Raw genomic sequence first — 59,058 nt, forward strand, 5'->3', positions numbered from 1 at the left:
AGCCTTCTCATCCAGCCTCTTTTTAATTCCTTGAAGCAGGATTCTGTTTGTCACTTCTGTCTGCCCATTCGTCTGAGGGTTCGCCACTGAAGTAAATCTCTGCTCGATCTTCAAGTCAGAGCAGAATTTTTGGAAGTTCCGGCAGTCAAATTGTCTACCGTTGTCCGTTATCAAGATGCGTGGGATCCCGAATCTGCAAACAACCGACTTCCAGAAGAAGTTCTGCACGTTTTGCTCTGTGATCCGGGCTAGAGGTTCGGCCTTCACCCACTTGGTGAAATAGTCAATGGCCACTACTACGAACGCGCGTCTTCCCGAGGCCGGTGGAAAGGGGCCCAAGATGTCCATCCCCCATACTGCGAAGGGGAGTGGACTGGTGATCGGGGCCATGGATACAGCAGGCTGGTGGATGGTGGGAGAGAATTTCTAGCATCTCTCGCACCTTCTGACCAGATCCAGTGCGTCTTGCCTTAAGGTTGGCCAGTACAGGCCTCTCAGCAGTATTTTGATTGCCAGGGCCTTGCCCCCTAGGTGTTCTCCACAAATCCCTTCGTGCGTCTCTTGGAGGGCGTTTGTGGCGTTGCTTGGCCGGAGGCACTTCAGGTATGGGAGGGACGACCTTTTGTACAGGTTCTCACCATCGAGGGAAAACCGGGCTGCTCTCTGTGTCACTTTGCGGGCTTCCTTCTTGGCTTCGGGAAGTTTTCCACTACACAGGTAGTCAATAATTTCGCCCATCCAGCAGGACTCATGTTCCACCTGCATTACTTCAGCGGCGTCATTTTTTATACTGGATTTCTGTAGAAACTCCATACATATACTCCCGAGAGTGGTGTATCCGGATGCGGCCAGCTTAGACAGCACATCTGCTTTTGTGTTTTCTGTTTTGGGGATTCTGATGACCTCAAAACTTTTGAACTTGCTGGATAACTGGCGGACCTTGGAGAGGTATTTGATCATACGCTCGTCGCGGGCCTCATAGACCCCTTGAATCTGGTTTGCAACCAGTTGGGAGTCACAGTATGCCTTCAGCCTTTGGGTGCTGGTCTGGACTGCGAGATTCATTCCGGCGAGAAGGGCTTCATACTCATCCTCATTGTTGGATGTGCGGAATCCGAACCTCAGGGCGTAGTCTAAACTGAAGTTGTCAGGCCCGGTGAGAATCAGACGGCTCCACAACCACCCTTATTCGAAGATCCATCCACGTACACTTCCCAGAGCGGTTCAGTGGTCGATGGATCCTGTTCTGCTGGTACGGGGACGATTTCTGCTTCATTCCCATCTTCTGTTCGCTCCTCAGTTGTGGTTTTCTTCTCCACAGCCGGGGTTTGGATAATTTCAGGTTCAGTGCTCTGCTGGGGGATGGTGCATTCAGCCACAAAATCTGCCAGCACTTGAGCCTTTATTGCTGGTCTAGGCACGTACTGGATATTGAATTCGCTCAGTTCCACGGCCCATTTCATGAGTGGTCCTGAGGTGTCCGGCTTATGGAGAACTTGCCTGAGCGGCTGATCGGTCAGGACCTTTATTGTGTGGGCTTGAAAATATGGTCTCAACTTCCTGGCTACCATGATCAGGGCGTAGGCCAATTTTTCGACCCGCTGGTACCTGATCTCAGCATCATGCAGGACCTTGCTGACATAGTAGACCGGTTTTTGTTAGCTGTGCTCTTCACGAACTAGGACGGCTGCCAATGCCATGGGGCTTACGGACAGGTACAGGAGCAGCTCTTCCCCCGGTTCCGGCTTTGTCAACAGCGATGGTGAAAATTCGATATAGGGGGTCCCAAGTTATAGTAGAAATGGCAACTATGAGGAGGGAGAATACGGTTGTTTAAGAAAACTAGAATTTACCAATTTGAAAAACTTAAACCGATTAAGAGATCAAAAACAATATTTTAAGCATACAAGTTAAATCTAATGGTGCAATGCAAATGAAAGAGCAAAGAGATAGAAAGAGTGCACCCGAGATTTTAAAGTGGTTCGGTCCTCAAACCCGAGGCCTACTCCACTCCACCAACCAAACCCGTTGATGGCTTCACTATTTGATCTTCTTAACCTTGGCGAAGATCGGTGCCAATTACAATTGCTTTAACCTTGGTGGCAATCCTCACCACGGAGAAAAAGGGCTCCGCTTCTCCGAATACTCGCCCGAATACAAATCTTGAAAGATGAAAGAAAGAACTAAAAAATCCCTTCACAAGGGTTACACAAAGATGTACAATTGAGAGCCTATGATCCAAATCCTAGAGTTGGTGATGAGAGGCACAATTGAAGCTTGATTCACTCTTTGATATTCAAATGAAGTTTAAGAGTGTTAGGATTGATCGTTTGTATGTTTAGAACACCCATATTTATAGGAAATACAAAATATGACCGTTCAGTGGCATTACGGTAATTCCAGCAAAATTCCAAACGGCTCTTTTTCAGACCGTTGGAGTGTTCTCGGAATTCCGAGAATAATTCTCGGAGTTCCAAGAATTCTCGGAGTTCCGAGAAGCCACACAGAAATTGGAAAAAGTCTACTGGACCATTTCTCGAAGTTCCGAGAATAATTCTCGGAGTTCCGAGAATTCTCGGAGTTCCGAGAAAAACTCTCGGAGTTCCGAGAAGCCTATGCAGAGCAGATTTTCAATTCTGTTTTTGGGCTTCCAGTTCTCAACCAAGATGGGATTGCTATGAGGGTTCCAAGGTGTTGGAACTCCACAAATACAATCACTTGTTTATTTAGGGTGTGTGAGATTACCTTAATTATGCCTCTAAAAACCTAATCTAGGTTTGGATCAATTACATTCTAAAAGACAAGAAATGGTCGTCAATATGAATTTCTCCATGTCTACAAGTCTTCATGACTTCTTGCTTGATGACTTTGGCCTTCCAATTAGTGGTCCAATGTGGGCTTCTTGGCCTTCAATCCAAGCATCCTTGATCTTTCTTTATCATGATCTACAACTTAGACAAACAAACACATTAGTGATAAATGATCACTTGTGTATTGGAATCATCAAAACAAGATGGGAATGCCAAGGTAAAAACCATTGGGCTTACAATCTCCCCCTTTTTGATGATGACAAGCACAAGAGATTTACAAATCAAAGCATATACTCTTTTCACATTTTTCTTACACTAGAGACTTTACTCTAGATTCTTCTCCCCCTTTGTCATCAACAAAAAGAAGGGGTAAGAAAAACAAGGGTTTAAAATTTACAATTTTAAAGCTCCCCCTTTTTCAAAGAAAAATTCAATTTTAACTCCCCCTAGTTAAAATAATTTTACAATACAAGAGGGGTTATAAAAAAACATATAAATGAAATATATTCAATTTTAAGTTAAAAAACCCCTAATCTACACAATATGAATAACATCATATGGGGGTTTTGGGAACCCAAGATTTCTTGGTCCCACATCTAGCCCTACTCTTGGATGCACATTGGAATTGGTAATGACCATTCATTCCACAAAAATGGCATCTAACAAGAGGGTTAGATACACTAGTCCTATCATGATAAGCATGTTGAGGTCTAAGACTTGTTTTACTTAGGATTATGTCAATAATTTTATTTCCATTTAGAAATCCATGTAAACATAATCTAAGTCTTTCATTTTCATTATGAAGATGGGATGTTTGAACTAAAAGCTCATTTCTTTCATCTTCATAAGAATTGGAGGAGCTTGCCATATTTTGAAATTTTAAAAGTTGGCAAGTTTTCTCATCCAAACTACCCTTAAGGGTATTAATCTCAAGTTTTTGATTTTCAAGTGTAACTTGTTCTTGAGATATGGAAGAAGATAAATCACTTTTCAAAAATTCAAGTTCTTTTTCTAACTTTAAAATGGATTTTTTAAGAACTTTGTTTTTGGAAATTTGGGTATGCAAGGTTTCACATAATTCATCATAAGGTATGCTATCACTTTTACTACTAGATGAAGAATATGAGGGGTTAGAGTTTACCTCAACTTCATGGGTGAATGTCATGAAGCAAAGATCGTCTTTTTTATTTTCTTCCCCTTCACTTGAGCTTTTGCCCGATGTGCTTAACGCATCCCAACCGGCGGCAAGAGCCTTATGCTTCTTCCAATCCTTCTTACCCTTGTACTTAGAGGAAGTTGATTTTAGAAGTGGACAATCCGGTCTTTTGTGTCCAATCTTCTTGCAATTGAAGCATCTTAAGGCTCCATCAACATCACTTTCTTCTTTCTTCTTCTTATCTTTCTTATGCTTCTTTCTCCACAAGCTCTTGAATCTTCGTAAAGCTTCTTCTTCGTCACTATCCGCTTCACTTGATGAGTCTTCCTGGAAGCCTTGAGTGCTAGGGATCTAAATTCCCTCTCCTTCTCCTTTGGCTTCTTTTCCTCTTGTCGGCTAGTAAGGAGCATCTCATGGGTGATGAGAGATCCTACAAGCTCCTCTATGGTTAGCGTCTTGAGATTTTTTGACTCTTGAATCGCGGTCACCTTTGGATCCCAATGTGGAGGAAGAGACCTAAGCAACTTACTTACAAGCTCATCAGTAGGATAAGATTTACCAAGATTAGCCAGTTCGTTAGAAATAATAGAAAAACGAGTATACATTTCCGAAATATTCTCGTTTGGACTCATTCTAAACATTTCATACTTGCTCTTTAACAAGTTTATTTTGGAATCCTTGACTTGTGATGTTCCCTCATGGGTAGTCGCAAGGGTATCCCAAATAGTCTTGGCGGAATCAAAAAGAGCAACTCTATTAAACTCCTCGGTAGCTAAGGCACAAAACAAGGAATTTATTGCTTTGTAGTTCAAATTAGCTTGCCTTTTCTCTACCACATTCCATTCTTCAAATGGTTTGGAAGGTACATTGTATCCATTTTCAACAATGTACCAAAGTTCCACATCTATCGAAAGAAGATAGATGCGCATCCTTGTTTTCCAATGTCCATAGTTGGACCCATTGAAGAAAGGAGGTCTAGTTGTGGAATGGCCTTCCGGAAGTCCGGTTCCAATTTGGTGTGCCATTTCACAATTAGAAGTTGCCAAATAAAATCTTTCCCTAGTTAGATTTTGAAATAACTTTCACAAAAATTTTAAAATCTTTTAAGAGCCAAGGCTCTGATACCAAGTGAAAATCCGATATAGGGGGTCCCAAGTTATAGTAGAAATGGCAACTATGAGGAGGGAGAATACGGTTGTTTAAGAAAACTAGAATTTACCAATTTGAAAAACTTAAACCGATTAAGAGATCAAAAACAATATTTTAAGCATACAAGTTAAATCTAATGGTGCAATGCAAATGAAAGAGCAAAGAGATAGAAAGAGTGCACCCGAGATTTTAAAGTGGTTCGGTCCTCAAACCCGAGGCCTACTCCACTCCACCAACCAAACCCGTTGATGGCTTCACTATTTGATCTTCTTAACCTTGGCGAAGATCGGTGCCAATTACAATTGCTTTAACCTTGGTGGCAATCCTCACCACGGAGAAAAAGGGCTCCGCTTCTCCGAATACTCGCCCGAATACAAATCTTGAAAGATGAAAGAAAGAACTAAAAAATCCCTTCACAAGGGTTACACAAAGATGTACAATTGAGAGCCTATGATCCAAATCCTAGAGTTGGTGATGAGAGGCACAATTGAAGCTTGATTCACTCTTTGATATTCAAATGAAGTTTAAGAGTGTTAGGATTGATCGTTTGTATGTTTAGAACACCCATATTTATAGGAAATACAAAATATGACCGTTCAGTGGCATTACGGTAATTCCAGCAAAATTCCAAACGGCTCTTTTTCAAACCGTTGGAGTGTTCTCGGAATTCCGAGAATAATTCTCGGAGTTCCAAGAATTCTCGGAGTTCCGAGAAGCCACACAGAAATTGGAAAAAGTCTACTGGACCATTTCTCGGAGTTCCGAGAATAATTCTCGGAGTTCCGAGAATTCTCGGAGTTCCGAGAAAAACTCTCGGAGTTCCGAGAAGCCTATGCAGAGCAGATTTTCAATTCTGTTTTTGGGCTTCCAGTTCTCAACCAAGATGGGATTGCTATGAGGGTTCCAAGGTGTTGGAACTCCACAAATACAATCACTTGTTTATTTAGGGTGTGTGAGATTACCTTAATTATGCCTCTAAAAACCTAATCTAGGTTTGGATCAATTACATTCTAAAAGACAAGAAATGGTCTTCAATATGAATTTCTCCATGTCTACAAGTCTTCATGACTTCTTGCTTGATGACTTTGGCCTTCCAATTAGTGGTCCAATGTGGGCTTCTTGGCCTTCAATCCAAGCATCCTTGATCTTTCTTTATCATGATCTACAACTTAAACAAACAAACACATTAGTGATAAATGATCACTTGTGTATTGGAATCATCAAAACAAGATGGGAATGCCAAGGTAAAAACCATTGGGCTTACAGATGGAGAGGACAAGTACTGCTTCAATTCTTCGAATGCGGTCTGGCATTCAGCCGTCCAGGGTGCAGTCTTGATTCCTTTAACGGCGTTGAAGAAAGGCAGGCATCTCTCTGTGGACTTTGAAATGAAGCGCCCCAGTGCGGCCACCATTCCCGTTAGCCGCTGCACTTCTCTGATGGTTTTCGGTGGAGTGAGCTCCACCACGGCCTTGATCTTCTCTGGATTGGCCTCTATCCCTCTTTGGCTTACCATAAACCCTAAGAACTTTCCCGAGCTGACGCCGAAAGTGCACTTGGTGGGGTTGAGCTTCATGCTGTGCTCTCTAAGGACGTGGAATGTTTCTCTCAGATCGGACACATGATCTTGTGCACTTCGGCTTTTGACCAGCATATCGTCGACATAGACTTCCATGTTACGGCCGATCTGATTCTGGAAGAGTTTGTTCACGAGCCTCTGGTACGTGGCCCCGGCATTTTTTAGGCCGAAGGGCATGACACGGTAACAGTACGTCCCCTGATCTGTTATGAAGGAAGTCTTTGGTATGTCCGACTCATACATTTTGATCTGGTTGTATTCGGAGAAGGCGTCCATGAAGCTCAGTAATTTGTGACATGTTGTGGCATCAATGAGCTGATCGATTTTCGGAAGCGGATAGCTGTCCTTGGGATAGGCTTTGTTCAGATCAGTGAAATCGACGCAGGTCCTCCACTTCCCATTTCTCTTCTTCACCAGGACCACGTTTGCCAGCCAGTCCGGGTATTGGATTTCTCGAATGAAGTCAGCCCTTAAGAGCCTCTCCACTTCTTCCTTAATCGCCTGCTGTCTTTCCAGGGCAAAATGTCTTTTTTCTGCATCTCCGGCCTACAGGTTGGGTCAACACCAAGTCTGTGCGTGCTGACTTCCAGGTCTATGCCGGGCATGTCGACTGGAGCCCATGTAAAGACGTCTGCATTGTCTTGAAGAAACTGAGTGAGGCTGTGCCGGGTGCTGCTGCTTAGAGAGGAGCCGATCTGAACGGCTTTCTCATTATTATCTTTGCACAAGGGGATGGAGATGAGGCCTTCGGTGGGCTGAGTCCCCTGGGCTTCATCCCTCAGATCGAGTAGCTCAATCGGCAGCGATTCCACCGTATTTTTGCCCTTGAGTGCCATTGCATAGCACTCCCTGGATGGCGGTTGGTCTCCCCGGACTTCTCCCACGCCGTTCGGTGTTATGAACTTCATCTTCTGGTGATATGCTAAAGCGACGGCGTGGACCAAGTTCTGGCCGGGTCGTCCCAAGATAGCGTTATAGACCGAAGTGGCCCTCACTACTAGGAAATTGACCATTGCGAAGGCCTGACAGGGCGGCTCTCCGATGAGGACTGGGAGTTCAATCTGTCATGCCACTTTCACGACCTCCCCTGAGAAACTGAACAGTTCGGAATGTGCCGACCTCAAACGGTCGTCTCCGATCATCATTCTCTCCAAAGCATGATAGTAAAGGATATCAGCCGAACTCCCGTTGTCGACAAGGATTTTTTCAGCTCCCAGTTCGCGACGAGCATTGTCAGGACCAGGGCGTCGTCGTGTGGCAGTATCAAGTTGTCGAGATCCGCATCTGAAAATGAGATCTCATTCTCTATCTTCGTCTTTTTGCTGCATGTGTGCACAGCGTTGACTCGGCGTACGTATGCTTTTCGAGCAGCAGATGATGTGCCCCCAGCGGCCGGTCCGCCCATAATGGTGCCAATGACTCCCCTTCGCTGGGATCGGTGTGCCTCTGGTTGCGGACTGGATGGCGGAGGAGATTGACCCCGGGCAGAGGGCGGCTGTGACCATCGAGGGCTCCGGCCCTGGAGACTCTTCTCTCTGCGCTCTCTTGTGTAGCCGTCACTTCCGACATACTTTTTCAAGTAGCCCCAGCCAATCAGCAGCTCGATTTCTTCCTTGAGCTGCCAGCATTCATCTGTCTCGTGACCGTGGTCCCTGTGGAACCGACAGTACTTCGACTTGTCTCTTATTTCCCTTGGAGATCATTCTGGTCGGCCACCTTACGAACTCTTTTCCTCTGATAGCGGCCAGTATGTGTCTCCGGGAGGTGTTGAGAGGGGTAAAGTTCTCTTCCCTCCTTTGGGGGGACTTCTCTCTTCTGGGGGCTTTATCGCCCCTACGCTGTTTGGTAGGGTTTTTGTCCTCAAAGGTTCTCCTCCAATTTGAGTCCAGGGCTGCCATTATTTCTTCAACTGCTATATATTCCTTCGCTCCGACCATCAGATCTGCCAGTGAGTGTGGATTTTGGCGAGCCACTGACAGGCGGAAATCGTTGGATCTAGAGCTTGCTAGGAGCACGTTCATGGCGGCTGAGGGATCCAAATTCGGCACTTGGAGTGCCTCACTGTTGAAACGGATGACGAACACCTTCAGAGGTTCGTTGTCATCCTGCCGCAAGGCCATCAAGGATGCTGTTGTTTTCCTTGGCCTACGGCTGCTCATAAAATGGCAGACCAGATCGTCCCCAAAGTCTTCAAAGTTGCTGATGGAGTTCGGTTTGATCCTTAAGTACCAATCCCGGGCCGCACCAGTCAGTGTGGTCGGAAATGCTCTGCAGAGGAAGCCATTGGACGCGCCGTGGAGGAGCATCATCGTTCTGAACGTTTCCAGATGGTCCACAGGGTCAGAGGTCCTGTCATATTGCGGGACGGTTGGAATTTTAAACCCCCTGGGCGCTGGGGTGTTCATAACATCGTCGCTGAACGGTGTTCTACTTGAGAACGACCGTGGAGCAGGTCGGCTCTGATCTTTTGCCAGCTCTTCTATGCGGTGGTCCATTTCTTCTATCATTTGTAGCATCGGACCAGCTCTACGATCTGGTCGGTCTGGTGACCTGTTTCTCTCCACCGATTGGCTCGCCGCAGAGCCGGACTGACTTTCCGGACTCCTTCGACGAGGCCGGGATTTTTCTTGCTGTGCATGGCCTTCATGAGCTCGGTGCTTTTGTGCAGAGCGAGACCGTGACCTCTGGCGGCGGTGGGGCTCTGTATGGGCATGCCTGGTTCTGGAGTGATGGACTCGCCTGGTGGAGTGGTGAGTCAGGTCTTCAACGTGGCGCGCTGACTCTCCCCTATGGATATTCGACCTTTCCTGCACAGGTCGTGGAGCTTTCGGAGGATGTTGGGGAGGCGCTTGGAGTAGCTGTTGGTATTGACCGACAAGGGCCGTCATTTGTTGAAAAAGAGCTTGAACTTGATCCGGAGTGGGTGTGGGATTGAGGTGTTCCGAACGAGCTGGGCTCTGCTCTGCGGTAGCAGAAGTAGCCAACACCTGTGAGGCGATTCGCTCACTATGGGTCCTGCGAGGTAGCACGGCTCGAGGTAACAGCTTTTAGTTCGTGGTCCCATGGATGGCGCCAATATGTTAGGCCTAAAATCGGTAACAAATACGACAGTGACGTAAGAGCTGAGCTGGGGGACCCGAGGAGCCGAAGTGAAGGAGCTGAGTCCTGCACAAGGAGCAAACGAGGTCAGAAGACCACCCCGGAGCCGTTACTCCGGACAGGCCCTTCGACACTCAAGTCAGTATAAGCAGGAGTGCAGAGCGAGTTTTAAGAGTGGTGGGTGAGAAGTTATTACCGCCTGGTCTGAGCTCTGAAAGCCCTTTTATAGAGGGAGACCTGGAGTGGTTGGATTACCTACCGCAGGACAGGTGTCGACCCGTCATAGGTTTAAGTTTACCTACTCTCCGATAATTACCAAACTACCCCTGTGCTGACCGGGATTTGCGGTGGGCCATCCTGGGGCCACGTGTCGACAGCTAACAGGCTGCTGTTTTTCATACCCCATCATTGGGGACCATATTTTATGAACTTTGGATAAAAAGGGTGTGGGGGTTTCAATAGCCCCATCTCATTAAGAAAATGAACATTAAAAATAGAAATATCAATCGGTCATCAATTTCAAAGAAAAAGATAGGCCAATCTTAAAATCATGATTTGATGTCACCTATTATGTTACATCAATTAAAAGGGTGCACAAAAAAAATTATTATTTGGAAGAGCATACAAAACGAAACATATTTGATGGAATGTGATAAATTAAGCCTTAAAAAAACCTGTCCCATATCAAGCTGGGTCTCACCTATTTTCATAACTATGCAAACCCCCACTGAGGGTGGGTTTGGATTGCTGCAAACAAGAATCAGATTCACCATCTTAATCTATTCCTGTTCTGAGTCTTCCATCAAACGGTAATCCGTCCTTTGGCCTGTTGCTTTTTCGTTCGTCTGTTTCTAATTATGAAGAGGATAAGGCAATTTAGAGAGAGATGACATACGATGAATAAGACAAAAGGTGAGCCTATGTGGCTGCTCTCTCATCCTATGTGGCTACTCTTTCATGCAACAGCGGGTCCTCGAAATGCCTTCTATAAGGTCCCTAGAAAATCCTGAAAAACAAATGTTAGATACCTAACCAATATGTGATAGAACACATTTAGATTAAGCTCCTTAAACTGGTCATAGATCAGGGTGGGTCCCATGGGTCCCACCTATTCCGAGTAAAACACCAAAGAAGGCCAGTTTATTGTCTGAACTTTCATAGGCGGCGAGTTTTCAACTTTACACCCTGACACCCTCAAAGTACATGTGTCAGACCAAATTAAAACAATTTTGCCCTTCCCTGCAGATTCTCGGTACAAGTCAATCATGCTTTCTTTCAGCAACCTATTTCTAATATTTTATGATTTTAGAAGGTTTCTTTCGGCTTGCATTTGATAGTTATCATGTCGGCCATAAATGCAACTCTACGATCGAGGCACTCCCAAACCCACACTATAAGTTTTACCCAATTGTAGCAGATGAAGAATTTATGGTATTAACGTCCCTGTTAAAGAAATTAGTATATTAAACTCCCCTTAAATGAATTAGCGTACGTCGTAATCAAGAATTGGTAATTGTGAGAATAAGGAAAATAAGTCATTTTCACCCCTTTTTTATTGTAAACAACTTATTATTCCAAAATATTGAAAAAGATAATTACTTTCGTGCCAAAGGTAAGTAGATTTGTGCGAAGATAATTAGACCTTGTAACTCTAATGGTTAGCATTAACTGATCTCGTAACCTCGAAGTTAAAGTCGAAGTTAACGTTGAAGTTAACAATTGTATGAGGATTGTAAATCGGGAGGTGGTTGAAGATGCGGAAGATGAAGGAAAAGCAAGGGAGAAGATGCAGAAGACGAAAGAACAGCAAGGGAGAGGCAGAGAAAAAAGAGGTTTCTCATGAAGATTGAGGGAGAAGCTAGTGGCTATGGTGGCGTTGAGAAATGAACCTTTCGAAACTATATCGAACCATAGTTAATTTGAAACGATCCCTATCGTTCAACGGCGTAGATTAAAACTTTCCTTTCCCAACTTCGAACACGTGGGCCTCAAGATCACAAAATATTAATCGGATTTCTTTAATGCACTCGCACCCATGTATTTTCTGATCGCACTCATCTGCATTCCAGTCGCACCTTACCTTGTAGCCGTCGACTTCCGCCTCTGCGGCAAAGATTATTCCTGATTTCTATTTTACGGATGTCGATGTATATTTAATACAGGTAAAAAAAGAGACGCAATCAGCAGGAAAAATGTTGATTGTGATGTCTACCACTTGAAGAACAAGGAAGGGCAAAATGATCTTAATTTGGTCTGACACATGTACTTTGAGTGTGTCAGGGCGGAAAGTTGAAAACTCGCCGCCTATGAAAGTTCAAACAATAAACTGGCCTTCTTTGGTGTTTTCTTCACCTATTCCCATCCCTAAGCTATGATTGCTTGATCTAACAACAAATTGTGATCCCACTGGGGCCATTGAATCTAGGGTTGCAACTTGGGTTGGGTTTTACCCGAAAAAAGCATGGGTCACGTTTAGAAATCATGGGTCATGGGTCGGGTCGGGTTTTAGTTTAAAAAACCCGGGTCAATCTTGGGTAGGGTCGGGTTTAAAGAAAACAACCTGAAACCCGACCCGACTTATGTAGGTGTACTATGACATTTTTAATTATCTCTTGATTAACATAGCAAATTACTTTTCAATATATTCATATAACTGTTTTCATTGAGGTGATCATGTTTGTGATGTGGAAATATAGTTTTCTTCTTAAATTTATACACTTGATTACATAAATTTAGAGATTTTTGGTGTGGAGATTTGTTTTTTTTTTTCTACAACGCGTCAAGGTGAAAAAACCCGACCCGACCTGAGAATATTATGGGTAGGGCCGGGTCTGGGAATCGTGGGTTTTCCGAAAAAAAACCAAACCCAACCCAACCCGACCCGACCCGAGATACTTGTCGCGTAGCGTAGGGTAGGCTAGCGTAGGGTACGGTTCTTCAAAACCCGACCCCACCCGACCCGAGTGTCAAATGTAGCCGTTACATTTCTTCAAACAAAGAGTGTAAAAATAAAGAAGAAAAGAAGACTCGTTCTCTCCCAAATTCAAAACCAGAAACTGTCAAGACAAAGCGGAGGTCATGACCCCGACTCCACCCATTAAAATAAGATATTCCCACCCATATTCATTCCCTTCGTTTCAGACACGGAGACAAAACCAGAGAGAGAAATAGAGTTGTAAATAGGCAAAATAAATCCAAGAAATAGAAACTACAGTTCTAGGGTTTGATGAGATCTTTGCTTCCGAATCTTCTTCTCTATCTCGTAAGTCTTTCCTTGCTTCTAATTTGTTGAAACTTCTGTTAGGGTTTTTAGGGTTTGATGACGGAGGATCTTGGAATTTAAGGTTTTCTTGAAAATCCCACCCTTCCAGTCTCTATTCGTTTGGTTTTGCCTTGATTTATTTGTATAAAGTCGTAAATTTGAGAAATCCTGGTGAGTATGTGGAGATCTTTCATTAGGGTTTGATGATAAATCTGTTTTGTTTGAAAGCTAAAATGAGTGAAATTCTGTCTCTAATTCTAATTTTTGTTGAATTTTATTGCTTGAGGCCGTATTCGAGATGCAACATTCGATATTTATCCTGCAAATCGCAAGTGGTAAGGGAAATGTTACATTTTTCGGCATTTGGGTTTCTGAAATTCATGTCATTCGTTTTTGTTGCATTTGTTTTATGTGCCGTTTGAATGTGGATAACTTAAAATTTCTGGTAATGAACTGAAACTGGGTAGCTGGAATTAATTGGTAGGAGATCAGTGTTGAATCCTCGGCTAAAGTTGAGCATTTTGCCTTGGTTGTGATGCCCTTGATCATGTAGGTTGAGGTCAGGGGTTCAAACTTCATTCTTATCTATTTTATAAGAAAAGAAAAGAAGAAAGAATCAGTGGATAAACCACAAGTTGAACAAAGTATACAATTTTACTAGGCAATTCAATAATTTTAAAAGCGGTTGATTCAAATATCCAAGCAATTGTTCCATAGCCTGAGAATGGTAATCCTCAGTAGAAAGAATAATATTAAGGGATTTGCTAGGGACCATCGCATAAGGCATTTCCCGGGCCGGCTGTTGCATGATATAGAGTAGCCATCTGAGATGAATTAAATGAATAAGACAAAATCTATTGCATGAAAGAGCAGGCACATAGGCTCACTTTTCAACAGATTTTGTCTTATTCATTTAACTCTTCTGAGGTGGCTGCTCTCTCATGCAACAGCTGGCCCACAAAATGCCTTCTGCGATGGTCCCTAGCAAATCCCTAATAATAGTACTAGTAGTAGTAGTTTTTCTTCTTCTTCTTAACTACATTTTCTCTCAATGTCATGATGGAATTGTAGTTTTAGTTTTCCCACAGACTTGCTATTCTGTTCATGTTTCAATTAGGTGCCTTATGTTAGCTAAAAGGCAGGTAATGATTTTTTCTTAGGCTTGGAATTTTATTTCTTTAGGATTTTACAGGTTGAATAGAGAAGACGAGTTAGTCTTGCTGTTGTTTCAAGAAGGAATAAGAGTTTTTGGGGGACTTTGGATTGTTTGATATTCCTGCCGTGGCGGAGTTCTCCTCTAGGTTTTCGCAGTCATGAGTTTTGTTTTCCAAAGGTCTCGAGCAGATATAGAAAGTGGTTTTCCAGGTTTTATTCCAGAACGACGTGCAGTGGTATGTTAGTTGACTTGTTGGGCATTATTTATGCGCTCTGGAACTTATATAATAATCCGAAATTATGTTTTTGTTTTACCTATTGCTATTCTGTCTAACTTTGTGTTATACTAAATGTTCTCTGTCTCAGCGCATACATGCTGGCGCTCGGCCAGTCAATACCAATTCAATGGCTTTTCTTGTCACAGGTATTCTTTTGTTTCTATTGGTTATTTTGTTCCGTTATTTGCTTTTCTATTTATGGTATGCTTTTAATCCACACTACATGTTTGTTCCTGCAGTTCTTTTGCTGTTAATGATACTAAACTCACACCGGATGTCACCAAACTTTCTGGTATTTTTTTTACCTTCTGAGGTTGGTTTTAAATTTCAGCCGGAATACCGAAATTTCTGTCAAATTTCGGATTTCTGCCAGAACCGAAATTGAAAACTGAAACCGAAAGTTAAAAATTTTGGCCAAATTATAAGATTTTCACCAAAATTGTCACCGGAACCGAAAATGCCACCGAAATTTCATTTCGGATGAGGCTGAAACCAAAATCGAAACTGAAATTTCAATCCTTGCTTCTGAGTATGCTGTCGGCACAAATCAATATTGCTGATGGGGATTATTTTAATGCATGTGTTATGTTATGAGGAAGTAAGAGACCTTTATTGTGAACTTCATGCTTGTAGCTTTGGCTGGTTTTGGGCATTTTTTTTAAGGGCCACAAGACTTAGGAAATTCTAATTTTTGGCCAAAAATTCTAATTTTCTGAATTTTTTAAAGGAATTTCGGCATTTCGTCTGAAATTTCGATTTCGGCCAAGGACGAAACCGAAATTTCAAACCTTGACAGATAGCACATATCCTAGATAAACATAGCATCGGTTTCATTAGTCAAAACACTTGATGAGATAATTTATTGGTTGATTTGGAAGAAAAGCTTTCCATTGAGATAAATTGGGCAATTTGTTTCCTTGCAGATTATGAAGCTCTAAGAGCATTTGATTCATATATTACTCCTGGTGCTCCATCAATGAGTGAGGATGAGATTGATGCCCTTCCTGTTCACAAATACAAAGTTCAATCTCATCATACATCTACCTCTGCCACACAAAGGCCAGCTAGGTCTTTTTTCGTTATTTTGTTTACCTGGAGCAAAGGTTTGTGGCTTTCTTCCACTTGTATTACAAAAGAAAATCTTTGATTCGAAATCGTATATTTATGTCTCCATCTACGGATGTCTTCTTTACAAAAAGCAAAAACAATGTTACCATTCTTAAGCTATTCTACTATTTCTCCATTTTTAGCTTCATTTGAAGTAAAAGAGCCGTGTTACTGTTAGAAGCCACCAAAGAGGGAGACAGAAAGAGGAAGAAAAGAAAGAGAGAGTTAGGGATCCTCCCCCTCACTTATGTATTTATAGGAAAGAGAACATACAAAAGACTACTATGCCCTTATTGCTACAATACACACCCACACACACTTCTAACACTCCCCCTCAAGCTGGAATGTATATATTATACATTCCCAGCTTGTTACAGATGTCATTTAATTTTGCATTACTAAGGGATTTAGTGAAAACAACCGCTAGTTGGTCCACAGACCGAGTGAAGAAAACATGAGTCTCGCCTCTATGAATTCTCTGGCGAATGAAGTGACAATCAACCTCTATAGGCTTGGTTCTCTCATGGAAGACAGGATTGGTAGCTATATGAATCGCAGCCTTATTGTCGCAATAAAGCTGAGCTGGAGAAGATGGGGAGAAACCAATCTCAGATAGGAGTGAATGTAACCAAAGGAGTTCTCCACTAGTATGGGACATAGCTCGGTACTCTGCCTCGGCACTAGACTTGGAAACAATGTCCTGCTTCTTACTCTTCCATGACACTAAATTGCCGCCAACAAAAGTACAATATCCGGTGGTGGATCTCCTATCTGCAGGAGATCTTGCCCAGTCTGCATCACAAAATCCTTCCAACCTGATATGCCCATGCTTCTTGAATAGGAGGCATTTCCCTGGTGCCCCTTTCAAGTAGCGAATAATCTGAATCACTGCTGCCAGGTGGGAAGTACGAGGTGAGCTCATATGTTGGCTAACAACACCAACAGCATATGATATATCTGGACGAGTGACTGTAAGATATATGAGCTTACCCACTAGCCTCTTGTATCTTCTAGGATCATCTAACAAATCCCCTTCTTCTAGAAGAAGTTTCACATTTAGGTCCATAGGAACTGAGGCAGGTTTCATTCCAAGGTAACCTGTCTCCTCAAGAAGATCCAACACATATTTCCGCTGAGAGAGAGAGATACCTCTAGTAGAATGGGCAACCTCAATGCCAAGGAAGTATCTAAGATGTCCCAGATCTTTGATTGAGAACTCTTTCTGCAAGAATGTCTTCAGTTTGTGTATCCCAACTGAATCACTGTTTGTAATGATAATGTCATCAACATACACTATCAATAGAACACAACAGCACCCGACTGATAATTGAAGACAGAGTGATCAACATCACATTGCTTCATGCCAAAGCGCATGATAGCATCGCTAAACCGGCCAAACCAAGCTCTAGAGGACTGCTTCAGGCCATAAATATAGATCGCCGCAACCGACACACTGAGGAGGACATCTCCCCCTGAGCAACATACCCAGGAGGTTGCTCCATATACACCTCCTCAATAAGCTCTCCATGTAAGAAGGCATTCTTCACATCTAACTGATGTAGGGGCCATCGATTGTTAATTACAACTGAGAGGAGAACCCTAACAGATGGTATTTTGGCAACCGGAAAAAATGTCTCTTGGTAATCAACTCGAAAGGTTTGAGTATAACTTTTGGCAACTAGGTGCGCCTTAAGGCGCTCAACTGTCCCGTTAGGTAAGTGTTTGACTGCATAAACCCAGCGGCAACCGACGGGCCGAGCTCCAGGTGGAAGGGGAACCAAATCCCATGTATGATTGGCCTGAAGGGCCTCCATCACAAGGTCCATAGCCGCACGCCAATCAGGATGATCAAGAGCTGCTGGCAAGGACTGTGGCACAGAAACAGATGACAAAGAAGATACAAAACTCCGAAACATAGGGGTCAGAGAGTCGTAGGAAACAACTGAGGAAATATGATGAGAAGTACTATGAGAACGAGTACGCGAGGCAATGGGAGAATCTGCAGGTACCTGAGAAGAGGTAGTCCTGATCTCCGGCTGAGATGTCGAGGCGCAGGAGGAGGCTGATGGGCTGTAGACTTCGACTTGCGTTGATATCTCTTCATAGGAGCTGGAGGAGGAGCCTCTGGAGCCTGTAATGAAGAGGAGGGCTCATAAACAGTGATAGACGGAGGAACCAGAAAAGGAGGAGCAGAGGAAGGAGAAGGTATGCAAGACTCAGGGGCCGGCAAAGGAGGAGACAAGGAAGGAGAAGGTATGGGGTCTGGAAGTGCTAGACGAGGAAGCGGGATGTCCGAATCAAGAACTGCGGGAAGATCCTCATGAGGAGTGATAAAGTAAGACTCAGACTCAAAAAATGTGACATCGGCAGAGACAAATGACCTACGAAGCGAGGACTGTAACACCGATATCCTTTCTGGGTCCGAGAACACCCAAGAAAGATACATCGCTTAGTGCGAGGGTCCAATTTATCTACTCCAGGGCCGAGGTTGTGGACAAAGCACATACAACCAAAGACCCGAGAGGTGAGAGGAAAAAGGGTCATGCTGGGGATGTAACAAGGCGAATGGGGATGAACCACCAAGGACAGAGGAAGGAAGCCTATTGGCAAGGAAGCAGGCTGTAAGGAGGGCATCACCCTAATAGGTCTTAAGGACCCGCATTTGAATGAGAAGAGTGTGGGTCCCATCCAGGAAAGATCTCAACCTACGTTCTGCCACACCATTTTGTTGGGAGGTGTGAGCACATGAAGATTGGTGGATGATGGCATGAGTAGAGAGGAATTCTTGGAAGCCATTAGATTGTGAAAAGTACTCTCGAGCGTTATCAGTGTGCAAACATTTGATTGAACGACCAAACTGATTTGTAACCTCGGCATGAAAGGTGCAAAAGGCAGAGAAAACCGCCGAGCGGTCTTTAAGCAGATAAAGCCGAGTCATGCGAGAAAAGTCATCAATGAAGACAATGAAATATCGGTATCCAAGAAGAGAGGTGGTCTGCGCAGGACCCCACACATCAGAGTGTACTAACTCGAAAGGGTGCAAGACTCTACTAACAAGTCTAGGAGGAAATGACACACGACGGTGTTTGCCAAGCTCACAGGCCTCGCACTGAAACGACTGAATGGGGGTAGGAACAATGGAGGTCCTGTAACGACCCGAAAACCAATATCCGAGTCGCTACCAAAGAAATAAAGAGCGTGTCAAAAACTACAAGAATTTTTTTTTAACACAACTTATAATAAAAGAAAGAAGCTAACAATCTTATTCCATATAAATAAACGATCCATTACATTATTTCAATTCTAACTACCATTAAGTCCATAACTGAGAGCAAATAATTTAAGTAGATGTCTGAAATAACAAAAAGTAAATGTGAATATGACAGCTACGTCATTCCAACACTAATCAACAACTTTCCCCATCCCGTGATGTATGGATTCAGTTTGTTCATTTGCGAATGCTCCGTCCTCCTCGGCATCCACAAGTTCTTCATGTCCACGTCCTGTGTAGTAACTGAGTCAGCCCTCAGGCGAACAAGACTAATAATGTCCAAAACACTAAGAGCATACAAGAATATGAATTCCATTATAAGGTATCTCTTATGATCAACAGATTAATAATAGAACAACGATTAATAATCTAAATAGGGCATATTCAACAATTATGAACAATTAAAAATTCAATGCAATGATAGAATTTAAACGTGAACATGCATGAGACTCCTATCCCCAGGGTCATAAGACAATCAACTTTTCCCTTTTTTTTTATAAATTTCGTATTTATATATACCCGTCATTGATCCCTGACCATCAGGAACTCTCCACCGACACTTGGTGTGATTCCATCTAGGGTTTCCTTTGGGTCACCTTTCTAGGCCCACCCGAATTATATTGCCAGCCGGAGGTCGTACGCTCTCAGTCGGATTGGCTTTTGGCTTTTTGCCCATGGTTGGCTCTCTGCCTCCCTCCACATCCTAATTGAGTGTCTATGCATGAATTTTCATACGCACCTTTTCCCTCTTTGTCATGAGGGTTATACTTATCTATTTGTTACCTGCCATGGTTAGTCACATTCACATTCATAATATTTCAACAATCAATGAAAATTATTCATTTAGTACTCCATAAAGAACAGAAAAAGACAGATACATATGAAACAACATTATAATGTCAAACCATTAGTAGTTCGGTCACTATTACTTGCCTCAAATTCTGTTGAGCGTGGAATGAGAAGGAAAGCTCTATGTGTTACTCAGAATATGACCCTGTAAATATGACAGGTCAAAGGGTGTCAATTAGTCTATCCAATTGTTCATCGTTCGGCTCAACTTATTTTATTTTTTTCACTAATTTAAGTCTATTTCCAAATCTATTCCTATATGTAAGCCTAAGGAAATCTTCTTCTTTTTTTCTAAAAGTTAGCTTACATAACTACACCGTTTTTTTTTCTGACTCCTATACCAATTATGTGAAGGAGTCCAGTTCTATAACTAAAAATCTTCACTAATAGGGTTAATTTCACACAATTACTTATGTATATGATATCCTACGTATGTGCGGAAGGGTTTTTCCTCAAAATCAAAATCCGTTATTGTTAAAATACAAACACTATTTTATTACTCATATTTTTTTTTCCAGAAATCAGTCCTTTAAAACATAACTCGCTATATAGGTATTTTACTCCCACCACGAAAACAACACACTTGTCATATTTAATAATTATCCTTCGAAAACTATGCAAATAATCCCCTGCTATACTCTGATTTGTTGTAAAAATCATCCCCTTCAAGGCTTAATAACAACACACGCACATTCTATGTTTTACACAAACAATTTATGTAACTTATAATATTTATTAGTAGAAAAATCTACACAAATTAGTCCCTTAGAACAATAAAACTTGCTGATTTTTCATAGAACCAGCCCTATCAAGTTTGGAACATCATATAGAACTCATACACTACAAGAAAATCCAGACATACAAATTGTATTATGAAAAAATAAGAAAACCTAACAAGATCTCCACAACATAACCACATGAAATTTCTATCCAAAAAGACCAACCTAGGGTTTAGAAACTTACTTGGAGAAGAAAGATCAAATTTGAGGCAAACCCTAACTTTATCTACCAAAAAAATCTTGGGAGATTCTTAACCCTATTCATGTTAAAAGAACCTAAAATAAAAAATAAAAATTACTTACTTGTATGAGTCTAGGCTTTGCAAGATCCCACTTATCTTCCTTTTTTCATCTCTATCTTCTTCTTCTCTCTTTTTTTTTTTTCGTTAACTCTCCCCCTCTTTATCGCACTCTTTGTTCCAATAGAGGGAGGCGTGAAGTGGGTTTGCAAAAACCCACGATTGGGTTTTGATAACCTCCTAATAGTTTGTTTCCTAATTTGAGTTAAATTAAAACTCTTTCTTTTATTTATTTCTTAACCTAGTCCTAGGTTTATAGAAATTGCTAACCTTTTAAAAAGGGGGTGTAATTTTAGCATCTTAAAAACATAGCATTCATTTGGGCAAACCCTTGGGCGTGAAAAATTTCAGCCCAAAGTGGCACCCGACAAATAAATAGGAGGTGGGTTTTTTTTGGGGGTTTACTTAATTGCCCCTAAGACTTGCAATAATTGCATTCCAATGCCCCAAAACCAATTAAATCACACATGATTATAAAAAGGGGTGTCTTTATCAAGTGACTTAAGAGAATATAAGTTTTCTAAAACAAAACACTAATTAATTAATGGGGCCCACCTTGGCTGTACGCACTCTTCCAATTTGGGAGTGTGCATGCGGCACAAAAATTTTGGGCTAGATTTGGATCTGCCAATTCCATCTCTATCCCCTCCTAATTTCCCTTAGTAATTTATTATTTTATCCCTTATTTGGGTCTTTATGTTGCATAAAAACACATGCCCACCATCTATGAAGAGCGTAGGAGAAGTGGTGGTTACATTCTACCCCCCTTAAAGAGAATTTCGTCCCCGAAATTCTACTTCCGTTAGTGGGAAAAAGGGTTGTTGCAACATGCAACTCATAATCATAAGTATAAGTATTAGAATTTAAATTTAAAAGAAAGACATACCACCCATCAACTCCGGAAAATTCTTTTGGATGTCCGACTCTCGTTCCAAAGTAGCTTCTTCAACGCCGTGATGGCGCCAAAGCACATTGACCAACAGAATCGTCTTATTCCTCAAGACTCTTTCATCCCGCTCCAGAATACGAATCAGACCTTCCGAAAAAGACCAATCTTCCTGAAGTTCCACCTCGTTGTCCACTAATACATGGGAAGGATCGGGATGGTAAAGACGAAGCATGGACACATGAAAAACATTGTGCATCCGCTCCAGATGGGGAGGCAATTCCAACTCATACGCCCTAGCTCCAATTCGCTTAATATTGCGATAAGGCCCAGTAAAGCGAGGGCTCAATTTCCCCCTCCTGCCAAGTCGCATTACCGCCTTGAACGGAGAAATTTTCACAAACACCATATCTCCAACGCGAACTTGAGCTCTCTCCGCCGCTGATCGGCATAACTCTTTTGTCTGCTCTGAGCTGTCTTCAATCGCTCTCTGATCAAAGCTACTTTCTCCGTTGATTCTTGAACTAGCTTCGGCCCGATCAACTGTCTCTCACCAATTTCTGTCCAACACAAGGGTGATCTACATGCTCGACCATACAAGGTTTCAAAAGGGGCCATCTGAATGCTCTGTTGATAACTGTTATTGTAAGCAAACTCACAAAGATGTAAGTGTTGCTCCCAATCTCCTCCGAAGTCTAAGATACAAGCCCTCAACAAGTCCTCCAAAATCTGATTTACCCTCTCTAATCGACCATCTGTCTGAGGGTGATAAGCCGTGCTAAAACTCAAATTGTTCCCAATGCTATGTGTAGATTCTTCCAAAATCCGGAAGTGAAACGAGTTACCCGATCAGAAACAATGGTCGAAGGCACTCCATGGTATTTGATAATCTGTGCTACATACACACCTGCAAACTTCTCCCGTGTCCAAGTCTTCTTAATAGGAATAAAGTGAGCCGACTTAGTAAGACGGTCCACGATCACCCAAATGCCATCAAATCCATTCTTTTTCTTCGGCAATCCCATGATAAAATCCATTGACAAGCTATCCCACTTCCACACGGGAAACTCCAAGGGGTCCAAAGTACCTCTAGGCTTCTGATGTTCTTCGGCAAGCCGACTTAGTAAGATGGTCCACGATCACCCAAATGCCATCAAATCCATTCTTTGTCTTCGGCAATCCCATGATAAAATCCATCGACAAGCTATCCCACTTCCACACGGGAATCTCCAAGGGGTCCAAAGTACCTCTAGGCTTCTGATGTTCTACCTTGACCTTTTGACAAGTCAAGCACTTAGAAACATACTCAACTACATCTCTCTTCATCCCACTCCACCAGAAATTTCTCTTCAAGTAATGATACATCTTAGTGTTACCCGAATGAATGGTGTAACGAGACTTATGGACCTCATCCAAGTTGCTATTCCTGAGCTCTTGCTTAGCTGGCACACAGATTCTGTCCTTGAAATATAAACAACCATTTGCTCTTATTGAAAAATCAGGTTTAGAATCTACCTCTGTCTTCAACTTCATAATTTCTTCATCATCTGTCTGAGCTGCCTTGATCGCTTCCATGAAACTTGACTGGACTCGAAGGTTGGCAACGAAAGAGCTATCGCCAATCTCACAAGTTCCCAAGTCAAGATCCCTGAATTGCTCCAATAATCTCCATTCTTCCATCATCAAACAAGCAATCTGAGAATGCTCTTGTCTGCTAAGAGCATCTGCCACCACATTTGCCTTCCCTGGATGATAGCTCAAAGTAAAGTCATAGTCCTTCAGAAATTCGAGCCATCTCCTTTGGTGCATATTCAACTCCTTCTGATCAAAGAGGTATTTGAGGCTTTTATGATCCGTGAAGACCTCAAATTTCACCCCGTACATATAATGCCGCCAAATCCTCAGAGCAAAGACCACCGCTGCCAACTCCAAATCATGAGTGGGATAATTCACCTCATGCCGCTTCAGCTGTCTCGATCCATACGCTATAACTTTTCCTGACCGCATGAGAACACATCCCAAACCTTTGAAGGAAGCATCACTGTACACGACAAAATCCCCTTCCTCAGAAGGAAGCACTAGAACTGGTGTAGATGTCCAACCTCTTCTTCAATTCCTGAAAACTGTACTCGCATTCCTCTGTCCATACAAACTTGGCATTCTTCCTTGTCAACCTAGTTAATGGTCTTGCTAGAATAGAAAAACCTTCCACGAACTTTTGATAATTCCCAGCCAAACCCAAGAAACTCCTGATCTCAGTCTCATTGGTCGGCTGCTTCCATAAAGTAACCGCTTTAACTTTAGCTGGATCCACCGAAATGCCTTCATGCGAAACCACGTGACCCAAGAATGTCACGCGCTCCAACCAAAATTCACACTTAGTGAATTTCACATATAACTGATTCTGTCTCAAGGTCTCTAATGCTAATCTCAAGTGCTCTGCATGCTCTTCTCTGGATTTAGAATAGATTAGAATATCATCAATGAATTCCACCACGAACTGATCCAGAAAAGGCTTGAATACTCTATCCATTACATCCATGAATATAGCTGGAGCATTTGTTAACCCAAATGGCATCACCACAAACTCATAATGACCATACCGAGTTCGAAATGCTGTCTTGGAAATATCTTTGTCTCTAATACGAAACTGATGATACCTAGATCGCAAATCAATCTTCGAAAAATGTCCTGCTCCTTGCAACTGGTCAAAAAGATCGTCTATTTGAGGTAATGGATAACGATTCTTGATGGTAACCTTGTTTAACTGCCTGTAGTCGATACACAACCGAAGACTACCATCCTTCTTCTTCACAAATAATACAGGAGCTCCCCATGGTGATGAACTCGGTCTAATGAATTCTTTCTCCAGCAACTCCGGTAGCTGATCCTTCAACTCTTTCAACTCAACCGGGGCCATCCTGTATGGTGCTTTCGAAATAGGCTTGGTCCCTGGCTCAAGGTCGATAGTAAAATCAACCTCTTTGTGGGGAGGCAATTTTGTCAAGTCCTCAGGAAAGACATCTAAGAACTCCCTCACCACAGGAATGTCTGCTACAGAAAGCTCCCCACTATCCTCTCTCTTCACATAGGCCAAATAATCTTCACACCCCTTACTTAGCAACTTCTGAGCCTGCAATGCTGCAATCAATCTGATCTTCCCTAGGCGCTTCACTCCTTCGAAAATGAACTCTTCTTCCCCAGGAATGGTAAATCTCACTAGTTTATGAAAACAATCGACACTGGCATGATAGGATGCAAGCCAATCCATGCCAAGAATGACTTTACAGTCATTCATGCCCAGAAGTACCAAATCTCCCAAAAGTTCTCTATCTCCGATTTTAATGACACATCCCTTGCAAACTAAATCAGTGACAACTACATCTCCTATTGGTGTGACAACTCTCAAAGGGTGTAATAACGAAATGGGAGTCAAGCTCAACTCCCGAACAAAAGCAGGTGATATAAATGATAAAGTATAACCAGAATCAATAAGGATATGAGCAGAAATATTATTAACTAAAAGCTGACCTTCCACCACGGCATCAGATGCCTCGGCATCCTGTTGATTAAGTGCATAGACTCGGTTGACTGGTGCTTGAGGAGCATTCCTTACTTGATTCTGGTGGCGGTTTTGATTTCCCCTCCATTGTTCTGCTGCTGATGCACTGTTGGTCTAGACTAAACCGGTTGTTTCCGCTGCTGAGGCTGTTGCTGCTGTTGATTGTGGAAGTTCATATTACCTAGATTTGCCACTGGTTGAAGATTCTGCTGCTGTGCTCTCCTAGGTTTAGGGCAGTTATACTGCTTATGGTTCGGGTCTCCACAGTTGTAGCACACATCCATCATTTTCCAGCATTGTCCTGAGTGTCTTTTTCCACATAAATTGCATGGGGGAGTTGATTGGTTATCGCCATCAGTCCTCTGCTTCTTTTGAGGTGGTGCTTGGGTTCTACTTCCTGATGTTTGGATCTGAGCTGCCTGAATTATCTTCTCACTACGTTCTGCTACTTCAGCTTTCGAACAGGCCTCGACTAATGTTTGGGGCTCAAGGATGACAACACTCGCCATAATGGAAGGGCAAAGGCCATCAATAAACTTCCTCACCTTATCTTCCTCTGTAGATGCGTAGCCAGGTGCATACCTCGATAATTCTCTAAATTTGGCCCCATACTGGCCCACTGTCATAGTTCCCTGTCTCAAAGATGCGAACTGCGACACAAGATCTCTTTTGACATGGTTGGGAAAATATTCGTTATTGAATCTTACCTTAAACTGTGCCCATGTCTCATTTCTGGCCTCAGGATAATTCAGCTCTACAGATCTCCACCAAACACCGGCCTGATCCTTTAACAAAAAGGTGGCCAAACGAATCTTCTGTGCATTATTACATTCCATCACCTCGAATATGCGCTCCACCTCCACAATCCAGTGATCTGCTACCATAGGGTCTCCTACCCCAGTAAACTAATCTCTAAACTGCCTATGCAACTGGGAAGGGTCTGCTGTAGTCCTCGGCTCCTGACGAGCTGCTAGAGCCGTTGCAATGTTCTAGAGCGCCGCTTGATTAACTGCTTGGTTTTCAGCTTGGGCCTGAGCTAGTTCAACTTGATTTGTAGCTTGGGTCTCCTATTGTGCTGCTAGAAGCTGCTCACTCATCTGCAAGGGGTCCGGACCCTGATCCTGACCTTGACCAGGATTCTGACCCTGATCCTGACCCTGGCCTTGGGCATTGCCCCTATTGCCTCTCCTCTGGTATTGCTGCTGCATCTGCAAAATGAGCAAACATGTTAGATAGATCAGAAAAAATCTTATAACTACTACTTATTTTAACAAACAACATTTTATGAGGTGGGTTGGTCTCTTTTATTTCCAAACGTCCTAAAATCTATGTTGGTGTGTGTTTTCCTTTAAGTGTATTCAGAAAACGTATGGGAGGCGCATAACTTTTAGTTAAGTTTTTGTTCAAGTACACCATCCTAAGACGTACCCAGGACCCGCACACCAGGTTCCTCACTTACAAACCTGGCGGCTTTGATACCACAACTGTAACGACCCGAAAACCAATATCCGAGTCGCTACCAAAGAAATAAAGAGCGTGTCAAAAGCTACAAGATTCTCTTTTAGCACAACTTATAATAAAAGAAAGAAGCTAACAATCTTATTCCATATAAATGAACGATCCATTACATTATTTCAATTCTAACTACCATCAAGTCCATAACTGAGAGCAAATAATTTAAGTAGATGTCTGAAATAACAAAAAGTAAATGTGAATATGAAAGCTACGTCATTCCACCACTAATCGACGACTCTCCCCATCCCGTGATGTATGGATTCAAGTTTGTTCATTTGCGAATGCTCCGTCCTCCTCGGCATCCACAGGTTCTTCATGTCCAAGTCCTGTGTAGTAACTGAGTCAGCCTTCAGGCGAACAAGACTAATAATGTCCAAAACACTAAGAGCATACAAGAATATGAATTCCATTATAAGGTATCTCTTATGATCAACAGATTAATAATAGAACAACAATTAATAATCTAAATATGGCATATTCAACAATTATGAGCAATTAAAAAATCAATGCAATGATAGAATTTAAACGTGAACATGCATGAGACTCCTATCCCCAGGGTCATATGACAATCCACTATTCCCCTTGTTTTTTATAAATTTCGTATTTATATATACCCGTCCTTGATCCCTGACCATCAGGAACCCTCCACCGACACTTGGTGTGATTCCATCTAGGGTTTCCTTTGGGTCACCTTTATAGGCCCACCGAATTACATTGCAGCCCGAGGTCGTACACTCTCAGTCGGATTGGCTTTTGGCTTTTTGCCCATGGTTGGTTCTCTGCCTCCTTCCACATCCTAATTGAGTGTTATGCATGAATTTTCATACGCACCTTTTCCCTCTTTGTCATGAGGGGTATACTTATCTCTTTGTTACCTGTCATGGTTAGTCACATTCACATTCATAATATTTCAACAATCAATGACAATTATTCATTTAGTAACTCCATAAAGAACAGAAAACTACAGATACATATGAAACAACATTATAATGTCAAACCATTCAAGTCACCATTAGTAGTTTGGTCACTATTACTTGCCTCGAATTCTGTTGAGCTTGGAATGAGAAGGAAAGCTCTATGTGTTACTCAGAATATGACCCTGTAAATATGACAGGTCAAAGGGTGTCAATTAGTCTATAATTGTTCATTGTTCGGCTCAACTTATTTTATTTTTTTCACTAATTTAAGTCTATTTCCAAATCTATTCCTATATGTAAGCCGGAAATCTTTTTTTTTTTTTTTTTCTTTTTTCTAAAAGTTAGGTTACATAACTACACCGTTTTTTTTTTATGACTCCTATAGCAATTATATGAAGGATTCCAGTTCTATAACTAAAAATCTTCACTAATAGGGTTAATTTCACACAATTACTTATGTATCTGATATCCTACGTATGGGCGGAAGGGTTTTTCCTCAAAATCGAAATCCCTTTATTGTTAAAATACAAACAAAGGGGACTGTTTTTATAAAACAGATTTTTCAACTTACAAAAACACTATTTTATTACTCATATATTTTTTTCCAGAAATCAGTCCTTTAAAACATAACTCGCTATATAGGTATTTTACTCCTGTTAACTTACCAACTTCTCCAAGAGCTTAAGCTGTTGGAGAAAGGCGTTATTTGTCTTTTATACTTTAACACTCCCCGCACGTGTGGCCCACTTGGCAAACACGTGGCACATGTGGTCCCACTTTGGGCTGACCATTGCATGTGGATTTTCGCTATCCGGGATGTTTGAACTCGAGACCTTTGGCTCTGATACCATGTTAACTAACCAACTTCTCCAATAGCTTAAGCTTTTGGAGAAGTTGGTAAGTGAAGTTGGTTAGTTAACATGGTATCAGAGCCAAAGGTCTCGAGTTCAAACCTCCCGGATAGCAAAAATCCACATGCGATGGTTGGCCCAAAGTGGGATCACATGTGCCATGTGTTTGCCAAGTGGGCCACACGTGCGGGGGAGTGTTAAGATATAAAAGATAAATAACGCCTTTCTCCAATAGCTTAAGCTCCTTGAGAAGTTGGTAAGTTAACAACTCCCACCACGAAAACTACACACTTGTCATATTTAATAATTATCCTTTGAAAACTATGCAAATAATCCCCTGCTATACTCTGATTTGTTGTAAAAATCAGCCTCTTCAAGGCTTAATAACGACACATGCACGTTCTATGTTTTACACAAACTATTTATGTAACTTATAATATTTATTAGTAGAAAAATCTACACAAATTAGTCCCTTAGAACAATAAAACTTGCTGATTTTTCATAGAACCAGCCCTATCAAGTTTGGAACATCATATAGAACTCATATACTACAAGAAAATCCAAGCATACAAATTGTATTATGAAAAAATAAGAAAACCTAACAAGATCTCCACAACATAACCACATGAAATTTCTATCCAAAAAGACTAACCTAGGGTTTAGAAACTTACTTGGAGAAGAAATATCAAATTTGAGGCAAACCCTAACTTCATCTACCAATAAAATCTTGGGAGATTCTTAACCCTATTCATGTTAAAAGAACCTAAAATAAAAATTAAAAATTACTTACTTGTATGAGTCTAGGCTTTGCAAGATCCCACCATGCCTTATCCTCCTTTTTTCATCTCTATCTTCTTCTTCTCTTTTCCAATAGAGGGAGGCGTGAAGTGGGTTTGCAAAAACCCACGATTGGGTTTTGATAACCTCCTAATAGTTTGTTTCCTAATTTGAGTTAAATTAAAACTCTTTCTTTTATTTATTTCTTAACCTAGTCCTAGTTTAATAGAAATTGCTAATCTTTTAAAAAGGGGGTGTAATTATAGCATCTTAAAAACATAGCATGCATTGGGGCCCACCCTTGGGTGTGAAAATTTTCAGCCCAAAGTGGCACGCGACAAATAAATAGGAGGTGGGTTTTTTTTTTGGGGTTTACTTAATTGCCCCTAAGACTTGCAATAATTGCATTCCAATGCCCCGAAACCAATCAAATCACACATGATTATAAAAAGGGGTGTCTTTATCAAGTGACTTAAGTGAATATAAGTTTTCTAAAACAAAACACTAACTAATTAATGGGGCCCACCTTGGCTGTACGCACTCTCCCAATTTGGAAGTGTGCAGGCGGCACAAAAATTTTGGGCTAGATTTGGATCTGCCAAATCCATCTCTATCCCCTCCTAAGTTCCCTTAGTAATTTACTATTTTATCCTTATTCTTCTTAGGGTCTTTATGTTGCATAAAAACACATGCCCACCAACTATTTGATTAAATGTGTCTATGAAGAGGGTAGGAGAAGTGGTCGTTACAGGTCCGCTGTAGACGCTCGATGCAAGGATATGACCAAGGCGACAGTGCCACTAATAGGCATCAATGGAGCTATGCAAAATAATACTGGAAGGGCCACAGTCGAGATGATAACTCCCATCCACCTCACGTCCCGAACCAATTGTTTTCCTAGTCGAGAGATCCTGAAACAAACAATAAGATGGATAAAATGAGACAGAGCAATGAAGATGTTTGGTAAGCCGACTAACTAAAAGTAGGCTAAAAGGGGAGTTGGGAAAACATAAGACAGACGATAAGGTAAAGCCAGGGCATGGGGAAATACTGCCAGTACCGGAGAAAGGAGTAGTACTCCCATCAGCAAGAGTAATAGACTGCGTGGATAGGGGCTGAAAGGAATTAAGAGATGAAGAAGTACCTGTCATATGGTTCGATGCCCTGGAATCAATGATCCAGGAGTTAGAGCTAGAAAGAAAAGAGGCAGGAAAACTGCCTGGCTGGGCAAAGACGACACTTTGCTGGCGACGGGATAATCGAAGGTGCTGGAACTCATCATAGTCAGCGCGAGAGATAAAGAAGCCCTCAAGAGGGGCGGCTGTATTGTGCTGTGAAGAAGAAGCTAATATAGCTTGTTAAAGTATAAAAGATAAATAACGCCTTTCTCCAACAGCTTAAGCTTTTGGAGAAGTGGGTTAGTTAACATGGTATCAGAGCTAAAGGTCTCGAGTTCAAACCTCCCAGATAGCAAAAATCCACATGTGATGGTCGGTCCAAAGTGGGACCACATGTGCGACGTGTTTGCCGAGTGGGCCACACGTGCGGGGGAGTGTTAAAGTATAAAAGATAAATAACGCCTTTCTCCAACAGCTTAAGCTTTTGGAGAAGTTGGTTAGTTAACATAGCTGAAGGAGCAGAAGCCAAATGGTGTACAGAGTGAACGATGCGAGGCTCAGGAGGCGGATGGAGCTCGGGATGAAGAGTATAACAAGTGTCAAGATAAGGTCCCTCCCGCTGACAATGAGAGCAATATGGACGGGGACGACCACCAGTATCAAGGCCGCCAACACGTACATTACGGTGACGACCACGACCAAAGGTACCGCCACCACGGGTAGCACGATCACTAGTGCTATAGGCAGCAATAGTAGAGCCATCAAAGGAATCAGAATAAGTAGGAGGTGCTAACCAGGCACCGCTCAGCGTTCGAATAGTCCTCCATGAGAGAGGGCACATAATGAGGTGGGAATGAACCATCCACCAATGAAGAAGAGCTAGGTAAAGAGGAAGCTGAAGATAATGTAGAGGAACGAACCAAAAAGGTCATGCTAAGAGAGGGATCCGCAATAAATGGAGGATCCATGAAGAGAAAGACAGAAGAAGGAGCTCAAGCACTACAACTGCAGAGCTCGAAAGGAAGAGGGGCCACTACATGAGCCAAGAGAGAATACCACGGCTCCGATGACAACCACTACAACCGAGAGAGACGGGAGGCATGATAAGGCATTTAAGAGAGAAAGACATAAATATAAAGGAATCAGAGCCGTGGAAAGAGTTATGGGGACTAAAATGTTTAGGCCTTGAATGAAAGGGACAAAAAGAAAGGAAAAAGGAAGAAAAGGACTAGGGTTTTAGAATATATAGGGCTTCAAATGGTGGAGGTTGGGGTGGAGGAGGTGGTGGTGGTGGTGGACCTGTAGCGGGTACTATAGCAGTACTGTGGCGGGTCACTGTAGCGGTTACTGTAGCCAGTCACTGTAGCGGGTACTATAGCGGGTTATTGTAGCAGGGGGAGAGGAGATAGGAGGAAGAGGGGGCTTGCAAGGTGGTCCCTAGAGCCTCAAACCCTAGGGCTCTGATTCCATGTTAGAAGCCACCAAAGAGGGAGAAAGAAAGAGGAAGAAGAGAAAGAGTGAGTTACGGATCCTCCCCTTCACCTATGTCTTTATAGGGAAGAGAACATACAAAAGATTACTATGCCCTTATGGCTACAATACACACCCACACACACTTCTAACAATTACCTTTAAAAACAATTAGGAGGATAATTATTGTTTAAGAATTTGATACGAATATGGTTTTGTTAACAGCGAAGGCATATCGCTGCAACAGGCATCATCCTCTACAGCCATAACTGAGGTACTCATCTTCACTTCCTGTATTTATAAGCGAGTATATATATTACAATAACCTACTTGCTTATTGTTGCTGTTATGATCAATCTAAGATTCTATAGACTCTAGTTTATCATTTACTGGCACATGGTTGATCATTCTGTTCTTATTTGTGGCGCATTCATTAGGTGACAGTTAGGCTCTTTCATATATCTCATTCATTATCTATTGCAATTCCAATGGCATATGAGTAGGGGTGCAACTTGGGTCGGGTCGGGTTGAGCTTTTGCTAAAAATGAATTGGAATTAACCTGAACCCAGCCTGATTTTAAGGTAAAAGCTCAGCCGGAATTCCCCAAAATCAACCTGAGTTGCACCCCTACATTTGAGCCACTTGCATCTTGTTGTGTCTATATTTTCAAGTCTTTTACCTTGTTATTGCTTAGCAAGAGTTGTTTGACAGTCTGAATGCAATGTTCCCAATAATGGATGCGCAAATAATTTTCATGCATTTAACTTTAGAAGTAGTCCTTGGATACATCCATCAATGAGACATTCATGAGGCACCTTGTGATGAATGGGCCATCCATGTGACATCAACATCATCCAAATCATTCATTTGGTTAGCCCTGCCATGCAGATGTTATATGCTTAAAAATTATACTCATCCAGTGATCCAAGTATACCTTATGAACTTGTTCAAACCATAAATCTTCTGATGATGGTTTGGAACCCAAAAAAGGAAAAACATAACCCTAAACACTTACCTGATGAGGGAGAAGAAGACGAACTTGATTTCTCAACCCAAAAGTCAATTTTTGAAGAAGATCAGTTGATTAGAATTCCCAAAAAGTTCTCAACAGCCAATGAGGGAATGTAAACAAGGTGAGTTCATCCCATTATCAAAACACGGTTGTGCGGATATCAGTAGCCTATATTTATAAGAGTCTAGCGACTTTCACACTCCCTTGTTTTGATAATGGGGAGCTAGTGTCTGCACCAAGGAAGCAAGATTCTTCCCTAGGAGTGAGGAACCGTGATTCCCTGGTTCGTGAATCCGAAAAGGGAATCTTTTTGAATCCTCAAAAACTGGGATCCCGGTTCGGATTCGCCGAAAACCCGATTCCCACTTTTGGGAATCGCGGTTTATGATTCCCTGAAAATGTGATTCCCACTTTTGGGAACCACGGTTTAATGTTATGTGAAACACGATTTTCCGGCGATTCCCCAACGATTCCCCAAAGATTCCTTGGCTATTCCCAACTCCCCAACTAGGGGTGGTTATTCGGTTATAACCGAACCGAACCGAAATTTTTAAAAACCGAACCGATAAAAAATTCGGTTATTTCGGTTATTTCAGTTAACCGAATTGTGTGAGAAAAAGAGGGAAAAAAACAAAATCTCAGTTTCGATCGGAGGGCTAGGATCATCCAATCGAAATGATTTTTTGAGCACACCCTAATTAAGTTGTGATCAATCAAATGGACGGTTTTGATCATCCTACGGAGTGCCCATATAGCACTTTTTTTTAAAAAAATAATGGTTTTTATCATAATTTCGGTTATTTTGGTTATTTCGGTTATCCGATTTTTTTTTTGAGATAACTGAAACCGAATAACCGAATTTCCAAAAAAAAAAACCAAAACCGAACTGAAAAGGAAAAAAACCGAACCGAACTGACCGAACCAATTCGGTTCGGTTCGGTTAATCGGTTATAACCGAATAATGAACACCCCTATCCCCAACGATTCCCGCCAACTCCCCGGCGAATCTCCGGTGACTCTCCGGCGACTCTCCGACGACATCACGATTCCCGCTTTCGATTCTAGCTCTGGCAACCTTGGTCTGCGCTCCCTTGTTTTGATAATGGCACTCCTTTCTTTGATTTACACTTTTTTAACCATATGTTACATGCTGTTACAATTACCTTGTGTGTGTGTGTGTGTTCTATTTTTTTAGCTTTATGTGCATCCCTAGTTGAATATATGGCAGGTGTCTTGTTCGCCTTTTAAGTGTTCTTATCAATGTTCTCACTGACTCACTGTTAAGCAGAAAAAAAAACATGACTCGAACAAATCAGATGGAAATATGAAAACTCCAGGATGAACTTACATGCAGCGTATGCTTGGACCAAGTCAATGTCGGAGAACTCATCCGCAGTTTGCCATGTTTGCATCAGGTTACTTCCTTTTCTTTTCAGGATTTTGGATAAAACTAAGAGAGTAAAAGCTATTATTCGTGAATCAGTTAAAAAACAAAGCTAATATTTTTTATGTTGTCCAATATTTTCCCTCTACAGTATTCATTCGTCAGTTTAGTGCTTTTCTTTGCCTCATACCTATTCTGATGTTTTGTGAAGAGCTCCACAATTTGTTGTAACTTCACATGCAATGCCTATTGTCTTTTTAGTTACAATCTCAAACAGGCTCTGGGTATCCCCAAGTTGATTAGATTTAGACCTGAAAAACACTTTTAAGAAGGGCTCTGTTTTAGGAATAAAAATGACTGGAAATAACCAAAATACCCTTTTAAAGATAAAATTTTAAAATAAATGAAATCTCCACTAAAGCTGTCACTGGCGGATGCATTGGGTAAATGCTGACCGGGATCTCTTTGCCTGGCCAATACAGCGTGGAGGAAAGTCCGTGCAGCGAAAGGTGGTCCGCTGGCCACTGGAAAACCAATCCTATATCTACTTCAGATTTTAGATCTGTTTTCCGTTATGCGATGGGTCAACTTTAGCCATCCAGGCTTTTTTTCGACGCCGTATTGGCTGGGCCCGGGAGGGCATTAGTTGCATCTGGGCATTGGAGATTGTTAGGTAGACTTGAAAATTTACCTCTGAAATATCGGTATTTTGGTCATTTTAGTTGAACCCAGATCTCGCCCCCACAGTTAGGCCTTCTTTCTTGTCTTCTTACGCATGTTTCACAAAACTATGAACCTTTTTCTTTTTTGAACAAAACAGGTTTCCGTTTTAGTAGCAGCTCTCTTCGGACCCTAAGTTTGTTTTATTATCCAAGAGTTACCAGTGCCCATTGAATGAATAATGAGTAGAGTCCAAGCTTTAATTTTCAAATGTTTTCACCCTCTTCTTTGACTTTACTAGTAGCATGGAGGGTCCAAGAGAAGGCAAAGCTATCACTGATGGTAAATTGATGGTAAATTGATAAATCAATTCCTTTCTAAGTTTTCATTCAGTTTCATTCTGATGGTCCAACCTCGACCGAGCATTTGCCGATGTAAATTTGAAAAGTTTTCTTTGTCATCTTCTCTTGATCCCAAACTAATTTGACCTTCCTAGTCTAACAGTAAAGCTGTTATACAGTTAGTTCTAAACTTCTTATAGGTGTATTAATTAAACCATTTATGATCAATATACAGAAATAAATGATTGCCTTCCAAGACTAGTTGGATGTGAGCTTATTTGGGCTGCAATATTTTAACAATCTGTGTGTTTAAATTTCTGTTACAGTTTCATGTGAACTGCATCGACCCATGGTTGCAGCAACAGGGGACTTGCCCCGTCTGTAAATTTAGAGCAGGATCTGGGTGGCAGGAAAGTGATGAAAGTGGTATGGACAATTCTTTCATGGTTTAGCCCCCCATTCTTCCCTTTGGCCCTCTGAATTGGCTGCTGCACCCCTGTAAGTATGTAATTAATATTATATAAAGTTCAATATAAAAGTTCATTTTGACATGTATCTCTATGACTGCATGGGTGTCTAAACTCCATTGACTACAGATGAAATGGATATAAACCCCAGGAGATTTACATGTATATAAACGAAGATTAACCGACAGATTGCAGTGTTAACTTAAAGTTAGTTTGACAATATCTATCAAAATCATCTTGCAATGTAGGCATAACTGGCTGTATGCTCATCATTTTTATGGTGATTTGGCTTGATTTTTCACCTGTCATGTGTATGGTTCATAGCTCAAAAATTGTGCAAATGGGACTTTTCACATTTTTGGTTATTTCCTTTTTGAAAGAATGCTGCCATTTTTTTTAAACTTTGCAGCTGCAGGTAATTGATCAGATGACTAATATTATTTGATAACCCCCATGTTGATGTGATTTCTGACCACATCAGTGATCATCTGTCACTGTACAGTGGAGTTGATGCTCATCTGTTATTCCTGAGAGCTTCCATTTCAAAGAAAAGGAGAAAGAAAAAGCTTGAGGCAACACAACTGATCAAGGTTCCTCTCTGTTCTATAATCCTCTTTAAAAAATAGTGTTGTCAAACTGAATAGAACTTCAGTCTGCCTATGGTTTTTTTCTGGTTTAATCACTGCCTTTAGAAAGCAAAAAACCGATTAAAATGTCTAGTTTGGTGGTTGAACTATTCAAACTTTTCAAACCGGACGGTTCTCTGTGACCGAGTGACCCAACATATGGGTTCATTTGGCAAGGCTTCTCATTCTCTCCTGATGGGATGAGAATCATCCCAAGCGACTTCGGAAACTCTCATTTTTCCGCATGTTTTTGCCATTGCGTGAAGCGGAAACATGAGAAACGGGCTGGTCAGATCTAATTGCTGAACTGCTCCTCCTAGATTTTTTTTTCCATTTTCCACAGCGGAAAATCTGCAGAATGCCTTCCTTGAATAGTTTTTGTAACGAATGAGAAGAAAGTGGTTGTCGGATTTCACAGTTGGGTCAGAGTGGGTGTGAGAGGTTTCTATGGTGCAGATGACAGTGAGAGGTTGATTTCTGAGATATGAGGGACAGATCGATGTCCCTCTCTACAGTTGACTACCTAAGAGTGTACTTGGGAAAGGTTACACATGTACATTGACTTAGCTGATTGAGTTAGGTGGATTCAGGACCAAGATGATTTGAGGATGTGTGCAGTTGGTAATTCAGAAGGCTAACAATTGACTGCGGATAATGTTTCATTTTCCTTGATTTGTTAGGTTGCTACTTAGTTGAAAATTGCTCTGTTAGCAATCACAAATAAAATAAATTAATCGAACTGGTTACCCACTTGATATTCTGTGAAATGTTCGAGTCTTCTAAGCTAAATTTTTTCCGTAAAATTAAGTAATAATTCATAATTAACTTAAAATTTTACAAGAACCGGCATGAAGATTATTCATACAGAATCTACGCCGAGCATTTTTCATGCGAAAATATGTGCTTTTGTGACTAAATTTTTCTGATTTAAATTTCCTTACATCTGTAACATATTTAATAGCTATAACAAATTTAAATATTCAAGGAATTTAGTTAAAAGAAACATTACATTTATAACGTTTTAAATAACCTTGGGGGAACACAAGTTTTCCCATTATATATAAGTATAGATTGGTGGATCATAAGTATAGATTGGTAGATCATACATTAATTCATAAGCTTTTTTATTAGAATCTGAAGACTGAAGAATCGGCAAGATACATAGGTTCGTTACAACAACCACTTTCTTCTCATTCGTTACAACAATTGATGCATTTTTGAAATCTTTATCGTTTTTCTTATCAGCATGTTCTAGACAATTCCACTTCAAGTGGCTCAATTTCTTTTAATGGTGGTAGTATTGCACATCTTTCTCCTCAACCTTAGATCTCGACATGCATTTCTCGGATCCCTTGTCAGACAATCTTTTTTTTTTTTGAATCGTCCCCTATCAGACAATCTTCTTCGATTTTTCCAACAGACCATCAATCTATAATCTTGACTATTCCCATGATTGGGATGACCTCTAATCTTGTTTGATAAGAATGACACTCCGACTTCTTGCAACTACATCATATCTTTCTTAAATAGTGGTCATTAGATTGTCAAAAAAAAGGGGGATAGAAGTACAAAGTAATATAAGTCCATATCTTCTTTCTTCATCTTTGTATCAACCTTGTGGAGTTGGTCCACAAGCCCATTGAATGCTGTTGAGAAAACCTGCCGGGCAAATTAATCCGATCATTCACAAATTATACGGAAAAGTAAAATAAACAAACAAGCCACAAGATGAACACCAAGATTTTACATGGTTCGGCCAAGCCTACTCCACGGGCGAGAAACACGATCTTCCACTATGAGAGAAACAAAATACAAGGATTACAATGAATTAATCACAAACCCACAAACCACAATCCTTTCCTTGCTTCTCAACCCAAGACCATACAAGAGTAACCCAAGAGAAACCCACAAGAGAAAACCCAAGAAAAGCACCAAGAGAAAACCCCGAGAAGAAACCCTGAGAGGAACCCAAGAAACCTTCTTTCTCCTTCCCTCTCTTTCTTCTCTCCCTTCTCTCTTTCTTTCTCTTTCTTCTCTTTCTCCTTAGGTAGCCTAACACACCTAAGCCTCTTGCCGCACTCTTGTTTTGCCACTGCTCCACATGAGAAAAGCCTCTCATTTTTTTATCTCTTAGGTTTTCACCAAAAGCCTAAACAATAGCAATTTCTGTTTCGTTTCCCACCGCCTGGAAAGTGGCGTGGGAAACAAGGCAACTTTCCCAACAATCTCCACCTTGGCTTGTTTCCCAGCCACCTGAAGATTTTTCATTGATATCGCCATTGCTCTGTTGTCACCGCAAACCACTATTGGCCTTCTGAAGTACCAGCTACACATCCTCGAATCACTCTTGCCGCACTCTTGTTTTGCCACTGCTCCACATGAGAAAAGCCTCTCATTTTTTTATCTCTTAGGTTTTCACCAAAAGCCTAAACAATAGCAATTTCTGTTTCGTTTCCCACCGCCTGGAAAGTGGCGTGGGAAACAAGGCAACTTTCCCAACAATCTCCACCTTGGCTTGTTTCCCAGCCACCTGAAGATTTTCCATTGATATCGCCATTGCTCTGTTGTCACCGCAAACCACTATTGGCCTTCTGAAGTACCAGCTACACATCCTCGAATCACCTTGATTCTGACTCCTCCGGTTTCGATCAACACGACCAATGCACATGTGTAGCTGGCAACCCGTTGACTCACCCAGTCAATCTTGGAGAGGGATCTCGATCCATCATCTCCAACACATGTACTGTTATCCTCTCACCATCGCCTGTAACCTGAAAATCCGTCTCTGCACCAACTGCGAAAGAGACCCTATGGGTGCACGCACTACCACTCTGTTTCCATCTAACCGTCGAGATCTTAGGAACACTAGTCACCGTGTCCCATACCAGATGATATAATCCACCACACTTCTCTACGTTCATCAGAACCTACAGCCGCGTGTGATTTTCATGGCCCCACCTGCAGCTGAATACCTGCAACCCCTGGAGTCCAACCGGCCAAGTGGTACCAGATTCTTCTGTATCTTTGGGACATACACCACACCACCCAAGTATGAACCACTCTGTCGATCATCTTGATCGTCACCGTCCCAACTCTCGTGACGTCACAAGTAGACCCATCACCCAAGGACACTGCACCCGCCCTTGTCTCCTTAAACGTATCTAAATATTCTCTCCTAGAGCATACATGAACAGAGTACTGTGAATCTAAAATCCAATCATTGTGAGGAGAAGTGTGATTACCTGTGGAGACTGTGAGAAAGTCTCCAAACTCTTCACTCTAGTCATCCGTTATCGTTGCCGCCGTATTCTTAGCACCATTGCCCGCCTGGTCAGCTCGCTTTAGACAATCCCGCTTGATGTGGCCATATTCCTTGCAGCGGTAACATTGCACGCCCTTTCCACCGACTCTGGATCTTGACCTACCTTTTCCCGATCCCCTGTCTGACGTCCTTTTTCTTTGATTTCCACCATGAACAACCAGCTCATGCTCTTCACTTCCACCAAGAATAGGTTTCTTCCGCATCTCATTCGATAAGAGCGACGCCGTGACTTACTCTAACTTTATTGTATCCTTACCATACAACAAATCGAAGTAAGAAGCAAAAAGGCCTTATCTTCTTCCTTCAACTTTTCGTCAACCTTGTGGAGCTGATCCACAAGTCTGTTGAATATCGTGATGTGTTCCAAAAGATTCTCGCCTTCCTACATCTTCACCCCGTACAATTGCCGCTTCAGATACAACCGGTTGACCAAGCTTTTTGACATGTAAAGCTTTTCCAACTTCTAGCATAATCTAGGCACATCTTCTTCTTTCATAACGTTAAACATAATGCTATCTGCTAGACATAGTCGAATCGTACTTACTGCCTTCGACTAAATGTCTTCCCACTTGGCATCCGACATCTTCTCCATCTTTCCATCCTTTCCCTTCAACGCCTTTAGCCAAAATCCCTGCTGAACTAGGATGTCCTTCACTCTCATCTGTCATAGGGTGAAACTGACCTTTCCGTCAAATCTGTCGATGTTGAACTGAGTAGAACTTGATTTTACCGCCATCTCACATTACTCCACACTTCACGATGTAGCGCTCCATCTAGAACGAGAATCTTTCTTGGACAATCTTTCTACTCTCAAAGATCACTCTAACCACGATCCAACCACAACACCCACGATCACTCCACCTGGCCAATGATCGCTCTAAGCACAGGTCTGATACCACTTGTTGGGAATCTAACCGGGTAGAACTCACCCCTAAAAGCTAGCCGTTAGAGAGAGAGGGTGCCCATTCCCTTTTAACCCATCCCCATCCACTTCACTTATCCGATGTGTGGAACCCCAACGGGGCTCCACGCGGAAGCAAGGTGGACAATCTCGCCCCCCCCCCACGGATTGGCAACGTGGGAACCACGAGATACTACACTGGGTTTTCCAGATCTTCCCCAATGGACATTCCCGCCCTTGGAGCAAAAAAATTCTCACATTCCTTCATCTTTGACTCATGCAATTAATAATTTATATACGACCTATTTCCCTAGATCTTTGACATGTACGGCTTCTCCAGTTTCTCTCACAATTTAGGCACAAATTCTTCCTCCATAACATTGGACATGATGTTATCCACTAGACATAGTCCAATTGTGTCAACCACTCTTAACCTATTAGTCCAATTGTGTCAACCACTCTTAACTCAGTGTCTTCCCACTCAGTATTCTACATCTTCTCTGCTATTTCATCATTTTCCTCCAACACCTTAGTTGGATCTCGTTGAACTAGAATGCCTTTCACTCTTATCTACCAAAGAGTAAAGCTTGTTTCATCATTTTCCTCAAACACCTTAGAAGGATCTTGTTGAACTAGAATGCCTCTTACTCTTCTCTACCAAAAAGTAAAGCTCCCTTTCCTTTACTCTTCTTTACCAAAAAGTAAAGCTCCTTGTCCTTTTACTCTTCTCTACCAAAAAGTAAAGTTCCCTTTTCCATTAAAATTCTCAATCTTGAATTTTGAGGTTGAGCCATTTATCACCATTTTAGGTCAATTTCAAATTACTTCATAAATTAAACTTTGAAAGCAAATTGTTCAATTTTGGCTCTGTTGAGAGAGAATGAGAGGAGAAAATGTGTGACTTGGAGAGATCTCCCCCACTCATGTATTTATACTAACGGAATATAAAGTACAAAGTCAACTATGTCCTTAGGCATATTACATATTCTAACACTCCCCCTCAAGCTGGAATGTATTTACCATACTTTCCTAGCTTGTTATAAATATCACTCATTCTAGCCTTTCTTAGTGACTTTGTAAACATGTCGGTTAGCTGATCCATTGAACAAGTAAACACAGTGCCTATTTCTCCCTTCTGGATTCTCTGACGAATAAAATGACAGTCCACCTCAATGTGTTTTATGCGCTCATGGAACACTACATTGGTAGCAATGTGTATTGCAGCCTTGTTATTAGAGTACAACTGCGAAGGAGAAGAGGGAACAATACCAATCTCAGATAAAAGTGACCGTAGCCAGATGAATTCAGTACTTGTGTGTGCCATTGCTCTGTACTTGGCTTCTGCACTGGAACTATGGTGGTCCTAGCGTAGGGTCCGGTTAGGGTTAGGGGTGGGAGGAAGAAGAAGAAGAAGGGGGGAGGGCTACGGTGGGTCCCTAGGGAATCAAAACCGTAGGGCTCTAAGACCATGTTGAGAGAAAATGTGTAACGTGGAGAGATCTCCCCCTCACTCATGTATTTATGTAAAGGAATATAAAGTACAAAGTCAACTATGCCCTTAGGAATATTACATATTCTAAGAGGCTCTAGTTGTTCAAATTCTCTGTTCATTTGATCAAACATTCATTCATCTGATTGGCCGGCATGATCGATCAGGCTCTAGTCATCCGATTGGATTATCAATTAGTTGATACTTGATTGGTAAGAGTATAGTCAGTCAGTCAAATATTCCACTAATCAACTTGATAGAGAATTCCTTATTTTAAAAATTTAATCCAATTTCATTTGTTTTATATCCCAATCAATTCAAACCTCTTTGATTGATCGACAAACCTAAAAAACCAAAACTAAACCACATATATAAAAACAAAAGTATATCGTGATCAAACCGACCACCTTTCCAACCATGACTTCAAGTAATGCCCCACTAGGATTTCAATGCCACTTTGTTGTTATTATAATCTGTCTAGCCTAAGGCGGTTTACATGATACAAGTTTGATGAGGTAAACAAACTATAAGCTGAAAAAATAATATGAGTGTTTTATGTGGTTTGACAAGATTGTCTATATCCATGAGAGAGAAGCCATCTTCAACTATAACCAACAAGCACAACGGATTACAAAGAAATAATTGTCAAAACCTAGAAGGTCAAACGCAAGAGCACCTAATGTCTAAGCGAAACCACTATCACTTTCCACACATTGAACTTCTTTCTCTGTTTTTCTCCTCGCAATTTCTGCCAGGTATAACAATGACTTATATAACTTAGGTTTCCTCAATTTAAGCCACTCTCTTCTCTCACTCCTAGTCCAACTAAGAAGCAAGAAGAGAGTCCCACGACTTTAGAAAAAGTCCATATTTATTCTCCTCTCATCATCAAGTAGCAATCATGAAGATAATTTTCAGGTAGGAACTTCTTCAACTCTCTTTTTCCCACAATTCGATTTTCTCCTACCCTAATTTTTGTTGTCGAAGTTTTAGTTGTTACCACCAAGCCGAACCATGTCTTTTTAAGAACGATTGTGACATCATAAGAAGACCTGATTGAGAGTGTATGCATTTCATCATTTCTCTTGGACGTTGTGGTTGAGACATGAGACATAGTCTCTCTCTCTCTCTCTCTCTCTCTCTCTCTCTCTCTCTCTCTCTCTCCTTTTATGTTCACTTGTGTTGGTTTCTTTCCTTCGATGAGCCCCAAAAGGTATGGAATAAAACCAACTTCCAAAGACCGCGAAGCCTGCTAGATTTGAAATGAACGAACAGGCAGATGAGTGCCTCATCACAATGCAAAATCTAGGAACAGCTGGTCAAGCGAAACCAAATCGACCCTTAAACTCACGTGAGGGGGATGTTGATAGGGCTAAGTGCCTGCAATTAGTAAAAAATCCTCAAAAACAAAACACTTATTTAAAGGCCAGGTTTGTAATATGAGAAAGAAATAACTTAAAGAACTAAACAACCAGCAATGTATAAAATTAAATACATCCATATACATGTGTGTTAATTTAACTTAAAACAGAAACAAAATGCTTAATGGCCTCCAGTTGAAGCATTTCCTGATGAATTCATAAAAACACTTTCTAGAGAAGGATATGACATGTCTATATCAGTGAAACCTCCATCTTGCCCCACTGATAAGCCACCAGCACTAAAACTATCAAAGTTCCGTTCAGGCAGAGGAGCTTCACCCTCCAAAAATTGCATTACTTCCTGCATACTTGGCCTGCCTACTGAGTCTGGGTGTGAACAAAGCAAGCCAATCTTCAACACAAGCTCAACTTCCTCCACTACAAAATCACTTCCCAATTTCGAATCCCTAGCCTCCACAATTGCACCTCTCCTCCAAAATTTCAACACCCAATCTACTAAAACTGCCTCCTCTAACACTAATCTATGCTCTATTGGCCTCCTCCCACAAGCAACTTCAAGCACAAAAGCCCCGAATGCGAAAACATCGGTTTTTACAGTCGCTTTGCCCGTTGTTGTCAGCTCTGGTGCAATATAACCCGGCGTCCCAACCACGTGGGTTGTTCCAGGATCAGACCCATGATCATATAACCTTGCCATCCCAAAATCACCCAATCGTCCATTCATTTCGCGGTCTATTAACACGTTACTAGCTTTGATGTCTCTGTGAAGAACAACTTGCTCCCATTCTTCATGCAAATATTGAAGCCCAGAAGCTACTCCTTTGATTATTCTAAACCTTTGACTCCAATTCAGTGTTTTTTCAGCTTGATCAAAGATGAATTTGTCTAGACTTCCATTGGGCATAAAATCGTAAACCAAAAGCAGCTCGCCTTTACGCCGGCAATAGCCGAGGAGTTGCACCAAATTCCGGTGCCGGAGCCTGCCAAGGCATACAATCTCTGCAACAAACTCTCTCATCCCTTGTCTTGATTCATGAGAGACTCTCTTCACTGCCACTTCAATTTTGGTTGTGGGTAACACACCTTTATAAACCCTACCGAAACCTCCATTTCCCAAGAGTTGTTTGTCTTTGAATCCGTTGGTGGCTATGAAAAGATCCTTGTATGAAAACCTATCTGGCCCATATTGGTGCTCCCAATCTTCCCTTATTTCTGCAAATTTGATCTTCCTTCTTACTATAACAGCAACGGCAAAAAATATAGTTAGTACTAAAACCACACTAATTATAGGCAACCCAATTGTCAAGACCCTTGATTTCTTCTTGGGTCCTATCCGAGGGAGAGAAGGAAGGTTAGCGAGATTGAGAGCTGGGGCGTCCCCATTCAGCATAAAGCTCCATCCAAGAACGTACTGAGACGATGCAATTGTGCCTGTAGACGCAGAGAAGCCAACATACATTGAATCTAAGATGATTGAAGAAAGATTAACATCCAAAGACAAGAGCGGAAATTTTGGTTTTGGTATGTGAATTGGAGATAATGTTACAGTAAGTCTCTTATCTGTCCCATTATAATCTACCCAAACCTGAATTCGTTCTCCATTTTTAAGACTAACGTTCATAAAACCACCAGACCCATTTGTGAAATAACCCGCCGGGGAAGAAAACGTAGAGTTCAAGCTGTTCATATCAATTCCTACATGGTTATCATCTATATCTTGGAATTCTGGGTTCAGGGTTGTGTCAAGCTCTACCGCAAAAATATGGTTCGAGGGATTTCCGATGTCGGTGAGATTGAAGAGGCCGAGATATTGTTGGGGAAGAGCTGTGTTTAGAGACTTAGAAGGGGAGAGCGTGAAGGCGATTCCATGGCCAGTCATGTCGGGATACTCGGGAACGATTGCGAAGACGAAATAAGTGGAGAAAGATAGAGAATTACTTATGGAAGAGTTATCAGTAGAGAAAGATTGAGAACTATTTGTTGAAGAGTTCATGAATTGAAGGGGACTGGGGAAGAAGGCATGACCTTTTTGTAGCTTTGCTGTGTCTGTGAGTTTTAAGAGGCCATTGGACATTATCTCAGCCTCGCCGTTTAGGCTTAGGTTGGCTCCCTTAAATCCATTGTAAGTAAAAGCATCTTGAGTCTCAGATGATCCTAGTTCTATCAGAAAAAAGAGGAGGAGGATCTTTGGAAACATGGCTGAAAATCTCACTATATGACTCCCAAATTCTCTTTATCTAAAGACAACAGAGTTGCAGGTCTTAGAGGGATCCTATTTTTTTTCTTGTTTAGATGGTCAACAAGAGTGGTTGGACGTTATTGTCGTGCCCCTCATCATGATTAAGATGGAGGGCTGCGCATACTAATATTGACTATACCATTCAAAAAATAAATGCTAATATTGAATATTTTTTCTGTTTTTGCATGCTATACTGCAAACCTATCTTGACTTTGAGAAAGGGTAATGGTCATTAGTGGTGACCCTTCTCTAGTTGTCTCCTATTCTCTGGTTTTTTAAAATTTCATCATTTGGTTTCTCTTCTTTAGTAAATCATTCTAGAAGGCAGATAATATCACTATACTGCTGCTTCTTTTTCTTCTGCTTCTTAATTTAAAGGGATTTATGAAAAAGTGTTAAAAAAAAATGTTTACAAAAACGGTGTAGACAAATAATGCTGGGATAGGTGTCTTGTTTCTTGAGCAAGTCAAGTGGGACTCTTCCTTAATGGGATAATAAAGGGGTCGTCTCTCGTGTACCATGTGTATCCCGGTTGGACCAGGAGACAAAGGGGTTCTCTCTGATATTTCCTATTTAGACTAGAAGAGAGTCGTGGTTTTAAATTTCGGATTTCGGTGAGGCCCGAAATGAAATGGTACCGAAATCGAAATTCCCGAAATTTACCAAAATTTCTGGAATTTCGTCAAAATTGATATAATAATAACATTTTTATTGCGTCAAACAATTTCGGTAATTTCGATTGAAATTTCGTCCCAAAATCCGGGATTTCGTGCGTGTAACAAAATTCTTAGGTGTGACACTTTCGAGGAAGACCCTCGTGCCCATGAATAACAAATATTCTCCAAAAGAAAGCATCAACACCTGTCTGTTCACTCACAATCAAGGTTTTTAGTTTCGACCGAAACCCGAAATTTTGGTCCAGACAGAAACCGAAACGGCCTTTACCCGAAATAGGACTTTATTTTAGTGAAATACACTGCAACTCGGCCCGAAATGAATTATGTAGGCCCTGTACTCAATTTTGGTACAAATTTTCATAAGATTTCGCTGGTTAAAGCATTACTTTTCTCTCCGGTTACCATCCCCTGTCTCCTCTCTACCCTATTAATACGGGGAGATTTTATTGGACCGAAAATTTATATGGTGATAAATGGCGATATTTTATTGTAGCAAGATTTTATATAGGGCTGGCAATTTCACCGGTGAAAGCGGGGATGGGGTGGGGACGGGGGTTTAAAAAAATTCTCCGATGCAGGGATGGCGAAGGGGCAAGGATGTAGTTGGGCCCGGTCCGCCCCGGTCTCATTAATCAGTACGATTTATTTTAGTATTTTTTTAAGTCTTTTTTGTTGTGAGAACTGGATTGGGAATATAATATTAAACATTTCAGTTTCACATTTGCATTTCTTTCCTTTAGGCTAGTGATTTTGGAACTACCATATTTTGGTAAGTGTACGGACATAGTCTGTCTGTTTAAAAATTAAAACTTAAAAGCCAACTAGACAAGATGAGTTAGCGGAATATATTAAAACATGGGAGTGCCAACATCATCTTATGTCTCTTTTAACCTTTTGATTAGGGACACCCAACAGTAGTGTATCAATGGCTAATGAGGGCAGGTGTTGGCGTGGGGATTTTGTCCCCGAAGGATGCAAGGCGGGGATGGGGATTAGATATTCCCCGCGGGGAGGGGACGGGGACAAGGAAAATTCCCCATTGCGGGGAAGGGGTCGGGGAATGCAACATCTGGTCCCGCCCCGCCCCGTCCCGTTGCCAGCCCTAATTTTATAGGGCCAGATTTTATTGGATCGAGATTTTATATGCTGTAAGTCCATAGAATCTAGTATTTTTCAAAAAAGTAGATTTAGGCTCAAAAGTGGTATATCTGGTGGAAAAAGCTGGTTTGATATTCGCAACCCCCACGGCACCATCTTCTTATTTTACACTTTATCTCTGAAGGAATTGTAGCAGCCAATGAGAGATGTTTCAACTTTAAAATAAAGAAGAGGGTTGCTAAGATTAAAAAGAAAGAAAGAGGGGCTGCTAATATAAGTCACTTTAGCTATAAAGAAATCAAAAGCAAAAAATCAAGGCTATAAGAAGATGGATCGGTGTGCGTACTATAAGATGAAGAGATAAAAATTGGGAAAAGAGAGAATTACGAACTTATAATTGCTAGTACAATCGAAATTTGGTATTAAAAAAATCGAAACGCATATCAAAACCGAAATTTAAAGCCATGCTCACAATAGGTTATCATGATCTTAAACGAACACCGCCTTAAGATTATAAAAATTGATTGTCATGGCCAAACCAATTATTTGAGTTCAATAATCGGTTTGTCACTCACAATCTATTGTTATAATCTTAAACGCGCAGAGCCTAAACATCACTCTATTTAAATAATCAAATACCCAATAAACAAATTCTTCAATCCCTTGTTTAACAAAATTGCAGCCTACTAGAAGTGTTATTCATCAAAAACTCACTCACAAATACTTCAAAACTTTGGAAGTTATCTCTTGATTAGGCGGTTAGTGGAGTGATTTAGAGAAAATAAAAAGGACCTTCATATGGTTTTCATTGATTTGGATAAAGCATATGATGGGGTTCCTAGGAGTGTTATGTGCTGAGTTCTTGAGAGGAAAAAAGTGCCTACTAAATATGTTGATATGATTATGGATATGTACGATTGAGCAGAAACTTGCATCAGAACTACGGATGGCACGTCTAGTGAGTTTCCAATTATAATAAGACTGCACCAAGGATCAGCTCTAAGCCCTTATCTTTTTACTCTAGTTATGCATGAACTTACGGAGGGTATCCAGAACAAGGTGCCGTAGTGTATGTTATCTGCAGATGACAAAGTATTAATTAACGAGAGGTGCTGTAGTGTATGTTATTTGCAGATGATATAGTATTAATTGGCGAAACCAAAGTAGGAGTTAATGCTAAGTTAGACTTATGGAGAACTACTTTGGAATCCAAAGGTTTTAGATTGAGCAGGACTGAGACAGGGTATATAGAGTGCAACTTTAGTAATGTAAGGAGGCGAGGCGAGGATGTAGTAAATATGACTGGACAAGATGTACCTAAGAGGGATATCTTTTGATATCTTGGTTCAATCCTACATAAGGAAGGAGAGATTGAAGAGGATGTTAACCACAAAATAAGAGCAGGTTGGTTGAAGTGGAAGTTTGTTTCAGGAGTTCTGTGTGACTGTAAAATACCTACCAAGTTGAAGGGAAAGTTTTAGAAGACAGCTGTAAGACTAGCCATGCTGTACGACTCATAATGTTGAGCCACCAAGAAGCAGGATGTGCATAACATGAGCGGAGATGCGAATGCTTAGATGGATATGCAGCCACACAAGGTTAGATCAAATTAAAAATGAGGACTTCCATAAAAAGATGGGGGTGGCACCAAGTGCGAAGAAGATGAGAGAGCATCGCTTAGGATGGTTTGGGCATATCCAATGTAGGCCTTTGGATGTTTCAGTGAGAATAAGTGACTCGTGCTAAGTTGATGGAGTAAAAAGAGGTAGGGTAGACTGAAAACAACTTTGGTAGAAACAGTGAAGAAAGACTTGGGGGCTAGGAACATAACAGAGATCATAACCTTGGATAGGATATAATGGAAGAAAATGATCCATGTAGATGAACCAACTAGTGTCAAGATTAGACTTAGTCAATTTGAGCCGGGTAGATCCTTTCACATTCTTCATGAAAAATTTCTAAAGGATTCATTAGCCGACCCCAAATAGTTTGTAACAAAGGCTTAGTTGAGTTGAATTGCTACCCTTGCAGCCGGACAATACTCATAAATTGGAATTTTAAACCTCTCAATATATATTTGTTGGGTATAGTCTAAATCATTGTGGTTTTAAGTGCCTGAATCTCACTAATAGCTGAATTTATATGTTTAGGGAATGGCATCTTCAATAATATCTCTTCTTTGTAGCCCCAAAAATCTAATCCCTCTCTCACCTCCGTTGCACCACACCTATCATTGTCCCCTCCAGTACCTTATCCCCTTACAACTCTCAATTCCATCCAAACTATTTTTGAAGCCTCATTGATATATGCTTCCAAAAATTAAAATGACCTTGCCCTCGTGAAGAAAGTTTTAAACTAAATTTTGATGAAGTATCAAAAGGGAACACGATTTCTCCAGCTGGTGGGGGTTATTGACTATCATATTATCCAATTTATTGTTGGGAAATGATACATTCACCCCCTTTTTCTTCCCCCGGCCACCCCCTTGTAGTGTAAAGAGAGTAGTCATATACACTAGAGCCTAGAAGGGGTGGCCTTGGGAAGAGAAGGGGGTGAATACCACTTCCCTATATTGTTGCATCTAGTGTACATTTACAGGATTGGAGAAGTCTCTATGCATAACGTTAAGCTCTTCGATTTGATGGAATCATGTATGAGAACATGATCCAATTTATTGTGCTAGGCCTTATTGGAAATTTGGAATCATGTATCCTAAAGCTGTAATTAATGTTCGACATATTGGGGTTGAGCCTTAACTCAATTGGTAAAGACTATGTTCTTCAACCCTAAGGTCGCAAATTCAATCCCAGCTTACCTACCAAAAAATATAAATTGACATATTTAATACATATTAGTGGCTCATATAGTCAATATAAATTGACATATTTAATACATATTAGTGACTCATATAGTCAATATATCGATAAATAACATTAAAAATAAGGAAAATGATATGGAGATCAAGAGTACCACCTAGCAGGGGACCTCCAATGAGAAAATGACATGTGTTCAAGGAAAAATTTACTTTTTATGATTTCCCTAGGGGAGTGATAAATCGACTCCCCATGTATCTTTCTCTGGGTTAGAGATAGAAAGAGGAGAGAGATAGACACATGGGGAGTCGATCTATCACTGCCCTTTCCCTAAACTTAATGGAAATCTCACGTCACTTGTGATATTATGGCATTAAGATATTTGTTCAGTGCCCTTTTAGGTCCTACTCTCGGTTTCTCTAGCATTACTCTAAAAATAAGCCTATAAAAATATCTATCATATTAGAGCCATACCTTGCATGTGGAGAGGGCCTAGATGCCCTATTGCCTTGACCAAATTGTGTGACTAACTAAAAAGTAATCCTAACATTGTTAGTGATAAAGATGCAATGCAGATACACTTGGATCAATGAAGTCAGATGAAAGGGAATGAAGAATGGGATCAAAGGTCATTTGAAAAGAGCAGGAGACACACTAGAGCAAGGAGGGAAAGAACATTGTAATGGGGTTGTTGTGGGATCATTCCTTAATACCATTGTCTTAATTGAAAAGACATTATTTGTTTCTTTCGATGTAAAATGGGCGTAAAACAAAATTTTCACCCTTTTCTAAGTGCAAAAATGGGGGCGTAAAATTTGTTCTACTCCCATTTTACCACGAAATAAACTGAGCCTACGAGAAAATTTACTTGGATCGAAGATTCTTTGGAGAGTGCGCATCATTCTAAAGGGAAACGAAGATAAATACTGATGATAAGGTTCTCTGCCATTGTCACTGGAGTTGGAGTATGTGCTAGCAACATGAAACGAGCAAAAATTATTATAGAGGCCCTGTTTGAATTGCAAGAAAAGTATTCCATGATTTAGAGGGAAATGATATGAACATGGTTAATTTAGAGTGAATTTTATCATAAATTGAAGGCCGCTCTAAGTAAAAATTGAATACAATTGGTTCAAAATTATTTTTTTCATGGGTAAAAAGTGTATTTACAAATATTTTTCCTTTCAAAATTTTCCTGAAAATTCCTGCATTCCACTTAGGGCCAACAACGAATATGATTAGCATGGCCTTGTCGAATCCTTTTTACGGTAGGCTATGTTTCTTTTGCCGTAAAATGGGCATAAAAATTGTTTTACACCCCCTACAAAATGGATGTAAACTTAGTTTTGCGCCCGTTTTACGTGGAAGGCTCTGTTTCTTTCGACATAAAAATGCACGTAAAATTTGTTTTATGTACATCATAAAACAAAATTTACATCCATTTTTACGTCGAAAGAAACAGAGCATGAAAGAAGCATGGCCTTCGTACAATTGTGCTGTTACGGTGCGAAGTGGGGCATATCCAGGTATGGGACTAAGTGGAACCCAGCCTGGTATGAGACAGGTTTGAAGGGCCGGTATGGGACATGTTTAAAGGGCCAAAGCAACGCCTTCCACAAGCTCTGGAGCTTTTGGCATATTGGTTAGTTACTTTAAACAATTAGACGTTGTAAGGGACACCCGTGGATAAACAAACAATGGCTAGAAGAAAGGAGAGGAGAGAAGAAGGTAAGCTAAACATGTACAAGTTGAAAAGAGTGATTTCTCTCTTTTCCAGAAAGGAATGATCAGGATGCCTCTTTCATAAGAGGTCAAGGTTTTTTAGAAGAGACTAAAATTATTGTGCATAGCTCGAGGTGTAACATAACTTAGGATAACTCCGCTCTTGTAGTAGGAAAAATTCAGTTGGCTTTTGATTAGGACACCCAAGTGATGGGAAGCAACATAGCCGTATACAAGATTCAAAATTAAACAGGAAAAATCTTCCGTGTAACATGGTGATTTGAAGAAAGCAACTGTTGAAAATTTAATTTATTAAATTTCAATTTACTGATAAGTGAAAAATAAGAAGATTAATTTCCACTAATCTTGGTTGATTACAACCAGCCCTAATAGTATTTATATAGAGCACTTAAGGGATAAACAAGGAAAGATATATGCTAAGATTAGAGGATATCGTCTAATCTAATCAAGTTGCCTATTCTAACCAAGCTACCTAATCTACCACTCACACAATCCAGCAGTCAGAGGTTATGAGATATGTTCTATTCTAACAATTTGATAAATGCATGCTGGAGACAAGCTTGGGTCCTCTTGTCTAAATTGTCTTTATATACCAAGGTTCCTTTTATAGGGTCTCTCTCTGTTTTGCCTCATTGTGACCCATCCCACTTGAAAAGATCGCTGGCGACCTTTGTTGCGTGCCTTCCGTCTTCTTCTTCGGAATCTCAAAGCCGGAATTCGGGTGATCCCGTGGGGCCCGACTCTTTGAATTCAAATTTCAAATTCCACCAACCAAAAGGAAAAGGTGACATAGAACTGGGCGACCTTCCCAAGAATACCCGGTTAACTGTTGAGATGGCACCAAGAGGACCATACCCTTGGAATCCAAAGGAATTCCAAAATTGATGGCTTGCCCCATCAAGCAAAGGTTATCTGCAAGAAGGATTCTGAAATCTAGGAAATCTTTGGAAGCCCTTAAGTCCAGTGTCTCTAGACTGGGCCCTTTTGGATTAAAATTTAAAGCTCGAAAGCTTAAACCTCAAGGAAAAACTCCTAAAAGAAAGTTGGAAAAGTCAATAGTATCTTTTCCAGTGGGGTCGAAGGATAAAATTTTTGGAGGGAATTCAAATAGTCTTCCCATTCCTTTGCCCAGATCTTGTACTTATCTTGGGGGAGTAATCAATAGCCTCCATTTAGCCTCTGTCTAAATGGCAGCCTGATAGCCTGGGAGAGCGGAAACCCCGATTGATATAATACTATAAGTGGGGATTGGAAATTAATGGTTGGCTCTTCCATAGTTAAAGAAGGATCATGGGGAGTGGTAATTAATGGTTGGTTCTTCCATAGTTAAAGAACGATCATGGATAAAGGTGCCTTAAGTGTGCAGCAGAAGGTCCATCTTAAATCATTTTTTGGGGTACAATGGAGATGACGCCATATATATTTAATGCTGGCATTTGTCATATCGTGGGGAAGAGTAGAGGTCTGTCGGATTAGGATTCGAAACCTCAAAAGGTTTTTGCCCTTGAGTAGTATTTATTATATTCCTATTACCAAAACATGGGGAGTCGTAGAAGTTTTTCTTTTCGGTCTGGACTAAAGGATGTGAATGTCTTGGCTACATAACTTCATTAGAACGGTTTTCTTCACACGCTACAGTGGATTAGGGGATTGGTCATTGGTCACTCGCCATAACTTGACGGTGTTTCTATATATATATATATAAAGGGTTAGGTGAAACCCTTGGGATCTCTCAAGAGCTTTTGGAAATAGGTCTACTATTGAATGTTCGACATGCCCTCTCGACGTAGCTAAGAATGGAGCACCCAAATGATTTCCAAAGGAAAAGGAAGTGGTCCATGGAGATCCTGGTGTTGGAAAAAAACCCTTTACAAGATGAAGGGAATGATATAAGATGAAGAGCCCTCTCTATAAACGACCCGACCCGTAAGGAAATCACAAAAGACCTCCTCAGGAAGCAATGGAAATTGTTTAAGAAGGAGGCCCAAAATAATATTGATGAATTCCATCGTCTATCTAGGTCAATTAAAATCAAGGACTCTCACTCGCCCCTCCATAAACACCCGTTCTTCAATATAATTTTGGCCGATGAGAAGAGGTTGAGGAAGTCTCAACGGAAGGCAAATAAGGCCGTGGGTATTCGTCTGCTGGAAGAGAGGACAATGGGAGGCAAATAAGGCCGTGGGTATTCGTCTACTGGAAGAGAGGATTGCTAGTAGAAAGAAATTGGATTACAAGGAAATGGAACCGGTGGACCCTGATAGATCCCTGTTTTCGAGGACAGGTCCTCCAGAAAATGGAAGTGGGAGAAGATGAAATTGAGAATTGTGATAATTATTCTACCGTTTCAAATGTGAATACATCATCCCTTTAAACAGAAAATAAGATAACTGAAAATAACTTCCATTGGAATTATGACCACAAGTAATATAACTTCCCATAACTGCTAATATGTGTAATCACTGAGATGCTTGGGTGATTGCCGGTTCCTTGTGGAAGGTGGCCGTTGATTTGTGGTCGTATCATCCCTCCCGCCATCGAAAGGAACCTTGTCCACAAGGTTCGGGGGTAAGTCCCTTGTTTGGTATGGGAGTGAGGCTGCAATTGCATAATTTCCATGGAATTCTTTGAGCAATGACACGTGGAATACTGGGTGTATTCGGGATCCTTCTGGTAGTTGAAGTCGGTATGCGACGGGTCCAATTTTGGCGTCTACCTTGTACGGACCATAGAATCTTTTTGACAGTTTGCTGTAGCGCTGACCTGCTACAGACATTTGGCGATATTGTCGCAATTTGACGAGAACCCAGTCACCGATGGAGAATTGTTTGTCGGTTCTTCGCTGATCGGCCTGTTGCTTCATGCGATGTTGGGTACGTTCCAAGTTTTGCTTGAGTTGACAGAGGATGTCGTCCCTTGTGCGTAATTCGTTGTCGACTGCATTTTCCCCGGAAATTGATGGCACGTAGTCTGGAATGGCTGGTGGTGCTCGGCCGTATACCGCCTCAAATGGCGTCATACCAATCGCTGAATGTTGTGTGGTGTTGTACCAATACTCCGCCCAAGTGAGGTAGTTTGTCCATTGTCGTGGATGATCCATGCAGAAGCTTCGTAGGTACTGTTCCAGGCAACGGTTCAGGACTTCTGTTTGGCCGTCTGTCTGAGGATGGTAGGCACTGCTCATGCAAAGTGTCGTGCCTTGTTTGTGGAACAACTCTTTCCAGAAAGAGCTGAGAAACAGTGGGTCACGGTCGCTGATGATGCTACGAGGTATCCCGTGTAATTTGGCCACATTGGATATAAACGTGTCTGCAACTTTGGCTGCAGTATAGTTTGGGGCTAATTCCATGAAGTGGGCATATTTTGTTAGACGGTCCACCACTACGAAGATGGTTGTTTTCCCATTTGAAGTTGGTAGGTTGGTGATGAAATCCATCGCTATATCCTCCCATACACGTGTAGGGATGGGTAGCGGTTGTAACAAACCTTGTGGTGAGCGGGTTGAGTATTTGCTTTGTTGACAAATGAGGCATTCGCCGACCCAAAATTGGATATCCTTCCGCATCCTTTGCCAATAAAAACTTTGTCGAATCCGTGCCAATGTTCTTGTGTATCCGGAATGACCACCTGATGGTGTAGAGTGGAGTTCCTTGAAAACCACAGTCTTCAAAGATGATGTTGGGGGTAGGTAGACACGGTTTTTGTAGTAGAGGACTCCGTTCTTGAGAGTGTAATGTGGGTTTGTGGCCGGGGTCGCTTGTAGTTCGGCGAGGAGTTTTTGGGTATGAGGGTCATTCACAATTTCCTTTTGGATGTTGTGGATGATATTTGTGTATGGCATGGTGAACGCGAACAGTTCTGAATCGGTGCAGCGAGAAAGGGCATCAGCCACTACATTTTCGCGGCCGGGTTTGTAAATTATTTTGTAGTTGTAGCCCACCAATTTTTGGAGCCAATATTGTTGCTCTGGAGTTTGTAGTGCCTGGGTCATGAGATATTGGAGAGGTCGGTGGTCCGTGCGGATGAGGAAATCGCGGCCAAGGAGGTAGTGTCGCCAGCGAAGGACTGATTCAGTTATGGCAAACATTTCCCGTGCATATGTTGATGATGCTTGTAAGCGGGTTGAGAGTGTCTTACTGAAAAAGGCTATGGGATGGCCTTGTTGGGACAGAACAGCGCCAATAGCTTGACCGGAAGCATCCGTGTCGACAATGAATGTCTCGGTGAAATCCGGGAGTTGTAGGATGGGTGTTGTAGTGAGGGAAGATTTTAGAGACTCGAATGCGGACTCAGCGGCTGGACACCAATGAAACGAATCCTTTCGGAGGAGGTCGGTTATAGGGGCTGCAATTGAGGCATAATTTTTGACAAAACGGCGATAGTAGCCGGCTAGACCGAGGAAGCTCCGGAGTTGTTTGATGGTTGTCGGACGTGGCCATTGGGTAATGGCTTGGATTTTTGTAGGGTCGACGGCAACACCGTGACTTGCGATAATGTGGCCAAGATATTCGATTTTCTGTTCGCCGAAACAAAATTTGGAGAGTTTGAGGTTGAAGTGGTTGACATAGAGCAGTTGGAGGACTTGACGGAGGTGGTCAAGGTGGGCTTCCCAAGTGGGGCTATAAATCAAGATGTCATCAAAGAAGACGAGGACAAACTTACGAAGGAACTGGGAGAATGTGGTGTTCATGGCAGCTTGGAAGGTAGAGGGTGCATTGGTTAGGCCAAAGGGCATGACCAAAAATTCATAGTGACCGTCGTGTGTTCGAAATGCAGTTGCTGGTATGCTTGCAGGGTGGACACGGATTTGGTGGAAACCGGAGCGGAGATCCAGTTTTAAGTAATATTGAGAACCATGTAATTCATCAAATAATTCCTCAACTGTCGGAATAGGGAAACGGTCCTTCACTGTTACGGCATTGAGTGCACGGTAGTCGACGCAAAATCGCCATGTACCATCTTTCTTTTTGACAAGAAGGACGGGTGAACTAAATGGGCTGGTGCTTGGTTGTATGATACCGTCCTTTAGCATTTCTGTAACCAATAGCTCGATTTCGCGTTTTTGGTAATATGGATATTTGTAGGGTCGGACGTTTACAGGGGCTGATCCAGGGGTTAGGTGGATGCGGTGGTCACATTGGCGAGTGGGAGGAAGGCCATGGGGTGGTGAGAAAAGAGAGCTGTATTCGGTTAGTATTGGGTGTAAGTCTGGATGTGTAGTTGGAGGTGTCCTTTGTGGGGGAACTGGCCAGATGTTATACAATGAGGCTACGGCGGAAGTGCGAAAGTAGCGTTGTAGTTGTGATGGTTGAATGGAATGGACTGTTGGTAGTTGTTCACCAAAGAGAGTGACGTTGGTGGAGTTCCACTTAAAGGACATGGAAAGGTGGCGGTAATCGAAGGTAACAGGTCCCAATGGTATTAACCATTGAACTCCGAGGACAACATCTGTGCCATGTAATGGTAGGATGAAAAGGTCTGTTTGGAAGGTAGTTGTTCCAATTTTAAGTGGAACATCTTTGCACAGTCCCTTGCACGTGAGGGTTTCACCACTACCAACGGTGACGGAGAATGGTGGGTGTGAGTGGGATGGCAGTTTTAGATGGGCAGCGACACGTTCTTGGATGAAATTATGGGTGCTTCCTCCATCGACAAGAATTTGGACGTGTTCTCCGTGTAGATTTCCGGTGAAGCGGAGTGTACGTGGGGATGGTTGCCCTTGGAATGCGTTAAGAGAAATTTCTGCCGGTGTATCCAGTAGAAGGTTGTCTTCAGGGACCACTAGTCCGGGTTCAATGTTTGGGTATGCCATATCAATCGTTTCATCGGTTTCATCGGCGAGCATGAGATGAAATTGTGGCTTACAACGGTGGTTGCGGGAGAATTTTTCATCACAGTTGAAACATAATCCTTTTTCCCGTCGAGTTTGCATTTCTGCGGGTGTAAGGCGGCGGATAGGACAACGGGTTGATGTTGATGTAGTTGGTGGTGGCGGTTGTGGGGATGGGGTGGAAGGTATGGGTCGGAACGACGAACGATGTATGTCGTTTAGTTTTTCGGCCTGAAGTTTTGCTAGGCCAATAGCCTGTGCAAGGTGTGTTGGTTGGGATACTTGGACTTCGCGGCGAATTTCTGGTTTGAGGCCAGAGATGAAGCAACTAAGCATGAAGGATGGTGGTAGGCCATCAGTACGGTTTGCTAAGGTTTCAAAGTCTGTAATATACGCAAGAACAGTTGTAGTTTGCGTTAATTTCGACAATGCGCCTTGGTGGTCGACATATTGAGATGGGCCAAACCGTGTTTCGAGCGCTCGGGTGAATCCGTCCCATGTTTGAAATTGATGGTTGTGATGGCACCATTGAAACCATGCAAGGGCTGCGCCATCCATGTGGAATGAGGAGATTGTGAGTCGTTGATCACTGGGCGTATTGTGGTAGCCAAAAAATTGTTCGGCTTTGAAGATCCAGCCAAGCGGGTCAATTCCGTCAAATCGCGGAAAATCTAGCTTTAGGAACCGGGAATTGGGTGTGTGAGTGGATTGAGTGTCGGGCGTGCGTGGTTCAGGGCGGTTTAGACGGAGTTGCTCCAACTTTCCGTCGAAGGATGTGACGGTGGTGACCAGTGCGGCTAATTGCTCCGTTATGGTGGCGAGTTGATCGGTGTGGTTGGTGACGGTTTCGTCGAGTATGCGGAGGCGGGTTCCTTCTGCCATGATGGGAGAAGAATCAATGAAAGCACCAATGATAGATCCCTGTTTTCGAGGACAGGTCCTCCAGAAAATGGAAGTGGGAGAAGATGAAATTGAGAATTGTGATAATTATTCTACCGTTTCAAATGTGAATACATCATCCCTTTAAACAGAAAATAAGATAACTGAAAATAACTTCCATTGGAATTATGACCACAAGTAATATAACTTCCCATAACTGCTAATATGTGTAATCACTGAGATGCTTGGGTGATTGCCGGTTCCTTGTGGAAGGTGGCCGTTGATTTGTGGTCGTATCAGACCCC

General features: G+C 41.7%; 1 protein-coding gene and 1 pseudogene across 1 annotated transcript; one reads left to right on the top strand and one right to left on the bottom strand.

Moving 5' to 3' along the window:
* Nucleotides 1-12,807: 12,807 nt before the first annotated feature.
* On the top strand, nucleotides 12,808-36,048 carry LOC143891258 (E3 ubiquitin-protein ligase SDIR1-like). The gene is made up of 8 exons (XM_077395879.1): nucleotides 12,808-13,390; nucleotides 14,248-14,446; nucleotides 14,577-14,634; nucleotides 14,728-14,805; nucleotides 15,412-15,591; nucleotides 32,115-32,155; nucleotides 34,240-34,317; nucleotides 35,614-36,048. Exons 2-8 carry the CDS (start codon nucleotides 14,369-14,371, stop codon nucleotides 35,737-35,739), a joined length of 639 nt encoding a protein of 212 aa, XP_077251994.1. The 5' UTR covers nucleotides 12,808-13,390; nucleotides 14,248-14,368; the 3' UTR covers nucleotides 35,740-36,048.
* A 7,459-nt stretch (nucleotides 36,049-43,507) lies between these two features.
* On the bottom strand, nucleotides 43,508-45,771 carry LOC143871397 (L-type lectin-domain containing receptor kinase SIT2 pseudogene; annotated as a pseudogene).
* Between the last annotated feature and the right edge of the window lie 13,287 nt (nucleotides 45,772-59,058).

Source organism: Tasmannia lanceolata, unplaced genomic scaffold, assembly GCF_043159265.1.
Source record: "Tasmannia lanceolata isolate RefF3 unplaced genomic scaffold, GAP_Taslan_0.1 ptg000002l, whole genome shotgun sequence".
NCBI lineage: Eukaryota > Viridiplantae > Streptophyta > Magnoliopsida > Canellales > Winteraceae > Tasmannia > Tasmannia lanceolata.

Excerpts from the sequence above, each read along its gene's own strand:
- LOC143891258 (XM_077395879.1), top strand. The coding sequence starts at position 14,369 with ATGAGTTTTGTTTTCCAAAGGTCTCGAGCAGATATAGAAAGTGGTTTT. Across the intron at positions 32,156-34,239 it reads GGCATCATCCTCTACAGCCA|GATGAACTTACATGCAGCGT; the intron begins TAACTGAGGTAC and ends TGAAAACTCCAG. Across the intron at positions 34,318-35,613 it reads GTTTGCCATGTTTGCATCAG|TTTCATGTGAACTGCATCGA; the intron begins GTTACTTCCTTT and ends TTTCTGTTACAG.